At 38.4% G+C, this 72,089-nt stretch overlaps 2 protein-coding genes and 1 long non-coding RNA gene across 3 annotated transcripts; 2 read left to right on the forward strand and 1 right to left on the reverse strand.

Annotated features, from left to right (window-relative positions):
- Nucleotides 1–12,036: 12,036 nt before the first annotated feature.
- Nucleotides 12,037–14,441, reverse strand: LOC147998655 (uncharacterized). Its single transcript, XR_015645222.1, has 3 exons — nucleotides 14,222–14,441; nucleotides 12,997–13,086; nucleotides 12,037–12,675 (listed from the first exon to the last, which is right to left on the reverse strand). It is a non-coding gene; the product is annotated as an uncharacterized LOC147998655 (long non-coding RNA).
- Nucleotides 14,442–14,739: 298 nt separating this feature from the next.
- Nucleotides 14,740–15,593, forward strand: LOC147998656 (endogenous retrovirus group K member 7 Pro protein-like). The gene has a single exon (XM_087598464.1). It carries the CDS (start codon nucleotides 14,840–14,842, stop codon nucleotides 15,590–15,592), a length of 753 nt encoding a protein of 250 aa, XP_087454590.1. The 5' UTR covers nucleotides 14,740–14,839; the 3' UTR covers nucleotide 15,593.
- Nucleotides 15,594–15,609: 16 nt separating this feature from the next.
- LOC147998657 (endogenous retrovirus group K member 18 Pol protein-like) lies at nucleotides 15,610–20,431 on the forward strand. The gene is given in 2 exon segments (XM_087598463.1): nucleotides 15,610–16,846; nucleotides 16,849–20,431. Coding segments are annotated over 2 exon segments (4,185 nt in total). The 3' UTR covers nucleotides 19,797–20,431.
- Nucleotides 20,432–72,089: the final 51,658 nt, after the last annotated feature.

The raw sequence follows: 72,089 nt of genomic DNA on the forward strand, positions 1-72,089 counted from the left end.
ATATGGTATTTTTAATAATTTAAGAAAATTTAGTGTGGACTACAATTGTAACCTTCTAAGCTGTTCTATAACATCTAATGTGTATATGGCATTTTCCAAATTTGTTTCATTTTATATGCTTTTTAGATTTTATGACAATATGTTATTGAATTAGTACCCAATTAAAATGAGAATTTGAAATGTTTGCCCACCAAATCTCAATTCTTATGTATTTGACAAAATTTTATTTTCTTTATGACCATTGATATGGTTATAAATAAATATAGAAATAAAATGAACTTTGTATGTACCAATTTAATGAAAATACTGTGTCCTGCTATGTTTTAGGCCTGTATTAGATTTAGTCATCATTGCCCTTTCTCTGCGACCCAATATTTGTGGTACAAATTCTAGGTTATTTTTTATTATATTTGTAATAGTATAAAAATTATACTATTAATGCATGTCAATACACATCAAAACAGCTTATATTTTTACATATTTAGGCTAACTTTTAAAAATAAACTTTGTAAATGATAGCTCCAAAATCAAACAACTTTTATTTCTTTCAGCCATTTAAGACAGCCTAGATACATTTTTGTGGCAACCTGTTGGCTTGATTCAGTCATGGAACGTTTTTTTAAAATAAATCCACAGAACTGTGTGTAAATAGTAATAAATTATCTTTTTATGACTTTCCCTTCATTTTATACAGTCATTAGAGAAGCCTGAATTTTTTTTAAAGGAGGCATCTTTTTTTTTTTGGTTATTTTTTATTTACATTTCAAATGTTATTCCCTTTCCTGGTTTCCTGTCCATAAGCCCCCTATTCCATCCCACCCTTCTTCTTATATGAGGGTGTTCCCCCCTCTCCCCAACCATACCCCTTCCAGCCCTGACATTCACCTACACTAGGGAGTCCATCCTTGGCAGGACCAAGGTCTTCTCCCAACAAGGACATCCTCAGCTACATATGCAACTGTAGCCATGGGTAGTGGTTTAGTCCTTAGAAGCTCTGGTTGGTTGGTATTGTTGTTATGGGGTGGCAAGCCCTTTCAGCTCATCAAATCTTTCTCTAAGTTCTCCAATAGGAACTCCAATCTCTGTTCAATGGTTTGCTGCTAGCATTTGCCTCTGTATTTGTCATGATCTGGCTGAGCCTTTCAGGAGAAAGCAATATCAGGGTCCTGCCTTCATGCACTTCTTGGCATCAGCAGTATTGTCTAGGTTTGATGGCTGTATACATATGGGCTGGGTCCCCATTTGGGGCAGTCTCTGAATGGTCATTCCTTCATTCTCTGCTTCAAACTTGGTCCTCATAACCCTTCCTATGAATATTTTCCCCCTTTTAAGTAGAACTGAAGCATCTGCACATTGGTCTTCCTTCTTCTTGAGCATGAATGTGGTCTGTGGACTGTATCTTGGGTAATTCGAGCTTTTGGGCAAATGTCCACTTAACAGTGAGTGCATACTATGTGTGCTTACTGTGACTATAACTCAGGATGACATTTTCTAGTTCCATCCATTTGCCTATGAGTTTCAAGAAGTTATTGTTTTTGATAGCTGAGTAGTACTCCACTGTGTAGATGTACCACATTTTCTGTATCCTTTCCTCTGTTGAAGGACATCTGGGTTCTTTCCAGCTTCTGGCTATTATAAATAAGGCTGCGATGAACATAGTGGAGCATTTATCCTTGTTATATGTTGGAGCATCATTTGGATATATGCTCAGGAGTGGGATAGCTGGGTCCTCAGATAGTACTATCTCTAATTTTCTAAGGAAACTCCACACTGATTTCCAGAGTGGTTGGTTGTACCAGTTTGCAATCCCACTGACAATGAAGGAGTGTTCTTTTTCCACACATCTTTGCCAGCATCTGTTGTCATCTGAGGGTTTTTTTGTTTGTTTTGTTTTATTTTTTCTTTTATTGGATATTTTTATTTACATTTCAAATGTCATTCCCTTTCCCAGTTTCCCTGACATAAGTCCCCTATCCCATAGCCCTCCCCTTCTTCTATAAGAGTTTTCCCCTCCCCATCTGCCCCCCTTCCTAGAACCCAGACATTCCCTTCACTGGGGGTTCCAGCCAAGACAGGGCCAAGGGCTTCTTCTTCCACTGGTACCCAACAAGATCTTGTTCTGCTACGTATGTAGTTGGAGCCTTGGGTCAGTCCATGTAAAATCTTTGGGTAGTGCTTTAGTCACTGGGATCTCTAGTTGGTTGGCATTGTTGTTCTTATGAGATCACAAACTCCTTCAACTCTTTCAATGCTTCCTCTAATTCCCACCCAAGGGGATCCTGTTCTCAGTTCAGTGGTTTGCTGCTAACACTGACCTCTGTATTGGACAAGTTCTGGATGTGTCTCTCAGGAGAGTTCTATATCCGGTACCTTTCAGCATGCACGTTTTAGCTTCATACATCTTACCTAGTTTGGTGGCTGTATATATATGGACCACATGTGGGGCAGACTCTGCATGGCCGTTCCTTCAGTCGCTGCTCTAAACTTTGCTTCCATATCTCCTCCTATGGATATTTTTCCGCCTTTTAAGAAGAAGTGGGAGCATCCTCACAGTAGTCAGAATGGCTAAGATAAAAAAACTCAGGTGATAGCAGATGCTGGCGAGGATGTGGAGAAGGAGGAACACTCCTCTATTGTTGGTGGGATTGCAAACTGGTACAACCATTCTGGAAATCAGGCTGGAGGTTCCTCAGAAAATTGGACATAGTACTACCTTCAGCTCTTTCAATCCTATGTCTAATTCCTTTAACGGGGATCCCATTCTCAGTTCAATGGTTTGTTGCTCTGTATTTCACATGCTCTGGCTATGCCTCTCAAGAGCTAGCTATATCCAGTTCCTGTCAGCATGCACTTCTTAGATTCATCAATTTTATTTAGTTTTGGTGGCTGTACATATATATATACTGTATACCCATGAGGGACAGGCTCGGATTTGCCCTTTCTTTAGTCTCTGCTCTAAACTTTGCCTCCATATTTCCACCTATGAGTATTTTTTTTTTTTTTGGTTCTTTTTTTCGGAGCTGGGGACCGAACCCAGGGCCTTGCGCTTCCTAGGTAAGCGCTCTACCACTGAGCTAAATCCCCAGCCCCAGAGTATTTTTGCTCTTCCTTTTAAGAAAGAGTGAAGCATCTGCACTTTGGTTCTCCTTTTTCTTGAGCTTTATGTGTTCTGTGAATTGTATCTTGGATAATTCCAGCTTTGGGGCTAATATCCATCTATCAGTGAGTGCATACCATGTATGCTTTTCTGTGATTGGGTTACCTCACTCAGGATGATATTTTCTAGTTCCATCCATTTGTCTATGAATTTCAGGAAGTCATTATTTTTGATAGAAGAGTAGTATTCTATCGTGTAGATGTACCACTTTTCTGTATCCATTCCTCTGTTGAAAGGCATCTGGGCTCTTTCCAGCTTCTGGCTATTATAAATAAGGCTGCTATGAACATAGTTGAACATGTGTCCCTGTTCTTTGTTGCAGCATCTTTTGGGTATATGTCCAAGAGAGGTATAGCTAGGTACTCAGGTAGTGCAGTGTCCAATTCTGAGGAACCTCCAGACTCTTTTCCAGAGTGGTTGTACCAGTTTTCAACCCCAGCAGTAAAGGAGGAGTGTTCCCCATTCTCCAAATCCTTGCCAGCATATTTTATCACCTGAGTTTTGATCTTATCCATTCTTTCTGGTATGAGGTAGAATTTCAGGGTAGTTTTGATTTGCATATCCCAAATGAATAAGGATGTTGAGCATTTCTTTAGTTACTTCTCAGCCATTTGTTACTCCTCAGCATAGAATTCTTTGCTTAGCTCTGTATACCATTTTTTCATAGGCTTATTTAGCTCTCTTGAGTCTAACTTCCTGAGTTCTTTGTATATTTTCTATATTAGCCCTCTATCAGATGTAGGATTGGTAAAAAGCGATCTTTTCCCAATCTGTTGGTTGCTGTTTTGTCCTAAAGACAGTGTCCTTTGCCTTTCAGAAGCTTTGCAGTTTTGTGAGGTCCCATTTGTCAATTCTTGATCTTACAGCATAAGACATTTTTTTCGGGGGATTTTCCCCGTTTCCATGTGATGAAGACTCTTCCCCATTTTTTCTTCTATTAGCTTCAGTGTATATGGTTTGATGTGTAGGTCCTTGATCCACTTATACTTCAACTTTGTACTGAATGATAACAATGGATCGATTTAGATTCTTGCACATGCTGACTGGAACCTGCACCATTTGTTGAAAATGCTATTTCTTTTCCATTGGATGGTTTTAGTTCCTTTGTCAAACATCAAGTGACTATAGGTTTGTGGCTTCATTTCTGGGTCTTCAATTCTATTTCACTGATCTACCTGCCTATCTCTATACCAATACCATACAGGTTTTATCCCTATTGCTCTGTAATACTGGTTGAGGTCAAGGATGGTGTTTCCACCAAAATCTCTTTTATTGTTGATGACAGTTTTCGTTATCCTGTTTTTGTTTTTTGTTGTTGTTGTTGTTTGAAATTATTTTGCCAACTGCTCTTTCTAACTCTGTGAAGAATTGAGTTGGAATTTTGATGGAGATTGCACTGAATCTGTAGATTGCTTTTGGTGAAATGTCCATTTTTACCATGTTGATCCTACCAATCCATAAGCATGGTAGATCTTTCCATTTTCTGAGATCTTCTTCAACTTCTTTCTTCAGAGACTGAAAGTTCTTTTCATACAGATATTTCACTTGCTTGGTTAGAGTCACACACAAGTTTTTATGTTATTTGTGACTATTGTGAAGGGTGTCATTTCCCTAATTTCCTTCTCATTCTGTTTATCCTTTTGAGTAGAGGAAGGCTACTCATTTGAGTTAATTTTACACCCAGCCACTTTGCTGAAGTTGTTTATCAAGCTTAGTAGTTCTCTGGTGGAACTTTTGGGGCCACTTAAATATACTGTCATATCATCTGCAAATAGTGATATTTTGACTTTTTCCTTTCCAATTTGTATCTCCTTTGACCTCCTTTTGTTGTCTGGTTGCTCTGGCTAGGACTTCAAGTGCTATATTGAATACGTAGGGTGAGAGTGGGCAGCACTGATTTTAGTGGCATTTCTTCAAGTTTCTCTCCATTTGGTTTAATATTATCTGCTGGTTTTCTGTATATTGCTTTTACTATGTTTAGATGTGGGCCTTGAATACCTGATCTTTCCAGGATTTTTACTTTATGAAGGGGTGTTGAACTTTTTGCAAATGCTTCCTCAGCATCTAATGAAAAGATCATGTATTTTGTTCTATGAGTTTGCTTATATAGTGGATTATATTGATGGATTTATGTATATTGAACCATCCCTGCATCCCTGGGATAAAGTCTATTTGATCATGATGGATGATCATTTTGATGTGTTCTTGGATTCAGTTTGTGAGAATTTTATTGAGTGTGTTTGTGTTGATACTCATGAGGGAAATTGGTCTGATGTTCTCTTTCTTTGTTGGGTCTTTGTGTGGTTTAGTTACACGTGTAATTATGGCTTCATGGAAGGAATTTGGTAATGTTCCTTCTTATTCTCTTTTTTGGACTAGTGTGGCCAAAATTGGTATAAGGACTTCTATGAAGGTGTGATAGAATTCTGCACTAGACACATTGTGTCCCGGGTTTGTTTGTTTGTTTGTTCATTTGTTTTCATTGAGAGAATTTTGATAATTGGAGAAACCTGATTCTTAAATCTATTAGTTAAAAGAGATTTTTTTCCTTTATTTTTTTAATCATGAAAATAATTCAGGATGTGTTGGTCACTCAGACCAGTTTGATAACAATTTTGTGAATACAAATCCCTTTTTCTCTGGAATATATTATCTGCTATCTTAGCTATCTGAGCAAAAGAAAGTCCACATTACAAAAATACCCATAAATTGTTAATAAGTTGTGAGTTTCCATTCAACGTGTTTCCAAAGCCTCACAAATGAGCACATATGTCATTTACCTCAGTATTGTTTCAACAGAGGAAGAACCAAAATCTTTAGAAAGAAGCTGTAATTTGAAAGTTTTATTCATCTCCCTAAGACACGCTGTAGGCATTTGCAAGTATAATTTCCCCTTTTCTTGTATTGAAAACCATATTTAACCAAAGAAACACTGTTTTCCAAAGATTTTAAATAGATGCTCTTAAGTATGATTCATACTTAGATATGTATTTTTAAAAATACATTCAATCACCAAAATGCTTTTATTAGGTAATGTAGACTACACTTCCTTTGCAGGGTGACAATGACCTTTATTATTCATTTTACAAGTAGGAGTTGATATATCAGTATGTAGGCTAACTTACCTGACAAAAATCTGACTAAGAAATAAGAGATCTAGAACATGCATATGCATATTACACAGGGACACAAAACAATATGTGATAAGAATATCCTTCATTTCTTCCTTAGTGACAAGTGCTTCTCACTGTTTTGCATCTTGCAGTGTGTTTTACATGCTTACTATTTTTGGTTACTTGTAAATGAGTTTGCATTTTCCTTTGGCTAGATACTATAAATATTGTTGCTTGTAAGATATATAATATATGTTTGTATACTTGAGCTTTCTCCTGGCACCATGTTAAGGCCTCAGAAAGCTAGTTTTTACTTTATGCAGATTGCTTTTAAGACATTTTAAAACAGTTTTTACTCTAATCCCCACTCTACATCCAAAACTACATCTCTTCCCTTCTCTTCCCCTCCCCTCCCTTCTTTCTCTTCTCTTCTTTTTTCCTCCTTTCCCCTCCCCTCCACTTCTTTCCTGTCCTTTCCTGTCTTGCCAAAAGTAAATTTTCTCACATGCATTCACAAAACAATAATCTTCAAGTATTCCAAGTATCTGGGACAGTATTCACAAAGATCTTCAGAACTCAGTTTAATAGTATTTTGTTCTCTCCAGCTCTGCAAACTTCAGCACCTTTCTCTGGCTAGTCAGTCCTGCTTCCTTCAGACAGCTGTCTGTCTTTTCCTGGTGTGTGTGTGTGTGTTTTTTTTTTTTTTTTTTTTTTAATGAACTCTGAGATGGAGATGTGATCAGGGCCTCCATTCAAGGCCTTCATAAGTTAATCATGCTTGCTTCCTATTTTATAATAATTACTGTTTTGTCATCTGACATTCACAGTCTTACATATCATCATTTTTTCTGCTGTCTTTGTTTTGGCCTTTGACTTCTTTCACGAAGGTACATATATTCTGTTTATTTATCGTTTATTGGTTTCAGATGTTCTTTATATGTTTATCTGGGTGCTTTTGAAAATTATCTCTTTTGCTTTGCTTTTCTCAAATTTAAAAAAAATAATTAGGTGTTGATCTTTTTTCCTATTATTCCAAAATTATATCTTTCTTGTCTTTTCTTTTTTTAATTGGGTATTTTATTTATTTGCATGTCAAATGTTATCACCTTTCCTGGTTTCCCCTCTGGAAAGACCCTATCCCATCTCCCCCTCCCCCTGCTTCTGTGAGAGTGCTCCCCCACCTACCCAGGCACTCCCACCTCAGCCTCCTGCTGTGGCATCCCCTTACACTGGGGCATAGAGCCTACTGTCCCAGGACCAAGGGCATCTCTTCCCACTGATGTGCAAAAACGCCATTCTCTGCTACATATGTATCTGGAGCCATAGGTCCCTCCATGTTTACTCTTTGGTTGCTGGTCTAGTCTTTCCTGTGAAAAATTTCTCTCTTATATTTTGTAAATAAGGCAGAATCATTTTGTAGAAATAAGAAGAATGCTTTAGAGTATCTGTGACATGGTAGGTTGTACTCATAATCATGAACACAGAATTGTATGTTAAAATTAGTTGTATCCTACAATAACGCATCATCCTGGTGCTAAAACGTAGGTAAAGAACCAAGGATTTTACCAAATATTTGATTATTTTTGACATGCTATTTACTTATTGGGTTTCCTAGAAAGCATAGATTGTCTCATATGCTTCTGTTAGTCAAGTGTTGTGGATTTGGTTTGTTGCTCGTATTATAGTAATTGGATTCCCCAAATTACATGGAAATTCAGATCTCTGATCCTGGGAGTCCCTACCCACTGTTGACTTTGATTGGTAAATAAAGTTGCTGTTGGCCAATGGATTGGCAGGGAGACAGAGGCAATATTTTAGATTACGTGGGCACAGGAACCAAAGGAAGAAGAAGGATTAAGTACGGCCATGCTGGGGAAGCAAGAAGATCAAGCTTGAGAGATGCTGCGGAAGAGAAAGCATACAATTACGTAAGAGCCAGGGGCAGAGCAGCCCCGGCCCCTCACTCCCCCATATGGGTCTATGGTAGCAAAGTTGGAATATAGATTTAAGTAAATAAAAATTTAGGAGTGTTGGAAGGGAGGTGTTAGCTATGTGGAAGTTTGGGAGAGGCCAAACCACCAAACAATTGTGCTGTTTAAGGCATATTAAAATATGTGTGTGTGTGTGTGTGTGTGTGTGTGTGCGCGCGCACGCACGCGCGTGCGTGTGTGTGCATGTGCGTCTTTCATTAGAGAATCCAGAGTATTGTGGCAGTAGTGAGGAATTGGGGCCACCAGGGAGATTAGAGTGGATTACACAACTATGGCTGCAATCAAGAATCTTTTATACATAAAGTACTCCAAAGTCACTAGACATAAAGAACATATCACTACTGTAAATTTACTTAACTAATTTTATGTACATTAAAAACCACCTAATAAAGTAGGTCAAGATTGAAGATTATTTACATGTCCATTGAATTTATGTATTTCAAATATACGTGTTTGTAGCCCTAGGCACATGTGTAGCAGAGGACTGCGTGGTACGGCCTCAGTAAGAGAGAGGATGTGCTTAATCCTGTAGAAACTTGATGCTCAAGGGATGAGGGATGCTGTTAGGGGTGAGGTGAGGGATGGGTGGGCAGGTGGGAGAGTACCCTGTCAGAGGATGGGTGGTGTTGGGGATGGGGTGAAGAACTCGGGAAAGGGAGACAATTTCTGGAATATAAATAAATAAAATAATTTAATGCAAAAGATAAAAACTAATATATATACATATATTCATATTTATATGACAACAATTAAAGAATAAAAAAACATATAAAAGAAAGTTTCATACTCAGATTTCATAAAACATTTATCAGGGGTCTGGGTATTGAGGATTGTTATCATCTTTTGAGTCTGAGCCACACATGGTTAAGTCTGTCGGTTTTCATCTCTCTGTGTTCTGAGCTCAGCTCCTTATTCAATAGGCCTGGCTACTGGTAACTTTCAGCCTGTATAGCCTTCATATGGCATGGAGGATGTGCATGCCAACAGGTCGCAATTCTTGACTTTATATTTACAACAATATTGTGAGGATGGCTATGATGTCTTCCCTGAGGTCTTTTGAGATCACCACATACTAACTTCTCTTTCTGTAATTGCCGTAGTGGCTATTCTTTCTAAAACCAGTTATCAGGAATGATGGATGGAAACAGGTAAAACCTGAGTGAACAGATTATCCATATCCCCTTTCCTTCCTTTCCCAAAGGTTATCAATGTGTAGAAGGAAAACATTTAAGATATACATGCTTAGAATATTTATCACTCTTCTTCAACATTATAATATTCTACATGGTAAATTTAACATAATTATACAGAGAATTATTGCTTTTATGTTTCTCTGTGGCCCAAAAAGAAACCACTTATTTTATTCTCATGGTCAATAAAGCATAGTAATTGCTTTTAGGGGAAGGTATGAAAACCTATTTCTCCAATGGCCCAGAACATGATTTAGCATCACTAATAATAATGTAACTAATTCTACATGAAAAGCATTAGAAAGCTGTGGAAGCAAAACAAACTAAGTTATTTTAAGGCATACTTACTGCATCTGCTGTGATGCTATAAGAATTAATAGAGTCACTGGCATTTTTAGCCAAGAAAGGCACATTTGATAATAGGATAAGAGACATGGACATGTTAACAGATATAAATCTCTCAAAAACCCATATATTAAGGGAATGAGGGACTGTACAGTGAAGAGAGAGAAAGGTGACATAACAGGTATTAATATTTTCATAGCAGGTAGATGAATAGTGTATGAAACATCCTACCTATATGCACTTTTCATGTTAAACATGTCTATAAAATACAGAGAATGTTGAAATGCAAATAGAAAACAAGTAAAATAAAATATAAATGTTATATCTGAGTTATGTTAATACTAAGGATTGAAAGATGTCTCAGTATTTAAAAGTCCATTTGGCTAATGTATCTTTGCATTAGAGCTAATTAGAAGAATAAATTATACCATCAAATAAACTGATGAAGAAAGGCTAGATTCATGAACACTACAAGAAGTGAAAGGTTAAGAGGGACCATATTGTGGAGAAAGAAAAATAACTTCCTTTGGAGACATTAGCATTGGGATGCATGATGAATTATTTTGAAAAGACAAAAGTATTAAGCTTTTAAATGAAAAATGTGTGCTTTCAAGTATAACATAAATTAAGGTCAACTTTAGTAATTAGCAATTTGCCTTTCCCTAAGCAATTATTCTTCTCATCTGAATTTTCAAACTTTTATTTCATTAGAGGTCAGCAAAATATTGAATACTTATAAAAGTCTTCTATTTTAATGAGTCCTTGCATCTTCTCTTTTCTTTCTATATGTCTCTGTTGAGTTTGATCTAATTTGTTAGTGGCTTGACCATTTATGTTTTTAGAGGCTCAGGTTTCTAAAAATATAATAACTAAATTTGTTTACTAGATAATAATAATGTTTCATATTTATTATTACTTTATTATTATATTCAACATTGCTTTATCGTTCCTTGTCTTTTTATAATAATTATTGACTAGAGAGGGTTCAGTTATTTTCATTCTTCATTTTTGTTGATGAAAGTGTTTATTACAATAGATCAATTTCTTGTCTCCTCTTTTCTTGTATCACATAAATTTCTTGTCACTCAGTTTGTATTAAAATCATCTTCATGCATCAGTTCCTGTTTCCTTTATAGTCAGAAGATGTTTAATGGGTCTATAAGCTTCTAGGTAGAAGGATATTTCTACTCCTTCTTGAATATGAGTAAATTCTAGCTTTATTTTATTTTTATACAAATGTCTTGGAAATGAAATGGTGAAGTGTGTGCGTGTGTGTGTGTGTGCGTGTGTGCGTGTGTGTGTGTGTGTGTGTGTGTGAGAGAGAGAGAGAGAGAGAGTGAGAGAGAATGTATGTGTGTGTGTGTGTGTCTGAGTGTGTGTGTATCAATAATTGAAGAAATAGAGACCACCAAATCAAATGGGGAGGTGATAGATGGGAAGAATTTGATAAAGGAAAAGGAAAGGGGAAATTATGTAATTATATTATGATTTCATAAAATTAGAGAAAGTGTGTGCTACAAAGCTAATAAAGAACACGAGGGTATTAGGAAAACATTTCAACCATATTCAGCCATAAACAATAGTGATATTCTTCTATTTATAGAATATATATGAAAATTTAGGACTTTTTGCTAACTAAAACGAACCAGGCAGAGAAGGAAAAATAATGCCAGTTTCATTGTGTATGGAACTTGCAAACATAAAAAATTCAGGTCATAGAATAGTGACAAATGTCCTCTCAGAGGCAGAGATGAAGGAATACCCTGATATTTCAGAGAAACTGTTTAGCATGTTAGTGAGTTAGAAGAAATGGGGTTCTGTTTTACAATGTACTCTCTATAGTTAGCAATAAGGTAGTGTGTACTTGAAAATTGCCAAGACAGTGTTTTCCATGTTCCTGCCGAAAATATGGTATGTGAGTTGATGGGTTAACTTATTAGCTTGTCTTATAACTATACTCTCCTAGACCATAAATATGTAATATTGTCTTATAATTCACAAAATTAGAAGCTGGAAAGATGGCTTAGGAGGTAAAATCAGTAATTGGCAAGACTGACTACTTGAGTCAGACTGACAGAACCCACACAAGGTGGAAGGAGAGAACTGATTCACCAAAGATATCCTGTATCCTCCACATGTGCACTGTAGCATGCATTCATACCGTACCCATGCATACTAATAATATGCAAATACACTAAATTTAAAGATGCTTTAACTTTTAAAAATGAGCTAGGCAATGGTAGTGGTGCATGTTTTTAATTCCATCCCTCAAAGGCAGAGGCAGGGAGAATTCTATAGGTTTGAGGCCAACCTGATCTACAAAGCAAGCTCCAGGAGAGCCAATGTTACAATGAGAAATACTGTCCCCACAAAATTAAAAAAAAATGGTTGTTTAAAACTATTTGGGAGTGATCTGAGAAATGATCATAGTTTTGTATTTAATTATGATATGTAGACTTAAACCTGCATGTGGAGGGCCGTCCTCACATTCTCCATTGTAAGATGGCGCCGATATCCGGCAGGATGCACCTAATAAAAGGGCAATACGCAAGTGCCTGGTAAATTCCTCACTCAGGGGGACACGTATGCTGTGGTACGTCATCTGGCACATCTGGCAGCGACCAGCCAGAGAGTGACACGTCCGAGGTGAGGATAGTTTCCTATATAAGGGATGGTCTTTCCCTCACTCGGGGTCTCCGTATTGTAAGCTTGTGCTCTCGCTCTCAAGATGCATTAAAGCTATTTCTGCAGAAGGATCCTTTGTGTCCTGCGACATTCTTGCTGGCGAGACGTAGCGTGGGACATTTGGTGCCAGAAACGCGGGAAAAAGACCTCATCAGCACCTCCGGAGACCCCTTGGTGACAAGGAGGATTCAGAACTGCAGGTAAAAAAAAACTACGTTCAGAGAGGCATGCCTTTCTTGGATTTTGGTCTGGGGTTGTCTCCGCCTTGGGAAGGATTTGTTGAGGCTATGGTATTTGTTCTCGGAGCCACTCTACTCTTTCTTATTATTATGTACTGTTTTCACCGTTCCGCTGCTAAAAGGACAGCAGCTGGAGGCGCGTCTCAGTCTCTCGTAAATAAGTGAGCTTCGCGCAACTCCCCTTTACTGTTGGGGAGCAGGGAAGTGATAGCACCGCCCGGGAAGTGCGCGTAAGACTCCCGTATATAAGAGAGCGGCGTGTCTGTTTCTACTCACGCCTTGTCAGACGGACGTAGATAAGCCGCTGGGCATTCTTGGTCCCTCATGGGATCCTCACAGTCTGTGATCACGGCTCTGGAAACGGTGCTAAAGCAGAGGGACATTAAAATTGGAGGAAGAACACTTAAAAACTTTGTGAAAGACGTGGACAGGGTGGCTCCGTGGTTTGCCTGCTCAAGCTCGTTTACAATTGCCTCATGGGACAAACTTGGAAGGGACCTAGACAGAAAATTGGCGGAGAAAGATCTGCGTCTAGGAACTAAAGCCTTATGGAAACTAGTCAAAAATTGCTTAGCAGATGAAGTGTGCAAGGCAGCAGTTGTAGGAGGGCAGACCACACTTGAAATATTTCGAGAAAGTATGTCAGAAACTGAACATAGTGAGAGATTAGACGCGCGTAAGAAAAAGGACGTCCTGAGAAAGAAAAAGAGCCCTCCCATTAAGTCCGCGGATAAGGGAGTGTTAAAGCTTTCAGATTCCGGCACTTCCCTCTCTACACAGCAACCGGGAGGGGGAGCCAGCATATACCCTGTGAAAGAGGTAGAAGCCCTGAACCTCGACAGTTCTGATAGCTCTGAGAATGGAATCTTAGATTCAGAGGAGGAGGCCGAGTTAGATGAGGAAGCAGCTAGATATGAGGAAGAGAAATATCACCCCGAGGAACAAAAGAAAGGTAATAAAAAGCTTCTGCCGCGGCAGTCGCCAACCGCACCCCCTCCGTATGAGGCGCGCTCTTGCGCATTCTCTTTAGTCCCCATAGGGTGAGAAGGAAGCTGCAGTTGACGTTCCCGGTCTTTGAAACGCAGGAGGGTGAGCGGGTTCATGCCCCAGTCGAATATAACCAAATAAAAGAGCTGGCGGAGTCTGTCAGAAAGTACGGAGTTACAGCCAATTTCACCCTAACCATTCTTGAAAGGCTGGCCCTAAATTATTTGACACCCGCCGATTGGCAGATGATTGCAAAAGCGACCCTTGTGAACATGGGCCAATATATGGAATGGAAAGCGCTTTGGTATGAGGCGGCTCAAACACAGGCCAGAGCTAATGCCACGGCGTTAACGCCTGAGCAGCGAGAATGGACGTTTGAACTCTTGACAAGACAGGGTCGCTTCGCAGCAGACCAAGCTAATTACCATTGGGGTGCTTATATTCAAGTCTCCAGCTCGGCCATTAAGGCCTGGAAGGCACTCACTAGGAAAGGCGGGGCCGATAATCAACTTACTCGTATCATCCAGGGACCTCAGGAACCGTTCTCAGACTTCGTAGCCAGAATGACAGAAACTGCTGGACGAATATTTGGTGATGCGGAGCAAGCAGCACCGCTCATAGAACAGCTCGTTTACGAGCAAGCCACCCAGGAATGCCGGGCGGCTATAGCACCGAGAAAAAACAAAGGATTACAGGACTGGCTCAGAGTCTGCAGAGAACTCGGCGGGCCTCTTACTAACGCAGGCTTGGCTGCCGCCATTCTCCAGTCCCGGCAACGCCCCCTTAAAGGGACAGATACAAGATCATGTTTTCGATGTGGAAAAATGGGCCATTTAAAAAGAGACTGTAGGATAACCAAGGGAGACAGGAGGCCTGCAACTATCTGTGCCCGATGTGGCAAGGGCTACCATAGGCCTGATCAGTGCCGCTCAGTGAGGGATATTAAGGGAAAATTACTCCCTCCCTTGGAAGCTAAGCCTAATGAGATGTCAAAAAACGGATCGTTGGGCCCCCGGTCCCAGGGCCCTCAAAGATATGGGAACCGCTTTCAGAAAGCCATGACCCTGACAGAGGAGACTCCCCAAGAGGTGACACAAAATTGGACCTGTGTGCCGCCTCCGACTTCTTTCTAATGCCCCAGATGGGCATTCAGCCAATTCCTGCTCAGACTGTGGGGCCTTTGCCCCCAGGAACCATAGGCCTTGTCGTTGGGAGAGGATCTCTCGCCCTACAAGGACTGATAGTCCATCCAGGCCTTGTTGAAGCTCACCACTCTCTTGATATTCAGATTCTTTGTTCAAGTCCCGATGGGGTTTTTTCCATAAGTGAAGGAGATAGAATAGCACAGTTATTACTCCTTCCGTGCTCCCAAACCACAATACAGGATACCAAGGGGCCCATGGGGTCCACTGGTAATGATTTGGCATATTTGGTGGTTCATCTTAACAACCGCCCAAAATTGAGCTTAGAAATTAATGGAAAGAAATTTGAAGGCATTCTGGATACTGGGGCTGATAAAAGTATAATTTCCTCAAAATGGTGGCCTCAATCATGGCCTACCATAAGATCTTCTCACTCACTACAAGGCTTAGGCTACCAGTCGTGCCCTAAAATCAGCTCTGCCACTCTAACTTGGACGACTGTCGATGGCCGACAGGGACAATTTGTTCCCTATGTACTTCCCCTACCTGTTAATCTTTGGGAGAGAGATGTTATGCAGACCATGGGACTAACCTTATCTAACGAATACCCCCCACAAGTGGCCCACATGATGTCAAGGATGGGCTATAAGGAAGGGAAAGGCCTAGGGCGATTAGAACAGGGCTGTCTCACGCCCATTGAACCAGTCGCAAACCCCCATAAACAAGGCCTGGGTTTTTCCTAGGTGCCATTGAGGGTTCTATGCCCATACCCTGGCTTACAGAGGAAGCTATATGGGTTCCTCAATGGCATCTATCCTCTGAAAAATTAGAAGCTGCCACTAAATTGGTTAATGAACAATTGCAGCTTGGTCATTTAGAACCGTCCATTTCACCATGGAATACTCCTATTTTTGTGATAAAGAAAAAATCAGGAAAATGGAGACTTCTCCATGATTTGAGAGCCATTAATGCACAGATGCGTTTATTTGGCTCGATCCAACGAGGCCTACCCTTACTCTCTGCCTTACCTAAGCAATGGAAGATAATAATTATAGACATTAAGGATTGTTTCTTTTCCATCCCCTTGTGTCCACAGGACAGACAGAGGTTTGCATTTACTATACCAGCTACTAATCATCTTGAACCTGATAAGAGATTTCAGTGGAAGGTCCTACCTCAAGGCATGGCCAATAGCCCCACTATTTGTCAGCTATATGTGCAACGAGCCCTTGAACATATAAGGAAGCAATTTCCATCTTTGCTTCTGGCTCATTACATGGATGACATTTTAATATGTGATAAAGATTTAACAACCTTACAGACCTCATATCCCATCTTAATCAAAACATTGGGACGATGGGGACTACAAGTCGCTGTAGAAAAGGTTCAAATTGCAGAAATTGGCTCATTTCTGGGACCGGTCATTTATCCTGAAAAAATAGTTCCCCAGAAATTAGAGATTCGCAGAGATGATTTGCATTCCTTAAATGATTTCCAAAAGTTATTGGGAGATATAAATTGGCTGAGACCATTTTTAAAGATTTCCTCTGCTGAGTTGAAGCCCTTATTTGATATTTTGGAAGGGGACTCTCATATCTCCTCTCCGAGAGCATTGACCCCAGCCGCAAACCGGGCCTTACAAGTTGTAGAAAAGGCCTTACAGGATGCTCAATTGCAGCGCATTGATGAAACCAAACTTTTTGATTTGTGCGTTTTCAAAACTATGCAATTACCAACAGCTGTCTTGTGGCAGAATGGGCCTTTATTATGGATCCATCCCAATGCATCTCCTGCTAAGATTATTGACTGATATCCTGATGTGGTCGCTCAGCTTGCACTCCGCGGGTTGAAGGCAGCTATTACTCATTTTGGGAAAGAACCCAAAACTTTGATAGTACCATATACAGCCATTCAGGTTCAAACATTAGCTGCTACCTCAAATGCTTGGGCAGTGTTAGTTACTTCCTTTGCTGGACAGATAGATAATCATTATCCTAAACCCCCCTATTATGTTTTGCTAGATCACAACCTGTTGTTTTCCCTCGCGTCACATCCCACAGACCATTAAAAGAAGGGATAACAGTGTATACGGATGGGTCAAAAACAGGGGTGGGAGCATATGTGGTAAATTCCCAAGTGTTCTCACGACAATATTTTGAAACCTCACCCCAAGTGGTAGAATGCCTAGTGGTTATGGAGGTCCTTGAAAAATTCCAGATGCCTCTAAATATTGTTTCAGATTCCTCCTATGTGGTCAATGCTGTTAATATCCTTGAAACCGCCGGCGTAATTAAGACAACTAGCAAGGTAGCAGAGATTTTCCAAAAAATCCAAATTATTTTAATAAATAGGAGATACCCTGTATATATTACTCATATACGGGCCCATTCTGGACTCCCTGGTCCAATGAGTTCAGGGAATGATTTGGCTGACAAAGCCACAAAAATGATAGCTGTGGCCCTGGCCTCTCCTCTAGAGGCCGCTAAAACCTTTCATGGCAATTTCCATGTTACCTCGGAAACTTTACGCCGCCGCTTCTCTATAACTAGAAAAGAGGCACATGATATAGTCACCCAGTGCCAACAGTGCTGCCAGTTCCTCCCAGTTCCTCACATCGGGGTCAACCCGAGAGGAATACAGCCATTGCAAATCTGGCAAATGGATGTTACTCATAATTCTACTTTTGGAAAATAACAGTATGTGCATGTATCTATAGATACATGTTCTGGCATTCTACATGCTACCCCACTTACAGGAGAAAAAACAACACATGTCATTCAGCACTGCCTTGAAGCATGGAGTGCTTGGGGAAAGCCAAGATGTGTAAAAACTGACAATGGCCCTGCCTATACATCTCAAAAATTCCGTCAGTTTTGTGCTCAGATGCAAGTTACCCATCTGACGGGCCTGCCCTACAACCCTCAAGGACAGGGAATCATAGAGCGCGCTCATCGGACGCTCAAATCATATTTAATAAAACAAAGAGGGGGAATTATGATAGAACTCCCCCCAACACCCCGAGTGGCCACTGCTTTGGCCCTTTTTACCTTAAATTTTTTAAATCTTGATGAAGCTGGGCAAACAGCGGCTGAGCGACATTGCTCAGAGCCCAAAAGGACAAAAGAATTAGTTAAATGGAAGGATGTATTGACAAACGAATGGAAGGGCCCGGATCCTGTTTTGATAAGATCCAGGGGAGCTGTTTGTGTTTTTCCACAGGATAATGAAAATCCAGTTTGGGTTCCGGGACGACTTACTCGGAATATCAAGACAGAGGACCAAGAAGATGACAACTCTGGTGATCCTCATGCTGATCCAGGGAGTGCCAATAAAAGTGCAGAGCGATGGGGAATTATGTCAACCTTCCCCCTCCCGATGCCGGTGATGTATAATGCCCAAGTGTTTCCATGTTTCTTTACTACCAACAAAGAATTGGGACTAGCCTATTTACCACTAGATTCCCAAATAGAGCAAGTAAAAGAAAGTAGGATTATTCCCCTTAAGGGCAGCCTTTGTTTTGGCATATTCAACAAAATATCTTCTGATCTTCCTTGCATTATGTTGAGTAATCAATCTTCTGCTTGGTTAAGGGAGGCCACATGGGGAACTGGTGAGGAAGACATTGTGGCTAATGCCACAGTTCTCTATGGTTGGTGGCCTTACATTAACTCCTCCACCTGCCCTCTCCGTCAACCAAAGTTGGCACCCTTTTGTAGAGGGACCCAGGATGAAAAACTTACTTTGCCGTGGACTGGTTGCCAGTCCCAGGACTCTGCCTGGGCCGTCCAGAATTTTTTCTCCTTCTCCCCTGATTTGGGAGGCGGAGTGAACTTCACCACCATTGATCCTAGATGGTCCAATAATAATCCCTTTGATCAATGGATGCTTTGTGGCGTTAATGGTAGCTGCACTGATCTTACACCCATGGCGATGCTACTTGGAGGAAAGGGCGAAAAGGGACAGTTATCATTTTCCTGGACGGGGAATATCCACCCTTCAGCCTCTGTCTGGACAGCTACTCATATAAAATATAAACCTTACTGGAGCACGGGGTTTAACCCTGCTCCAGTTTGTGTCTGGCCGCCATTTGTGTGGATTATAAGTAATGCCACTAAAGTTTCTAAATTGAATTGTACAGACGGTTCATGTTTTTATGCCCTGTGTTGGGATGCTAGCCAATATCCCATAGCGGTAGTTACCCGTATGCCTTGCTTTATCCCGGTCCCTGTTGAGACTCCGGGGACCCTGACCTTATTTAGAGGAAAGAGAGATTTTGGCATTTCTGCGATCATTGTTGGCATTATTGCTACAACGGCAGTTGCTGCCTCAGTTACTGCTTCGGCATTGGCCTTGTCAAACACAGTACAGACAACCCAAACTATCAATGATTTATCGGCTACTGTCTCAGTGGCTCTGGACAGACAGGCCTCGGCTAATACTCAGATACAAGGAGGCCTCATGCTTGTTAACCAACATATAGATCTGGTCCAAGAGCAACTAGACATCCTATGGCAACTGGCCCAGCTTGGCTGTGAACTAAAGCTCCCTGGCCTTTGTGTCACGTCTATACAGTATGAACAATTTACCAAAGCTGCCAATTTGTCTAAAACCCTTTCACAGCATTTGTTACAGAATTGGACCTCGGATTTTGAACAGACGCTCAGGGAATTGAGAGCGGCCATCATTCAAGTAAACTCTACCCGACTGGATATGTCTTTGACAGAAGGATTGTCATCCTGGATCACCTCAGCAGTCTCTTATTTTAAGGAATGGGTGGGGGTGGGACTTTTTGGAGCAGTCCTCTGCTGCGGATTAGTGTTACTCCTCTGGTTGCTTTGCAAATTAAGATTTCAAACAAAGAGGGACAAAATTGTGATCGCCCAGGTGCTTATAGCCCTTGAACAAGGAGCGTCAGCCGATATTTGGTTAACCATGCTTAAGCAATAGGTCGCCGGCTGGACAGCTCTTGCACTCCTAGAACCTGGGTTCATTGCACAGGATTAGAGTGTCCGGCTTGAGCAGCCCATGAGGGATGACGAGCTTAGCATCGCACAGGGAAGCTCTACCAAACACGCGCCCTGGAAGGCATGTCATATTACATGAGGGTATCTGCCCCAGTTTTCCCTCCCTCGAAAAAATGGCAGTGCGACGGGTCGGGAGTGCCCTGGGTCTCAACAACAGCTTAAGGGTATCTCTCTTGTACAGGTTCGCCAACTTTGTGCGAGGATATGACCTCTGCCTTCACCCTCCTATTTATGGGTGTCCTATTTGCTTAAAAACAGATAAGGGGGAGATGTGGAGGGCCGTCCTCACATTCTCCATTGTAAGATGGCGCCGATATCCGGCAGGATGCACCTAATAAAAGGGCAATACGCAAACGCCTGGTAAATTCCTCACTCAGGGGGACACGTATGCTGTGGTGCGTCATCTGGCACATCTGGCAGCGACCAGCCAGAGAGTGACACGTCCGAGGCGAGGATAGTTTCCTATATAAGGGATGGTCTTTCCCTCACTCGGGGTCTCCGTATTGTAAGCTTGTGCTCTCGCTCTCAAGATGCATTAAAGCTATTTCTGCAGAAGGATCCTTTGTGTCCTGCGACATTCTTGCTGGCGAGACATAGCGTGGGACACCTGCATGCTTATGTTTCAAAATCTAGCATTTGGATAAGGAAGAGTTGTCAGTACAGCTAGATCAACACTGGGAATAATATCCAAGCCAAGCAATTCTTATGCTTCAGGAAAGGCTGGATGGATTACTCCGTGAATGCTTGGAACAGTATTGAAAATGATAACTATTTCCAGGTCTTATATTGGAAAGTTGTTTGTGCTTCAGTTTTAAATAGAGAAAGTCTTCCACATTTGGAACAGTTATATGAGAGACCCAGCTAATTCTTTGGAAGTATAAATACGTATCCATGAGCTGGATGTACTGGTATTACTGAGGCCTGAGCTTTATTGCTCTGACATGGCAATGTCCACAGAGGTTATGTTAGGTTCTTCCAAGTATGCAGAAAGTCAATTTAGAGCCTTGGTCCAGATGTAACCATTGACACTACCAGATAGGTGGAAGATTCATTTTTTCTGTTTCAGAGTAAGTAATTAGATAAATGATCACATCTATAATTCTCTCAAGGTTTAAGAAGAAAAAGGATCCTAGGGAAGGTGAGGATAATCCTCTCTTTTGCTATGTGTCATGCATTTCTATGCTTGAGTGGGTCAGAGCACATTACAGGAACATGAAGTATCTCTTAAGTAGGGACATTCTGTTTCAGCTCTAGGCCAGTGCATTAGGGTTTACCATGGCCTGCAGAAGCATTAATTAATTAAGGGGTACTGTCTTAATGGAATCAAAAGCCTTTTTATAATTTCTCATTTACAAAACCGCAATAAAAATGGTATTTTTATGACATTAAGACCTAAATTGCCATTCCCTTGATTACACTATTTTCTTGTAGGTTGATCAGAATAACTGAGACCAACTGAATAGAATGCTTTCTGAATACTTTGGTTAAATCTAACCTCTCTGACTGCGTCTAAAATTAAAATCTCATCCTTACTATTCCTTCCAGTGTATGACTTCGTTGAAGTTTGGCCAATATTGTATAAGCTTCTCCCAGGTTCCAAAAATATTTTAAATTTAATATTTTTATTTAATATTAAATTTTATATTTTTTAATATTTCTTTTTTATTCTTTTTGTAATAGTCTAACAATTTCAGGATCTGTAGAATTTTTGTTTTGTACCTGCCTTTGTGATTCACAGGAATCTGTTCTCTGGTCTTGGTAAAGCTCCTGGATGTGGACAGTTCAGATCAGCCCCAACGAAGTTGTTGTAAAGAGATCTGTTCTACATATTATTACTCCAACTGAATGGTGCACTTATTTTGTTATAGAAACCACTTCTCCAGTGTCCAAAGGTGCTGCATGGTGACTGCTCAGGTTGGTCACCTGATTTCTATGTCTATGTTGTCTATAAAGATACCTACCAAGACACATGTGACCTTTCTCTGAGCCATCTTTCTGAGTTGTGTCTCTGCTACTTTTAGCTAACAAGCAGTAGGATGAATACATGATTAGGTGGGCATGAACACTGGCTCAGTCATTGGGAGTGCAAGTGTGTGTCCATCTAGTGAAATGTGACAAGAGTGTGCATGACTCCTAAGCCCACAAATATAACAGGACAAGGTAGCATGAAATATATGAAAATATACAAGCTTAATACATAATGGAAGGAGATATTAGGAACATGAGACAAAAGGCTCTGTGTGTTAAAAGATGACTATCAAAAGCAGAGTTATTTATCATACTTATTCTGCCCAATAAATTGGCAATCACTACCACAGCTACCACAGGGGCCTGCTTATTTATAGTTTTTCTTTTTTACGAAAACACAAAGAACAAAAATAAAAAATTAATAGGTGAATGAAAAACAAGACCGCAAATCATGAAGAAAGAGAAAGTAACCTTAAAGAATTGAATAAAGTAGAAAAATCAACAGTGGAGGAAAGATATACATGGATCAGGCTGAAATACTGTTATTTGAAATTTTTCCTTCTTTGTGTGATTTTACTGTAACTTGGTACACAGTTCTCAAGCATTAACTCTGTAGATCACAATGGTCCAGAGAAGAAAAAATGTCAGATGTCGGGTTGGTGTGGAACTCATGTCAAACAAGCAAACAAACAAAAAACTAGATCAGCATCAAAATGCAAAACTGATATAGCATTTTTTAAGTTTGCCTAGACTGGGTGGATTTGTTAGCCCTTTCCATTTTATTTTATTTTATTTGATATATTTATTTATTTACATTTCAAATGTTATTTCCTTTCCCAGTTTCCTGACTATAAGCTCCCATCACATCCCATTTCTATTTCCCCTTCCCCAAAAGGGTATTCTGCCCAACCACTCCCTTCATGACCTCCCACCCCGACATTACCCTGCACTAGGCTGCAACCTTGGCAAGACCAAGGGCTTCTCCTTCCACTGGTGGCCAACAAGGCCATACTCTACTACATATGCAGTTGGAGCCATGGGTCAGTCCATGTGTAGTCATTGGGTAGTGGTTTAGTCCCTGGAAGCTCTAGTTGGTTGGCACTGTTGTTGTATGGGGTGGCAAGCCCCTTCAGCTCTTTCACTCCTTTCTCTAATTCCTATAACTGGGTTTCCATTTTCCGTTCAGTGGTTTCCTGCTAGCGTTCACTTCTGTATTTTATGTTCTCTGGTTCTGTCTATCAGGAGAGATCTATATCCGGTTCCTGTCAGCATGTACTTCTTAGCTTCATCATCTTATATATAGTTTTGGTGGCTGTATATATGAGCCACATGTGGGGCAGGCTCTGAACGGCCATTCCTTCAGGCTCTGCTCTAAAATTTGCCTCCATATCCCCTCCTGTGGATATTTATGTTCCCGTTTTTAAGAAGGATTGAAGCATATGAATTTTGGTTATCCTTCTTCTGGAGCTAAATATGGTCTGTGTATTGCATCTTGAGTAATTCGAGCTTTGGGGTTAATATCCATTATCAGTGTGTGCACACAATGTGTGTTTTTCTGTGATTGGGTTACCTCACTCAGGATATTTTCTAGTTCGATCCATTTGCCTATGAATTTCATAAAGTCATTGTTTTTGATAGCTGAGTAGTACTCCATTGTGTAGATGTACCACATTTTCTGTAGCTATTCCTCTGTTGAAGGGCATCTGGGTTCTTTCCAGCTTCTGGCTATTATAAATAAGGCTGCTATGAACAGAGTGGAGCATGTGTCTCTGTTGCATGTTGGAGCATCTTTTGAGTATATGCCCATGAGAGGTATAGCTGGGTCCTCTGGTAGTGGAATGTCCAATTTTCTGAGGAAACTCCACACTGATTTCCAGAATGGTTATAACTGTTTGCAATCCCACCAACAATGGAGGAGTTTCTCTTTATCCACATCCTTGCCAGCATCTGTTGTCACCTAAGTTTTAATCTTAGCCATTCTGACTGGTATGAGCTGGAATCTAAGGGTTGTTTTGATTTGCATTTCCCTGATGACTAAGGATGGTGAACATTTCTTTAGTTGATTCTAAGCGAATCGATAATCCTCAGCTGAGAAAGTTTGTTTAGCTCTGTACCCCATATTTAACAAGGTTATTTGGCTTTCTGAAGTCTATCTTTCTCAGTTCTTTGTATATTTTGGATATTAGTGCTCTATCAGATGTAGGATTGGTAAAGAGCAATCCTTTCCCAATCTGTTGTTTGCCATTTTGTCCTAATGACAGTTTCCTTTGAATTATAGAAGCTTTGTAGTTTTATGAGGTCCCATTTGTTGATTTTTGATCTTAGAGCATAAGCCATTGGTGTTTTGATCAGGAAAATTTCCCCAGTGCCCATGTGTTTGAGAATCTTCCCCACTTTTTCTTCTATTAGTTTGAGTTTATCTGGTTTTATGTGGAGGTCCTTGATCTACTTGTACTTAAGCTTCATACAGGGTGAAAATAATGGTTCGATTTACATTGTTCTACATGCTGAACTCCAGTTGAACCAGCACCATTTGTTGAAAATATGATCTTTTTCCAATGAATGGTTTTCATCAAAGATCAAATGATCATAGCTTTGTGGGTTCATTTCTGGGTCTTCAATTCTATTCCACTGATCTATCTGCCTGTCTCTGTACCAATACCGTACAGTTTTTATCACTATTACTCTATAATACTGGATGAGGTCAGGGATGGTGATTCTCAAAGAAGTTCTTTTATTGTTGAGTATAGATTTTGCTATCCTGTGTTTCTTGTTATTTGCAAATTGCTCTATCTCTATGAAAAATTGAGTTGAAATTTTGATGGTGATTGCATTGAATCTGTAGATTGCTTTTGGCAAAATGGCCATTTCTACTACATTAATCATGCCAATCCATGAGCGTGGGAGGTCTTTCCATCTTATGAGATCGTCTTCAATTTCTTCAGAGAATTGAAGTTCTTGTCATACAGATCTTTCACTTCCTTGGTTTAAGTCATACAGAACTATTTTATATTATTTGTGACTATTTTGAAAGGTGACATTTCCCTAATTTCTCTCTAAACCTGTTTGTCCTTTGAGCAGAAGAAGACTTCTGATTTGTTTGAGTTAATTTTATACCCAACCTCTTTGCTGACATTGTTAATTAGGTTTAGTAGAGCTCTGGTGGAACTTTTCTTGTCACATGCATAGACTATCATATGATCTGCAAATAGGGTTGTTTTGACTTCTTCCTTTCAAATTTGTATCCCTTTAACCTCCTTTCATTGTCCAATTGCTCTAGGTAGGATGTTGAGTACAATATTGAATAAGTAGGGAGAGAGTGGGCAGCCTTGTCTAGTCCCTGATTTTAGTGGGATTGCTTCAAGTTTCTCTCCATTCACTTTGATGTTAGTTTCTGGTTTGCTGTATATAGCATTTACTATGTTTAGGTATGGGCCTTCAATTCCTCATTTTTTCAGGACTTTTATCATGAAGGGGTGTTGAATTTTGTCAAATGCTTTCTCAGCATCTAATGAAATGATCACGTGGTTTTTATCTTTGAGTTTGTTTAAATAGAAGATTATGTTGATGGATTTTTGTATATTGAAGCATCCCTGCATCCCTGAGATGAAGTATTTTTGATGATGATGGATGATCATTTTAATGTGTTCTTGGATTTGATTTGCAAGAATTTTATTGAGTATTTTGGGTCATTATTCATAAGTGAAATTGGTTTGAAGTTCTTTTTCTTTGTTGGGTCTTTGTGTGTTTTAGATATAAGATTAATTGTAGCATAATAGAGGGGATTTGGTAGTGTTCCTTCTGTTTCTCTTTTGTGGAATAGTTTGGACAGTATTGGTGTGAGGTATTCTATGAAAATCTGATAGAATTCTGCTCTAAATCTATCTGGTCCTCGGCTTGTTTTGGTTGGGAGACTTTTAATAAATGCTTCTATTTTTATAGTAGTTATGTGGTGGTTTAGATGCTTTATCTGTTACTGGTTTAACTTTGGTATGTGGTATTTGTCTAGAAAATTGTTCGTTTCCTCCAAATTTTCAAGTTTTTTGAATATAAGCATTTGTAATAGGATCTGATGATTTTTTTAATTTCCTCAGATTCTGCTGTTATGTCTCCCATTATTTTCTGATCTTGTTAATTTGGATACACTCTCTGTGCCCTCTGGCTCGTCTCGCTAAGAATTTATCTATCTTGTTCATATTCTCAAAGAACCAGCTTTTGGTTCCGTTGATTCTTTGTATAGTCCTTTTGTTTCTACTTGGTTGATTTCACACCTGAGTTTAATAATTTCCTTCCTTCTACTCTTCCTGGGTATATTTGTTTCTTTTTCTTCTAGAGCTTTTAGGTGTGCTGTCCAGCTGTTAATGTATGCTCTCTCCTGTTTCTTTGTGCAGGCACTCAGAGCTATGAGTATTCTTTTTAGCACTGCTTTCATTGTGTCCCATAAGTGTGGGTATGATGTATTTTCATTTTCATTAAATTCTAGGAATTATTTAATTTCTTTCTTTATTTCTTCCTTGACCAAGTTGTCATTGATTAGAGTGTTGTTCAGCTTCCAATATATATATATTGGGCATTCTGTCATTACTGTTGTTATTAAAGACAGCCTTTGTCTGTGGTGATCTGATAGGGTGCATGGGATTATTTCTATCTTCTTGTATCTGTTGAGGCCTGTTTTGCGACCGATTATATGGTTAATTTTGAAGAAGGTACCATGAAGTGCTGAGAAGAAGTTAAATCCTTTTGTTTTAGGATGGAATGTTCTATAAATATCTGTTAAATCCATTTGGTTCATAACTTCAGTTAGTTTCTCTATGTTTCTATTACTGTTTGAGATGGAATGTGTGATTTGAGCTTTAGTAAGGTTTCTTTTATGAATATATGTGTCCTGTATTTGGAGCATTGATACTTAGGAGTGATAGATCATCTCCGTGAATTTTTTCCTTTGATGAATTGAAGTGTTCTTCTTTATCTTTTCTGATGAAAATGGTTGAAAGTCAATTTTATTCTCTATTAGAATGGCTACTCTAGCTTGTTTCTCTGACCTTTGCTTGGATTGTTTTCCAGCTCTTTACTCTGAGGTAGTGTCTGTCTTTGTCTCTGAGGTGTGTTTCTTGTATGCAGCAAAATGTTGGGTCCTCTTTATGTATCCAGTCTGTTAGTCTATGTCTTTTTATTGGGGAATTGAGTCCATTGATGTTGAGAGACATTAATGAAGAGTGATTGTTCCTTCCTGTTATTTTCATATTTAGAGGAGGAATTGTGTTTGTGTGTCTCTCCTCTTTTGGTTTTATTACAAGGAGATTACTTTCTTGCTTTTTCTACGGGGTAGTTTCCTTACTTGTGTTCGTGTTTTTCATCTATTATACCTTGTAGGGCTGGATTTGTAGAGAGATATTGTCTAAATTTGGTTTTGTCATGGAATATCTTGGCTTCTCCTCCTATGTTAATTGAGAGTTTTGCTGGATATAGTAGCCTGGGCTAATATTTGTGTTCTCTTAGGGTCTGTATGACATCTGTCCAGGATTTTCTGGCTTTCATAGTTTCTGGTGAGAAATCTGGTGCAATTCTTACAAGTCTGCCTTTATATGTCACTTGACTTTTTCCATTACTGCTTTTAATATTCTTTCTTTGTTTTGTGCATTTGGTGTTTTGATTATTATGTGACAGGAGGAATTTCTTTTCTGGTCCAATCTATTTGGAGTTCTGTAGGCTTCTTGTATGTTTATGGGCATCATTTTCATTAGGTTAGGGAAGTTTTCTTCTACAATTTTGTTGAAGATATTTACTGGCCCTTTAAGTTGGGAATCTTCACTCTCTTCAATACCTATTATCCTTATATTTGATCTTCTCATTGTGTCCTGGATTTCCTGGATGTTTTGGGCTAGAGGCTTTATGCATTTTACATTATCTTAGATGGTTGTTTAGATGTTTTCTATGGTATCTTCTTCCCCTGAGATTCTCTCTTCTCTCTCTTGTATTCTGTTTTTGATGCTTGCATCTATGATTCCTGATCTCTTCCCTAAGTTTTTTTCTCCAGAGTTGTCTCCCTTTTTTGCTTTCTTTATTGTTTTTATTTCCATTTTTAAATCCTTTATGGTTTCATTCAATTCCTTCACCTGTTTGTTTGTGTTTTCCTATAATTCTTTAAGGGGTTTTTTTATTTCCCTTTTAAGGCCTTCTACTAGTTTGCTTGTGTTATCCTGCATTTCTTTATGTATGTCTTTCTTAAAGTCCTCCATCATCATCATCATAATAAAATGTGTTTATAAATCTAAATCTTGCTTTTCCGTCATGTTTGGGTATCTAGTATTTTCTTTGTTGGCAGAACTGGGCTCTGATTATGCCAAGTTGTCTTGGTTTCTGCTGCTTAGACTCCTCTCCTTGCCTCTTACCATCAGGTTGCCTCTGGTGTTAGCTTGTTTTGCTGTTTCTGACAGTGGCTTGACCCTCATATAGGCCTCTATGTCAGCACTCCTATAGACCTGTTTTCCTGTTTTCCTTCAGCTATTTCTGGGAACAGAGTGCTCTGTTCTCAGGTATGTAGGTGCTCCTGGCGTCTTTCAACTCTAGGTGCAGGCAGGAATCAGAAGAGTGCTGCCCCTAACTACTCCTAGATCCCTGAGCCCAGGGGACACAGATGGCACTAGGAAATTCCCTCTTGGGCCAGGAATGTGGGCAGAGAGTAGTCTCCTCTGATTTCTCAGGAGTATCTGCACTTCTGAGTGGCCAACTCCCTCCCCCATGAGATTTATGTCCATGGAGCTGTTTGATCAGTTCAGTTCAGTTCTGGGCACAGATAAGTACCACAGGTACCTGCTGCTGACCGCTCCTATATTCCTGTGTCCAAAGGCACTATGCAGTTTACTCTTGGGACAGGGATGTGGGCAAAGTTGGACAGAAGTGACAGTCTGTTCTGCGGTATCAGTATGGTCCACACTTTTGGGTGATCAGCTCTCTCCCCCATGGGATTTGGGAACAAGGATCTGTGGAATAGAATCAGTTCAGTTCTGGGCACAGCCACAAACAGGAAGTGCCTTGTACCAGAGAACTTCTGCCTGACACATGTCCTGGGTCCACCAGTCAGGTAACTTGGAGCCTAAAAATTTGAGTTATCTTTGTTCTCAGGTGTGTATGTGCTCCTAGTGACTGTCTTTCACCTCTTTGCGCAGGCAGGAATCAGAAGGGTCCTGACCCTGATGGCTCCTAGGTCCCTGTGTCCAGGGGGCACAGCTGGCACTAGGTGATTCCCTCTTGATTTGGGAATGTGGACAGAGAGTAGTCTCCTCTGATTTCTCAAGAGTATCTGTACTTCTGGGAGTCCAGCTCTCTCCCCACCAGATTTGGGTGTAGGGAGCTGTTTGACCAGTACAGTTCAGTCCTTTGTAAACTTTAATTACATGAGAGAATAGGCATGAAAACTCTTTTTTTTTTCAAGTTCAACCTGATTATTTTGGCTGAATGTGAGTATGGTCCAAAATATTCTCTCTGTTCTTTGTATAGGCTTTCCTTCATTGGCATACAAAAAGTGTCATACTATGTTAAATATGTGCACTGCCAGGTTAATAAAAATGTTAAACATTAAATTTCCTGTCGATATTAATAACAGTGACACTTCTATGTAATGCTTTTTTTAAACTAGTCTAAGGAATAGAATTAAGGAGATGTTCTTTTTTAAAAGGCTCAATGGAGAGTGTAAAATAAAATCTTTGACAAAATAGACTTCCATTTTTTTGTGATTGTTATTATTCAGTTGTTATTTTGGGTAGCATATCAATGATATTTTCTCCTAAACTGAAGACAATCAAATGATAATTTTCCTCCAGGACATTGGAACCACACATAGCTCACATTTTTAGGTTTGCAAAGAACATAGTACAATCATTCATATTTAATGATTCATATACAGTGCTTGTAAAAATAGTGTCTTTAGGAAGTAATTAGATAATATTCTTAATAATTCTGAATGTCTCACTGAAATACTTTTTCATTTCTAGTTCATGAAATGAAACAACCAATTAGTCCTATTAAAAATAAAATTTGTGCCATATCTGTCATGTTCTAATCAAACTGAGCTTTTAAGTTTTATGAGCTACCCAAAACTTTTTCTTAATTAGAAAAATGATTGTTAGTTACCTGGACATTATCTTACACTCTTTTTTATCAATGTGTTAAAATCTAAAAATAATAATAAGCAAGTCATTGACTAACTTATCAACAAATATTTAATTTCATGTTCAGCAAGCCATATATATATATATATATATATATATATATATATATATATATATATATATATAATTGCAGTCTGTTCTGCCATTATAATGTTAATTGTATATATATGATTTCAGGGCTGATTATTTGCTATTAGATAACCAATTAGTGGGAGATGCTTTCCTCCCTAATGAAGGAGGAAAGCATCCTCTCAAAATGTCTTAGTTGCCTGTAATTAGTTGTGTAGGGTTGAGACCCATGAGAGTTTTTCCTCCTTCATTACCATGTCTATAACTATCTTTCTTGGTCGTTTTCTTGGTGATACTTCCTGAGTCTAGCTTCTGACAGTTCTAGACAACAAAAGTCACAACAAATTAGCCCTTGCAATAGTCTCAAAATTCTCCCCCCTCTTCTCAATGATCCTTAAGATTTAAGTGTAAGAGTCATGTTGAAGATGTTTCAGTTGAGTACCGTACAATGACTTGCTGTATAAATTTTAATTGGTTGTGATTTTTCAGTAGTGTCTCCGTCTATTCCAAGAAGACATTTCTTTGATGAAGATTGAATCTTCAACCTATCTGTTGGTATGGTATAAATATTAATATGCAGTTATGAGTTATGTTCATTTAGTAAAGTAGAGATTGTCAATTCTCCAAGGTCCATGACTTTACTATCCCTGGATAATTGGTTAAGTTTATAGTATTAGGCATTAAGTCTAATTCGAGATCTATTCATTACCTTCAGGATATGTGTGCCATGATTGTAGCCTTCAGGATATCAAGAGAACACACGTTTAATGCCATGCAAACCATTCCACATGGTAATGGGGAAAAACTCTATATCTTTTCTTTATGAGTAATTACAAACACCTCTTTATGATAGGTTTTGAAAATACAAAGGTGAACTCTAATGTTTTCTCTAGTATTTTAAAAAAAATAAACAGAATGTTAGTAGTTAACTACAGAAAGGCCAATAAATGCTAACAAACTTTGTAAGATCATAACGAATAACAAAATAGGTTCTGAGAACAAAGAGAGGCTTTTTAAATTGCACAATTTCAATTACTTCCTAAAAGTACTATATTTTCAACTATCAGCCACATTAGGGGAAAATTTTCCTAAGTATATAATTGCACATGAAGATAATATGCATATACATTGTATAGAAATGGAGATCGGGTTATAGGTCTGGGTCTAGAGAGTTAGGTATGAAGGCCTAGTTTGGAGTTGAAATATCTGAGACTTTTTATGCTGTTATTGTTGGTTTGATATAGGAAACCACTGAAAATATGTAAGTGGAGAATTATAGATTAGCAAAGCAGGTAAGGTAGCTCTAATTCAACAAATCTTTGTGGTTCAACGAAACTATTCAGAGGTCAGTTTCAGTCCTAATGAAGAGATAATGAAGTCCTCAATCAGGGCAAGTAACAGTAGCTAGGAAACAGAATGTGAGCTTGAAATGGAAATACTTTATATAATCACTTAAAATGAGTGCTTTCTTGTTCAAAATTAGAATCCAAGTTTAAATTTTAATAAGTAAAACCTGGTATTTCTGTATCTGGTTACTTCCTACTGATTTTATGCTATTAACTACATAAATTTCAATTACCATAGCTGTTCCTCACTTCAAGCTGTCCTAAATACTTCTGAGATATAAAAAGAGGTGGAGAAATTAAATGAGTCAAGAAGAGAATGAATTAATTCAGCCATTGTTTTAGTCTCTCAGTTGCATGTGGCTGTAGTTGGAATCTGAAATGTCCAATTCAAGGTCATATTCAAGACTCGTGGTCTTCAGGCTAATGCAATATAAGAAGGCATGTTAGGAGGTGCGTTTTAGTGGACCAACTCTAGGGTACTCAAAGGGGGACAGTGAAGGAACCAATAGTTCCTATATCCTTAGCTTTCCTCTGCAGGCAAATGCCCATTCTTTGATACTCACTCTGCCCATGATTTACCATCGTTCCACAAGCTGAAATCTGAAACCCAAACGTTTCTTTCTTTATCAATCCATTGCCATTACTGTCTGTCATAAATTGACCAAAGCAATCAATCTGAATATTAGCAGCTTTCAAATGGTAAAATACTGGAACAAAATGGATCCTGTTTGTCTAAACGGGAAAAAAAATCCTCTTCATTATTTAGTTCAAGACATTCTTGAGTATAACCAATAAGTTACATTAGATAATATTTACTGTGAATATGGTCTTAAGACTAGTGATTTTCTGAGTTCCTGACTGGTCCTTGTAAGAATGGAAACTTTGAAAGCTGCCTATCACACATTGTTATAGTCCTAGTCCTAGTTGCAGAAGCAATGTGTATGCCCAGTTCACTAACAGTGAGTGATTCTAAGCTAATAAGTAACCAGGAGCTCTTTACAAATGTCACAACCCTAAAATTCTAATCTAATAAAAATCTAATTCTGGAAATTACAGATGTCCCTAAACAATGGATACAGAAAGTGTCATATATTTACACAATGGATAATACTATTCACCTATTAATAATATTGACTTCATGAAATTTGGAGGCAAATGAATGGAACTACAAATATCTCCCGAGTGTGGTAACTGAGTCGTAAAAGAACACACATGGTATATTAGTAGAAAACTATTGGTAAGTAGAAAACAGCTTGGAACATCCACACTGCATCTCACATATCATATGAAGCTCAAGTCCTACAGAGAGGGGATAACAAAATGATTATAGGAGGTAGAGGGACAAAGGTATCTGGGAGTAAGATAGGAGGGGAAGGAAAATGAGGGCTGGATCAAGTGTGGGAGGAGATGGAGGTGAAGTACAGACGGTTAGGAAACTGAATGGTGTACAGCAGTGGGAGATGGCAATTGGGGTAGCTACTAGAAAGTCCTAGATGCCAGGAAAGCAAGAGGCTCCCTGGACCCAACAGGGATGACATTAGCTAAAATACCCAACAAAGAAGAGAGAGAACCTGTAGAGACCATATTGAGAGATTAGGTACAGCCTCAGTTGAAGGATGGGGCCAGCTACCCATTTAAAACATAATACCCCAGAATTGTTCCTGTCTAAAGGAAATACAGAGACCAAGAGTGGAGCAGAGACTGCAGGAAAGGCAATCCAGAGACTGCACCACCTAGGGATCCATCCCATCTGCAGCACCAAACCCAGATACTACTGTGCATACCAAGAAGTGCATGCTGACAGGAGCCTGTTATGGCTGTCCCTTAAAAGGCTCTGCCAGAGTCTGACCAATATAGATGCTGAAACTTGAAGCCAACCATGAGACTGAGCACGGGGACCCCCAAAAGAAGAATTAGGCGACGGACTGAAGGATCTGAAGGGATGTGCAACCCCATAGGAAGAACAATAATATCAACCTACCAGACCTCTGCACTGCCACCTACAGCTCCCTGAGATAAACCAACAACCAAGGAGTCCACATGGAGGGACCCATGGTTCCAGATGCATATGTAGCAGAAGATTGCCTTATCTGGCATCAATGAGAGCAAAGACCCTTGGTCCTGTGGAAGGTAGTTGTCCCAGCCTAGGGGAAAACTAGGGTGGTAAGGTAGGAGTGTGTGGGTAAGTACCTTCATAGAAGTAGAGGTAAGGGGGATGGGATAGAGGATTTGTGGAGGGAAAACCACGAAGGGGAATAACATTTGAAGTATACATGAATAAAGTAACCAATAAAAAATAACGAAAAGAAAGTTAGTGAAGGTCTAAAATTGTAGTGAGTGACCCTGTCATTAAGAGTGGGGCAAACAGGGGCTGGGGATTTAGCTCAGTGGTAGAGCGCTTACCTAGGAAGCGCAAGGCCCTGGGTTCGGTCCCCAGCTCCGAAAAAAAAAAAAGAACCAAAAAAAAAAAAAAAAAAAGAGTGGGGCAAACAGAAAACAAGCAGATTTAAAATGAGTAGAAATTAAGGGACCATTCTCACAAGGACAGGGCCAACATCACATGCAAGATTGTATATGGAATCAGTGTTACAATTAGACTCTTATGATGAGGAAGCTGGTAGTTGTATGACCATCAGGGTAAGGGGTAAACTGGAGAAGAAATACTACCACAAGTCTGAAAGCATTCTGCAGATAGAATTCCTTATTGATCAGGTGTTCCATTTTTCCTTTAAAGGACTTTCAATTGAAGACAAGGCTTTCAAACAGGGAAAACAATCTTCCCCATGCAGAGTCGTTTCATTAACATATCAACCACATTGTAGCATACCTTTACAATAGCACATGGACAGGTGACCAAAGATCAGGATAGCATGGCCTAGCCAAGTTTCAATAGCAGACTCAATATCACCAGCTTCCTTCCCTGTGACAAGGGATTCTCTTTTACTTTCTTCCTCTGCTTAAGAGGTCTAATGCAGTGCTTTTTACAATATGAATATGGGTTTGAATAGCAAAACACAGCAATGTTGATACCTAAAAACTGTCCACGTGTGTGTGTGAGTGTGTGTGTGTGTGTAGGTGTGTGTGTGTGTGTGTGTGTGTGTGAGAGAGAGAGAGAGAGAGAGAGAGAGAGAGAGAGAGAGAGAGAGAGAGAAACCCTGTAATTAAATTTGATGAAGGTCTCTGTTTCCTGATTGGCAGTCTTTGAATTTCATTTTATTATAATTCAATCTTCTCTTGGCTTCACCTTTCTTAGTATTCTTGCCTGTTTTATCTCATAATGAGAGCTGGTTTGCTCCACCTGTTGAACTGCAGGGCAGCTTTTACATGTGACTCTTTTTTCAGTATGGTTTTCTGTAGTGATTAGCATAAAATTAAATGACAAGTTAGCTGACTGGGAAAATGTTGAAGAGCATCATTTACACTTCAAATGTAATAACTTAAAGGTGTAACCTTTCAAGTAAAAGTTCATCTCCAAGGTTGAAAATAATCTGAGACTATTATGGTCATTTTCACTAAGGGAATTAGCTCTTTGCTGATTCGGAAGTTCCTCTTTTAACTAGCCACGAGCTTCCTTATATTTCCCTATATATATAAAAATGAAACATAGAAAGACAGAAGTGTTGCATTAATAGCTAGCTGCTATAATGTTCCCCTTCCTCCTTCCCTTGGACTAGTTTTAAGTCCTGAGAGCTATTTTTTTAAATAAAAAACATGTTTAATGTTATAGCAGGATCATATTGTTAAAGTAACTAACTGGACTCTGGCATAATTAAATAAGTCACCCTGCAAGAAGAAAGACACTTTTTTTTGGAAAGAGACTCAGTTTACTCTGGCATAGTTAAATAAAATAAGTCACCCTGCAAAAAGAAAGACTCCTTCCTTTCTGGGAAGAAACTCAGTTTTATTCTCAAACTTTTCATGTATAGAGTTCAAGCACATTGTGTTTTCTAAGGTTTACTCAGGTTAATTCTAAAATATTAAGCCAATGAATTTTATATACCATTCTACAAAGGACTGTAGGCTCTGTCCCGAGTGAGTTTGTTTGATGTGAAAGGGGAAATTGATCATGAATAAGTCTTACTTCTTATTCACAAACTCTTCGTTAAATATGATTACCTGTGTCTAGAGACACAAAAATATTTGAAAGGACCTGATATTGAACTTCTTTGTATTTTGATGAAACAGAGATAGAGTAAGAAATCTGTCACTAAGGATTTATAAATACAATATAAGGCTACCTGTGAGACGTACTTATAGTTATATGTGGTTTATAGAGACCACATTTAAAATTCATTTAGTGTCTGTCAAGAATAATATTGTTAGCGATTTAAGTAGATCAAAGGTTCACATGAGGCTGGATTTTTTTCTCTCTAAGTCAATGATGAGATTCTTATTAAAAGTTTTATGTGCAAAAAAAAATCAACCAACCAGTCAAACAAACAAACAAACAAACAAACAAACCAAAAACACTGAGAAGTAAAATTCTTTTTTGTTTTTGTATATGGAACCCTCAGAAAATTATGTGATCAAAACAGAAGTAAAAGTAGAATAATAACATGAAATTTTTTAAAATTTGTGTATAGATATCTTTTACTCTTATTCTTAAACTATTTTCTTTTTAGTTAAATTATATTATTAAGAATTGAAGCTTAAATAATTTGTGATACAATTTTATCAATAAATACCTGAAGATATTTACCTGGACATTATGCTTTCATTGTGAGATTTACAAATTATTACTTAGACTATACCAAGAATTTATCCAGTGTCAAAGGATGAGCCTGGAAAATTATATGAACAGAATAGTTTATAATTAGGTGTGTGTGTGTGTGTGTGTGTGTGTGTGTGTGTGTACATGTACATATACAGTAATAATTAGTGAAGAAGAGGTCATAAATATTAAAGAGAGTAGGAGGATTTTATAGGAGGGTTTGGAGGAAGGAAAAGGAAGGGGAAAGTGATTATATTCTCAAAAAGAGTTATTTTTATGTATCTAAAATAAAATAGTGTTGGTTTAACAGCACTGTAGTGTCTGTTTCAATTCTTCTTAATTTTTTAGTGTGTTGGTTTGGTCACTGTTGTTTTGCTATGGAGACATACCATGATCAAGGCAACACATAAAAAAAGGCATTCAACTGGGGACTTGCTTGCAGTGTCACAGGTTTTGTTCATTTTCTCATGGTAGACAATGTGATGGAGAAGTAGTTGAGAGCTACATCCTGATCCATAAGTAGAGAAAGAGAATTGGGCATGAGAATTGGGGAAAGGGAGACACGTGGATAGGACTTTTGAAACCCTCAAGCCCATCTCCAGTGACATACTTCCTTTGATCAGGCCACAGAAAGTCCAACAAGGACTCCCATACTACTCATTTTCAAGTGCTGCCACTCCCACATGATTAAACATTCAGATAGGTCATCCTTATTTAAACCACTATGTGTATATTTACCTTTGTATATATGAATTCTGAGTGATCTTCTTGTCTCTGAGCCTGTATTATTACAAGTGTCTTAAGGACTAGGCCATTCAACATCTTTTCTTTTTCCGGATCATAAATGTTGGTTCCTTTCCTGTTACTGAAAACACTGAAGGGCTGTAACTCCTCTTTTACTCTTAAATTTCCTTAATAATTCTTCCCAGTACCTAATGACCTTTATAGAGAGGAGAAATTTTTAATCTCTTTTTGGCTGAATCCTTACATTGGGACCTAAACTTAGTTTATTGTTCAAGTTTGTATAAACAACCTTTGTATTCATGAGACTATTTCTTTCTTTTGGATTATTGATACAGGCTTATAGGTAAGTAAAGCCTGACCTGGAAGTCACATGTACTCAATAATGACCTTGAGCCCTTGATTATCTGCCTTTTCCTCTTAAGTTGAGTGTTAATTAATATAGTCAATATTTTGTTGTCCAACTTGGAGGTAACTATAATTTTGTTAACTGTTTTTCATATATATATATATATATATATGTGTGTGTGTGTGTGTTTATGTCTATGTGTCGATGTGTGTATGTGCTTGTGTGTGTTTGTGCTTGTGTGTCTGTATATGTGCTTGTGTGTGTCTGTGTATGTGTGAGTTTGTCTTTGTGTCTGTGTGAGTATAACTCTGTGTGTGTGTGTATGTGTGTGCGTGCGTGTGTGTGTGTGTGTGTGTGTGTGTGTATGGGTGTACACATGCATACATGCTATTTTATTCAGAACTCAGAGCTATGGCAATGTTGGTCTTCTTAGGTGAGCATCCAGTTCCCTTTTCTTTACTATGATCAAAGTAACACAATCCTTTCATTTTCAATATGTAATTCCTGCTGTGAAGTAATGTTAAAATCTCTGAAAATACCCAAGCTCATTAGATAGTGAAAAATAACATCTATTGAACAACATGCACTTCCAAAGTTCCTTTAAGGTGTTGGCCAAAATCAAAAGCCATTTTTTCCTCCAAATTTTCCATGTTTTACTATGAATAAGAAAGAATATCTCATTTATAAGATGTATTCTGAAAAATACAAACTTTGACAGATATGTTGGTTTATCTTTGAAGTCAAAGGAATAGGAAAAATAATGAGTAATAAAACAAAGATGAGATTCTTTAAAGAACACGTGGTAAATACAACATAATTCTACAGAGACTGAGGAGATCAGAAACAGAGGACAAAAGAAATTCTGTCACAGATACCTGATAGTAGTATGACTTCAGGAAAGCTATAGAAATTGAGTTTCCAAAGGAAGAGTCATGAAAGTAGAAGGCTGGTAGCTGAAATCACCTCAAACTCTTGAAATTGTCAAAATGTAGTCAAGACTATTAATATGAACAAAGCTCTCACTTCAAAGGAAATAAATAGTTCATTCTCAACCACATACCACTAACCATTCCTTAGAAACATGTTTTATGCTACACCAAGTTACATGGCCCAATATAGAAGTGCATTCACAATATGTTTATAGCTATAGAATCAAAAGCTATTCATAAATCAAAGCATTTATTGAATATTGGTAGAGACCATGAAGAATGGGTTCAACAAAACAAAACAAACAAACAAAAAAAAAATCTTTCCTAGTTGTCTCAGATGCCACCTAATAATCTGAGCTTTAGAGTTGGTGGAAGCTAGTGGAATTCTAAGAGTACATTCTGAAGAGTTTTCCTTGTAGCCAAAAAGATAATTGATCAGAATCCTATGTGTGCAATAAATGGGTCTTAATGTGACAAGTGTATTAAATTACAACCCAAAGAGGAGCAGTTGAGGTACCTATTTAACATGTCAAAGCAGACATAGCCTCCGTGTTCTCCAAGCATCCCTTGCCCCTGCCTGTTATAGAGTGTGGCTGGCATACTAAGCCCTCTACCCTGAACTCTCTAGTCCAAAAACTGGAGTACCTTTCCCCAGAGGTTCTTCCCTATATAATCTAGACATTTTGGCTACCTACCCCTCCTTTTGTACCTTTGGCCTCCTGCCTTAAGAATAATGTTCCCCTCTTTCCCTTCCTCTCCATGTGGTTCAGGATCATGACCTCTCTGTATTATCCCAGATGTGTCTGTCTCTCTGGTCATGTTCTCCCACAAATGTATAACACACTTTCTCCTCCACCATGCCTAGGAGAACTCATGCCCTTTACTTTCATCTTTATTTCTTTTAATTCTCTTTTTCTTTCTAATTCAAAAGAGACAGCTCAGTTTGACTTAGTTCTGGACCTTCTCATTCTCCAGAATCTGGAAACTGTAGTGAGTTAATAAACTTCATGGATTCTTTAACACAGTGTCTTTGTTTGTTTGTTTGTTTGTCTCCCTGGGAACCTAGATTTACAGTAGAGTTCTACCTACTGAACAAACATCATGTTTCTAGTGGGGCAGTCAAATATTGTTTTATATTTCATGGAAGCTTCATTTCTAGAATCTGATTAAGATGAAGTTGAAAAAGTAAATTGTCTTTAGAACAGAGATTTTTATCTTTCCTTACCGTTGAATATATTTTATTGTGCAAATTACTTGTCTTTTTTCCACAAAGCAGATCACTATCCTGAAACATAGAAGTTTTCTTTTCTAGATAAATTAATTGAGCTAATCAAGCTGTTACTACAAGTCTGAGAAAGCTCAACCTCAGTTTAAATCATTGAGGATAAGAGTGTGGAATGGGTAATCTCAGGAAAATATGAGCCGAGGAACGAGCAGAGATCTTAGCATAGTTCAGTGTGTATATGAATTATGTTAAACTGGAGATATAGAATCTGAGGAGAAGCCAACTGAGAACTATGGATGTCAGGCTTTCCAGATGGGAGAGGTGAAATGGAGAGAGAGAGAGAACTGTAACGAGGGGAAGCTCCTTTGCTGAACATTGCACAAGGCAAATGGATTATGTTAAAAATATTTATAGATGAACACAGGATGAAGTTCCAAGGAGTACACTCTGCATAAGATTTCTAAAGAGTCACACACATTGTTTTAGTCCAGGGAAACAGATCACTATGGTGAAGCTATCCCGAAACATTTGAGAGAAATATGCTGAATTAGCCGGTGAGCAGTCATATCATCTTCACCAGGCCTGGTGACAAAGCTGCGGCATTACCCTTCCTTATTCTTTGATGATAAATTCAAGCCCTTCAGTGATTATGGTTCTCTGTGGGAAAGAAGGCCTCCCACTTTCTTGTTAATACCTACTTTATTAAATCTAGGAAAAGGCAAGGAAACTTCAATGTGTAGAAAAATGTGTTTGGTTTGGGAAAACAGAAATGGAGTTTTGTGCAACTGGAGTCCAGCCTCTTGAAGCAGCTTATGGGGACAGCAGGAATCCCACCATGAGGAATAACTAAATTTTCCCAAAGCCACCAGTCATGCCAGACCTCACCTATAATTTGCCTAGTGAACTTCAGTTCATTTAGAGTTCTTTGACACTAAACCTTAGTGTTGAAGAGCCCTTCACTTTGGACCATACTGATTTAGTTTACCTTGTCTTTGTTTTATTCATTTATTTTAAATACATCTTAAATTCTTCATCATAGTGGTGACAGAGTGGGGTTTTTTTTAATCTCTTACTTGAAAGACAGAAAATATCATCCTGAGTGAGGCAACCCAGTTACAAAAGAACACACATGGTGTGTACTCACTAGAAGTGGCTATTAAGAAAAAAACTCAGAATACTCGTGATCCAATTCACAGACCATGTGAAGCTCAAGAAGAAGGAAGAGCAAAGTGTGGATGTTTCAGTGCTACTTAGAAGGGGAAACAAAATAAATATAGGAGGTAGAGGGAGGGTGAGGGCTAGGAGCGAGAAAGGAGGGGGAAGGTATGAGGGAGGACAGTATCAGGTGTGGGGGAAGCTAAGGAGAAGTAGAAAGGATCAGGAAATTGCATGGCAGTGTGTTGCAGTGAAGAGTAGAGAACTGGCGGTAGACACTAGAAAGTCCCAGATGCCAGGAAATCAAGAGGCTCCCAGAATCCAACAGGGATGACATTAGCAGAAATACCCAACAAAGAGGAACGAGAAGATGTAAAGACCATGTCCAGAGGCTAGACATGGTCCCTGGTTGAGGGATGGGGCCACCCACCCATCTCAAAAATACTAACACAGAATTGTTCACCTCTAAAAGAAATGCAGGGACAAAGAGTGGAACAGAGATGGAAGGAAAGGCAATCCAGACACTGTTCCACCTAGGGATCCTTCCCGTCTGCAGACACCGAGCCCAGACACTACTGCTGATGCCAAGAAGTGCTTGCTAACAGGAACCTGGTATGGCTATCCCCTGAGAGGCTCTGTGAGAGCCTGACCAATACAGATGCTGAAGCTTGAAGCTAACCATCAGACTGAGCACAGGGACCCCAACAGAGAAGTTAGGGGAAGGACTGAAGGAGCTAAAGGGGTTTGCAGCCCCACAGGAAGAACAAAAATATCAACCAACCAGACCTCCCCACAGTTCCCAGGAACTAAACCAAGAACCAAGGAATCCACATGAAGGGACCCATGGCTCCAGGTGCTTATGTAGAAAAGGAATACCTTATCTGGTATCAGTGGCAATGGAAGCCCTTGGTCTTGTGGTGACTTGATGCCCCAGAATAGGAGAATGCTAGAGTGGTGAGGCAGGTGTGGGTAGGTGGGTGGTGGAGCTCTCTCACAGGAGCAGAAGGAAGGGAGATGGGATAGGGCAGTTTTGATGGGAAACTGGGTATGGAGATAACATTTAAAATGTAAATAAAGAAAATAACCAATTAAAAAAAGAAGACAGTGGCAGCTATAAGGTCACTGTCTTCTCACAGATCTGGTCTTACATGCTCTCCTCACTTGTAGTAACAATGTCTACTTCAGGGACTCAAGTAAAATGTCAGATTTATTACCTGTTCCCCAGAGGAGTCCATTTCAAAGTGAAAGTGAACTTACAAGCTCAAGATGTCCATGCCGTCCACAATCTCTGTCTTCCACAGACAACAGCATCAGAACAGTGTCTCCTTTCAACAAAGCATTAGAAAATTGTGGCATTTGCATTAGAATATCAGATTCCCTGAAATATCTCTTCATCAGACAGACTTGTTTTCTCTCTCATTTGCCCATCTCTGTAATTGCTGTGTCTGGGTTTTCCTCCCCTGTTAGAAGATCCATGGCATGAAAAGAAGAGTTAAGCTGACATTTACTCCCACAATACTTCTTCAGAGACTAATGACTAACAGAACGGAAGGAATCTTGTACTTCGCTCTGAATGTCTCAAGGATAAATTCCAGTGTAATTTTTCATTAGTTTTAGCAGAGCAATTATGATGATTACAACTACAGCCCAGATCAAGGGTTCCTTCTAGCACTGCTCCTCCTGACAAAATTGGCCTAAAGTGCACTCCAGAGGTATCATTGCATGTGTATAGAGGAAGAAACATAAGCAATGACCTTTCATTCTGTCAGATAGTGTCCTGGTTCTCAACCTGTTTCTGTGCCGTTTTTTGACATTGCATCTCAAAGCAAAATATCATTAAGGGCTTTTCCCGCTCACCACCAAATCTTTTAGAAGTACAAATAGCCTAAAAGCAGGAAAAGTCTCTTAGCTCATTGTTCTGTGTTCTGCTTTATTGAACCAGCACCTTTTTTCCCCCCACATTTCACTGGGAATGTTCCATCCTCTCTTTTGAAAGCAAATTAAATTAACTCACGATCTCTGTGGATATAGATACAATATGATGATCAGGTGGCTGATTCTTTTGTTATTGGAGAGAAAACACATTCTCTCTCTCCCTCTCCCTCTCCCTCTCCTTCTCCCTCTCCTCCCACCTTTCTCTCTCTCTCTCTCTCTCTCTCTCTCTCTCTCTCTCTCTGTATACACTTGCAAGTGTATATGATTTTAACATTAAAATGAGAGTTATCAGAACATCTATAGGCAAAGTAGTTAGACTATTATGACCTGGAAGATAAAGGCTGCAGTGGGCTTCCCAGCAGGTCGTCTAAGTAAAATGAACTTACTAGTTCACCAGATGCTGGGAGTCTTACAGGACCTGAAACAAATGTCATTCCCATGTGACACATGTCTCTCACTTCCTTGTGACTCAAAAACTTTCAGGGTTTTTGTTAAAAATGAATGGGAAAGAAGCACGGGCAACAAGAGGATCTGCTTTTGTGTTAAAGCATACTATTACCACCCAAGTCCTAGAAACACTGACAGGTTCAGAAATCAGCATCAAAGGCCATAAAGAGAAGGACACCCCAGACAGTGACCTTCGTAAATCCAATTGCTAAGGCTTGCATGACTCTAACACATCCCAAATGCGATCTGTTTAGTCTCCTGCAATTTAGGGAAAATTAAACAGGACAATTCACTGCTGTGAGTGACAAAACATAAAGCCTACATCCAAAGGAATAATGTTTGGTTGCTGGTATTAGCTTTGTGGTGTGGAAGAGCAAATACAGGGCTTTCCTTACTCTTGGAACGTTAGACTGGCAGGCTTCTCTTTAGAACTAGATCACCAGTAACTATCAAAACCTTTGCCCCGAGTTTCAGAATGTTTGTTCCCTAGAGCTGCCTTGGTAAGTGAGAAAATCAAATGTGTTTGAACAACAAAACCCACTTTCTAGCAATTTGAAAGGTAGAAGGTTGAAACCACCACTACTACATCCTTTCTGAGGACTCATGAGATGGATGATCCCTAACCTCTTTATCTTAGCTGGTAGCTATCAGCAAACCTTGGCATTTCCTGATGTGCAGATGAACAATATTGCTCCTGCTTCCATAGTCACACATATTCTCCTGTTTTTGCAAGCTCTCTCTCTCTCTCTCTCTCTCTCTCTCTCTCTCTCTCTCTCTCTCTCTCTCTCTGTGTGTGTGTGTGTGTGTGTGTGTATCTGTGTGTATGTGTCTGTCTCTTTCTGTCTCTCCGTCTCTTTCTGTCTCTCTATTTCTCTATTTCTCTCTCTCTGTGTCTCTGTGTGTGTATCTGTGTGTGTGTGTGTCTGTCTCTTTGTCTCTGTCTCTCTGTCTCTTTCTGTCTCTCTATTTCTCTCTCTCTGTCTCTCTCTTTGTGTGTATGTGTGTGTGTGTGTGTGTGTGCTCACAGTATGTATATGTGTGCCTGCCTGTCTTTGTGTGTATCTGCATATTCCTGTGTCTTGTCTGTCCTCAGTTCTCCCTTGTTTAATAAACGCTGCCCTTTCTGGATTCCTGCCTACCCTGAACCAGTATGATTCCCTTTTAACTGATTAGATATATACAGAAACCCTGCTTCTAAATTCCTTCTCATGTACAGATTCTAGTGGGCATACGTTTGGCAGGGTATTCTTCAGCCGTGTGTACAGGTAGGATTAAAGGAAGCAGAAAAGCTACAATTATTTCTGGCTCAAATGAATAATCGGTAAAAATGTCCTCTCTTTAAGGAATCAAGGGCATACGATGATCACAATGAGGCATCAGTGAGACATGAGGGGTTTTATGATCTGTAAAAGGCCTGCATTGCTTGGAGCAATGCAATATTATCTAGTGCTTTCTAAAGTGGAAACAAAAACAGATTCGAGGACGGGTATTTACAGTTAGCAAGACAGCTGGGAGCAGACTATATTCTGCTGGATAGGGGTTTCCGTAAGAGAAGATGTCAGAAATACTTGTGAGAAAGTAAATACCCAATATCTGGCCAGAACTATTTAAGAACAAGATACCCATGGTTGACTTAGGCTGTAAAGCAAGCAGAGCAACCTGATTCTTTGACAATAAAGAAAATGACAGAGATCACTGCAGACATAAATTTTTCACAGGCGGAAGCTAGATAAATTGGAAGAATTATGTCTCTATGAAGTGGGAATCAAGGTTGAATTCTTAATAAGTGCTAAGTCTGATATGTAACTAGGCTGATGTGAATATACAAAGCAGACATAGCTCCTGTCACTTAAGTTTACAACGTAGCAGGAGCTTTAGTTATAATACAGGTAATACAGAAGGTGGTATATTGCAAAAATACATAAGAAAGATAAAATACAGCTTTACATAGTCAATGCAGTAGATTTAAACTCAGACCTAGAGAAAGAACAGGAATAACTGTCACCCCAAGGCACAGAGAAGAGTATTATAAACCTTGTAGGTCACATGCTTAAATGCAGGAAAAAAAAGAAAAAGAAAAGAAAAAGAACTACACATTGATTTCATGATGCTTAGGGAAAAAAAAGAATCAGTGTGACTGGATAGCTCACTCTAAAGGATATGCTGAGAAGTGAGGATAAAATGAATTGGAATGGATGGGCCCGACTGCCTCACCGAGTATTCTAAGTTTAGCCTTTGTTCAGAGAAGAGATAATGATGAATCACTAAGATGTGAGTGGGAGACGATCACAGTGGGATTAGTGTATCTGAAGGAGGATCATTCTGCTGGAGGAAAAAAGTATTCGAGTTAATTCCAAATGAAGGGAGAGGGAAAAAATATCTGTAGTACAACATAATAATCCAGGTGGAAAATAGTGATTGATGCAGCTAGAATTTTAGAAGTAAAGATAAGAATTAATAAGTGCATCTTTAGGGAGGTGCTTGGGATTTAATGAAGAATGGGTCAATAATGGAGTAAAGACCTTGATTTGAATAGTCAGATTTGTGCTGTAGGTATGCTTTCTGATTTGAGATAGACTGGTAACACTTATAAATTCCAGGTATGAAGTGGGGAATTTGGATCTATGAAGAATATTCAATTGGTTTTCTTTTTCTGTTTCATTTCTTTTTATTTATTTCTTGATGCTTTAGAAGAATACTGCTGTAGTTTGGATCTTAAATAGTCCTCAAACTCTCAGATATTAAAGGTCTTTTTCCTTCTCATAATGGTGTCCTGAATGAGTATGAATAAAAAATGGGATCAAATAACTATGACCCTGTAATTGCTGAGCACTATGAAACAAGCGAATCGTCTCAGGTAGGTTTTCTCTGAGAAGCTGACTTTCTGTTACAGTATAAGCCAAACAGCTAGCAAATAATATGCTGGCATTAGTGTTTTGGGAGTTCAGGTATATAAAATGGGAATCACAGCCTACAGAAGGGTAAGGATGCATTTGTATTGTGTATAATCAATGGAATTAAGTTCAGTGCTTGATGTAGATGAAGAAGACAGTGTGAATAGAGATGAAATAAAGTGGTAGGAATAAATATTGAAAGATGTGATATATGGTAAGAAATCAAAGAGAGTTAGTTCTTCAAGCTAACACTCTTTGAAGAGAGAAGGGAAGGGAGGAAGGAAGAAAGCAAGGAAGAAAGAAAGGTAGAAAGACAGGAGATGTCTGAGACGTTTGGTAAACTATCCTATGAGGAATCTACATTTCAAATTAGAAAATTTAAGTAACAATTAGATGTTATGGTATGGTAAAGTAAAAGACTGTTAAAGAGGAAGACACACGTGTAGGCACTTTTAAAGAGCTGACAACATCCCTACTCTGTGTTTTTATATAATTTCATATGCTTGTTTAAATTTCTTTGTTGCTTATATTGGTTGGGCATGAATGATAAGTGCCTATTCTTGTATTTGATATAGTTTAGTATATTTGATATGCTTTACTAACTTGATTTTTTCTGCTGTAGTTTCTTTCTCTTTTTCCAGATAAGTGGTATGCCATCTGATGATAATAACTATGGTTTAAATAAATTTGATATTATTGCTGCATTTGCTAAAGTATTGTACATATTATTATCTTAAAGCCATATAAAATAATACTAAAAGACTGGTTTCCAAGATTGTTAATAGTAGTTTAAGGAAGGGAGGGTGTTTCCAGATTAGATTCATAAGTCTTCAGGTCTTAGACATATGCAGTTAATTGTACTTGTATACTGTCTTGTAATCTGAAAACACATTTGCAAGTCGAACAGTTTTTCCTTCCAGATGACTTTAGTAATTTAGTATGGTTTTGTGAGAGCTTTCATTCTTTCCTTAGTGAAAATTTTCATAAAATGACTTATTATAAGTCACCTGCTAAATTACTGCTTTTTAATAAAATATGCTGAAGAATCAATACTAAATAAATTGTCCTTTGTTCTATATACACATACGATATAGACCATCATGTCTTAACTGTTTTTCTATTCTTGGAATAAAATGCAGCGACCAAGCTGTTTAATTTGGCTTATTGTTTTATAACATTCCTTTAATTCACATGTCCTTTATTTACTGCAATAATTGACCATTTTTAAAGTTCTTTAAAATTAGTTAAAAGAACGTATTATATGGCAGGGATATGAAATCTTCATAACAATGTCAAAACAAAACGTTAAAAAATATTGGTGCTTAATATTTTACTAATGCACATAGTTAAAAATGTTTTCTAAAGAAAATAACTTCTAATCTACCAAGTTTTGCCGTTTCTATGAGCTCTTTTACTTCTGTACAAAGTATATTTTGTACATTTATACTTTCATTAGTTATTACCATAAATCTAAGATACAATGTATGTATAATATTCAAAAGAAGCCATAAAAAGCCACACTAAAAAGGCACATGAAAATGTGTTGTTTCTCGAGGACAGATTCATTTGGGAAAGTACATATGTTAGATATGGAACTTTATGAAGAATTTGTTTTCAATGTAGTGAATTTGAAGTCCACTTGTTACAGATTCTGTTGTGTCTCTATAATAACATGTAAATTGAACAATTAACACAGGGGATCTGAGTACTAGCTAGAAAACAATCTTTAGATATTAAGTAATATTCTTAAAAAAAAAAGCAATGATGCAAAATAGAGAGGAGAGAGAAGTGGGAGGCAAAGAGGAAGGGAGGGAGGGAGGGAGGGAGGGAGCAAATGGCACCAGTCTTTGAATCTTCAAAACTCACCTCCCAGTTACCAAGCTAGGCCATACCTTCTAATTCTTCCCAAATGGTTTTATTAATAGGGGATCAAGTATCCCCTAGCCATTGGGGATCATTCTCATTAAGACTATCTCATATTATCCCCATAGCCATTGGGGATCATTCTCATTAAGACTATCTCATAGCCCATTTATGGCATTTTATTTTTACATTTTACTATACTTACCAAAGCGACACTAACATATTCAATTTTTCCTTTCTTTAGTTCTAGACAATTTTCTTGCTATTTTCTCTGCTAAAATGAAAGGATGTCCATTAGTCTAACTATCCTCAATCCCATTATCCTACTGTTTCTTGTGAAAGTCACTTTTGTAATTTCAAGGTTTACGTTCTTATGTTATTGTTTTCTTGCCTGTGGGTTTAAACCAACAACAGAAAATTAACTCACATTTAAAATCAGTGTTTGCTGCAATTTGCTTTGAACACGTGCTTCCTTCTTTCTGACTCTCACGTTCAACACCAAGTTTCTGTGGTGGATTGAACTTTCCTGTGAATTCTCTCAGTTTAAAACTCCACCCTTCCCCTTGGGTTAAACATCCATCGTTCAGTTCATGTGTTGATGAGGGATCAGAGCTTACAACCCTATTGTTTACTTTGTTTTTGTTCTAATTATTGTCTGCCCTCCACTGTCTCCTGGTTTTGTTCAATCTTTGCTAGCTGGTTTTTTAAAATGTATAATTAATTTATTCATTTAAGTATTCATTTTTAATGTAGGCATCTAGCACAGTAAATTTCCCTGGAGTACTTCCCTCACTGTCTCCTATGAAGTGTGGTGTTGTGGTTTATTTTTCATTCATCTTTTTTTTTTAAGTTTCCCTAGTGATTTCTGCTGTGAATTATTTATCATTTATGAGTATGTTAACTTCTATGTCTCTGAGAATTTTCAAGATTTTCTCTTTACGTTAATCTGTAGCATCATTCTATTGAGCCAAGAAAATATTTGTTATATAAACTTCTGTCTTTTAAATTTTATTTAGATCTGCATTGTATCCCTGTCTATTCTTGAAGAGATTCCATGCAGCACTTGAGAACAAAAAACATTTAGCTCCATAGGGTTGAATAATCTATATGATTAACTTGAATAAAAATTTAGCTCAAGTTTCTATTTCTTTACTCTTCTGTTTTTGGAAGTTCTTACCAGTACAAAAAGTATGGTAGACCCAGCTCCAATATTATTGTCCAGTGAAACTTTTCTTCCTTTATTTCAGGAGTTTTCTTTGTCTTATTGGTAGAGAAATGTAGCTCTCTAATTTAGACAAACTGACATTTAAGAATTCCAGTTTTGATTTCTAACACAAGCAACTAAAATGCATCACAAGCATGGCTGAAAATTACTCAGACCTCTCATTCACAATGAATTGCCAATAACACCTCTATTATTAATTTGTTTATGAACCTGTCATGAATAATGAGTGCATGCCTGTTGGTCACCCTGTCTGGCATACCATGAACTTGTATCTGAAAGCAGACATGCTATTATGTTCCTGAACTGGAGAGATGTATGAGTTTTTCTGAAACTCTGTTGAGTGTTGTGTCTACTTTCCCTGCTGAATCAGACAGAATTCAAGCATCCATATTTGAAAGAGAATGTGATGGCACTAGTTGAGTCAGGAAAACTCTCTGACTTTGATTAGCAATTTTGTGTTTCCTACAAATTTGGAACTCAAGTTTGAATACGTCTAGAATAAACCTTTATGTGGAAATGAGAGGAAAAGAGCTAATCCAGGCATTGTAATGCCTTACTTGCAATAGAAACCTACTTAGGAGACAGGGATGCTGAAAATTGGAGTGCCAAGATTGTCTTTTCCACATGGTTTCTTTTTCTTTCCTGAGTTTCACTCAATTCAGAAGGAAAATTATCATTTTAATTTTAAATTGAAAATCTCATCTCATTTTCATTAAGTGTGATGAGAATAAAATGCCATCATTGTTTGAACATCAGGAAACTGTACTGAAAGCCTTGACTATTCTAAATATTTATAATATGCTTCTTAATGCACTTAGTATGCATTATATAGTTCAGTGGTACCATATATTTTCTTGCTCCCTTTCCTAATTGGATTAGTATTGATGCTGCAGGGAAGTAGTGAATAAAGGAGAGCAGTGGTACACATTTCTTGATCTTCCCATCAATTGATAAACCTGTCTCATCATGATGGAAGACACTTCTATGAATTCTCTTCCCCAGCGTGTGAACAGTGAGTGAGGTTCTCCATTCTTTTGAGCTATCTAAAGATAAGGGGACACTGAAAACAAGACCAGGGTAGTTTGGATGCTAATAGCTTTATTGTAAATTTTCCCTTGGGGAGATATTTTGCGTTCTACTTTGGAAGAATGAAAACTACCTGAAAAAATTAACCATGAAGAGAAGGGTTGAGCACTAAAAGTCTGTAACTATTCCTGCCCTTCTCAACAGGGAGTAATAATTCAGTCTTTGGACAGATATGTGTTTCCTGAATAAGTTAGTGCTTGACCTTACACCATGACAGAAAATCTTGTCCAATAAAGCAGGATATAGAAATAATACGTTTGTCCCCTCACTGACTCTTTGATGTTTGGGGTATGCATTTCTAGAAAGGAACCCATAAAACTTTGATTGTTAATATGTCTAAATGTCCTCTTACTTCAGTTATGATGCTTCATACCCTCCTCAGCCTGCCTGAAATTGTGAGGACATTTATTTCATAACTTACCAATCTAGAGTGAGGGTACTTGGGGAATTATTTGACTCAGTATCTCTCATGGTCAACAAGAATCCAGGAGGTCTTTTTTGTTGTTTATCATTTTGTTTATTTAATTTTCTCTTTATCCTCCATGAAGCATTAATTTTTTTCTTTAGAGTTCTACTATTGTTGAACTATGCCAAAGAACTAGAAAAGAAAAAAAAAACAACTTATGTGTCTATGGGTGTGGGAGGGGATTGATGGGAAAGGAGACTCAGTGATTAGAAGTTCTTGCTGCTTTGCCAATGTTCTTTCAACCCATATTATGTGGTTTTCAGTTGCTTACAACTTCTGCTTAAGCAAATCCTCTTCTAGCCTCCCAGCATACTCACATATAAGTAGACTGTGTGTGTGTGTGTGTGTGTGTGTGTGTGTGTGTGTGTGTGTGATATGTGTAAAAATATGTTAATTGGGGGAAAAACTAACCTTTCATTTTGCTAAGATTCCCAAATAGCAGAATCACCGTGGGTTAAAAGAATACTCTTGCCATTACCTTTTGAAAACTTATGTGCCAAGGCAGTAAGACCTGTTGTACTAACCTATAAAGAAATTGTCATGACCCTAATTTGGTGGTTTATTAAACTACCAATACAGGCTAAGAGTGTCCACACTTGCACACTTAGACCTCTTGTTCTTGGGTTCTCTCCATTCAGGCAACATGAGATCATCCCTGTAGCTGTTCTCAAAGGCTGGAGAGTGCAGATGATCAAGGATCAAACCTGAACCAAGGCCAGGCTAGGCTAGCAAATGTTGACAATAAGGCATTGCTCTCTCTTTCTTGGGCTATCAAAATCCCTGTGCGTTTTCTAAACTTTTGAGATGCTATAGCCCTAAGCAGGTGTGCCTTGGCAAAGCTTGGTAGACCATTCTGACATATCAGGCAGCTCCAGCCATGAGTTAATGTTTTGGCTAGATTTACTGACAACCTCATTTTACAACCCTAGAGATAAATGAACATTGGTTATCTTATATGACAATTATTTTTTTTAAAAGTAAATCTCTTTTATTCCAAAGAGAAGACTTCTAAGCAGCTTATGAGCATGCAATGTCAACTAACTCTGTAACTGCAATTAGAATTTTAATGCACTTTAACACTTTACACTTTATCATTTATGTGAGAGGATTGGGTTGTCCTTTTAATTTCATGTTTGAAGTAAGTATCATTAAAAACTCTATTTTTAATGATTTGATAATCTGTTGTTTTGTATTAAAGATATAAACCTCCTTAAAAGTGGATTTTTGAAAAGGAAAATATATCTTGACGACTTCTAATCAAAACACAAAATAATTTTTAAAAATTTAATAGTAGTTTTATTTTAGCTTTCAGATTTTGGTGCATAAAGTAGAATCAAAAGACCCCCATTGCTAACCATGCAACTTCTAAAATTCCCCTAAGTACAGTCCAAAATGTTTTACTCCATAATGTCTATGTAGTACCTCTTACAGGATTTTTCTTCAAAATAGACAGTAGTCTCTGTGTACACTGAAAAACTAGTCATAGTTTTTATATATTCTTGAACAAACACATAAGCTAAATATGCGAAACTAAAAAGTACTAAATGCTCTATCCCTTTCTGTGTACCTTCTGGGGTGACATACCATTCCAGGGTAACCCAATTTCTTATCGCCTATATGCTCCTGGGATTTAAATTGTACATCAGTTGCAAGTAAGTGTTTCTGAGCATCCTTTAATCTGAGTAATGGATGTGATTATTAGAATTTTTGGTGTGTCATATCTTGAGTTTAATCACACACGAGGCAACTCTAAAAATAACAACCCCACCCCTGGTACGCCTTTTGTTTTTGGTCAATAGTGAGTATTTGAATAGAATTTTTGCTTTTTTTTTCCATTCTGTCTTTCATCCAGCCCTTTTTAGTATAAGCAGGATCTATTTCTGATCACATCATAAACTGTTTTTTTTTTAATATTTTAGGGTTTTTTAGCATGTTAGTAAGGTCTTCTTTTTGTTTCCTTTTTCAGGAGATTTAACCTGACAAATTTTGCACTCTGAATTACCAGTGTAGAAAGCATGACATCCTCAGGCCCATCTTAATAACTTTACTGATTTGTACAGGGTATTTCTTTGTGCTCCAGCTTCTACCTGGTTTGAGCTCTTGATCGCAAGCTCTGTTATCCTAACACAGAGATAGAAAGTCTATGCTTTCTTCTTTTATTAGCAATTTACAGAAGAAGTAATGGGCTCTTTATTAGTCTATACGTTTCTCTTTCATTCGCCGAATTCTTGGAAGTTCAAGGAAGCTGAGCTGTAAGTTGCTGAAAGGACGGAAGGAGCATAGGCAGAAGTGCTGTTATCTGTGATGGAGGGCTTGACCTTCGCGAAGTACTCTGAAGACTCTGACATCACTTTTAATGCCTTTACTGAGGAGTTTCTTTGAATCTCATGCATTTTCAGGAGGAACTTATTGAATTTATTGTAACTACTGTGTCCTTAATGTCTCAGGTGGGCTAGAAAAGTGCTTTCCAATTCAAAGTACAATAGCATGCCCATCCATCAGCCCAGAGTCAGACAGTTTCTTTAAGGAAAGGAGACATGATCTTAGATTTTACTAGAGCATTCCTTCTCACAGGTCTCATTAGTCAGACCTTGATTCTGTATTTATGTCTGAACTAAGAAATAACAAATGGATATGGGTCATATTAAGTAGACAAGGCACACACCTTGGATTAATGCATGCCAAATCATGTTCTTGACATTCCTAAATACTCAGTGACTGAGATAATGGAGTATTTCCAGAGCTCTACACATTGTATCATTGTTACTCCTAAATGTACTAATAGCTTTTCTTCCACCTATTTCAGGTAAACCACCTCTCTAAATCTCTGCCATGAGAAAGGTTTCAAGAGAATTGCATAGAAAATGTGTTTTATGCTGTCATAAAAATGCAATGGCATGTATGAAAAGAATAATTCCTAGTTGATTTGTATGACCTGCCTTCTTTGATCCAAATTTTCTGACAGTTGATAATAAAGAGTTTTATATGTACTATATGAGAATAGTTTCTTGAATAATTCTATGAAGCCAACCCAAAATCGCACACTGAAAATTATTAAATGAAATATATAAAACTTTTCTAATTCCTAAAAGCTGATTTATGTTATAAACACATCACAAAGTTTCAGAGCTGTAAGTCTGAAATGAAAATCTTCCTTTTCTAGTACGATTTGCTCATAAAGATGCCACCTACTCTCTGAAGTGCTGGCGAACGCCAACATTCCTGCCTCCTTCACATGGCAACCTCCTCCTTTCTGTATTTCATTATCAGCAATTATCATTAGTTTATCCTGTAATCATTTCACTTTTTAATAGTCTTGAATATTCCAAAGTTTTTGATTTATTTTTGTAGTTTTGTTTGGTTTCTTTTCCTTTTTTCCTTTTTGGTTTTGTCCCATGTATCTTACCCTCTCTGTTTATTCTTTTCAGTACCAAAGCACGCCTCACTTTCACACAATTAGCTTTCACACCATCCTTGTGTCGCTCTTGACTACCACTGTGTTGCATACTCCTGGTTTGGGTCTCCCTGAAAGCCCATCCATGCAAAACTGTTATCATTTGGATTAAGTGCAATCTTCTGTCAGGAAATGTCAAGGAGCTTCTCTGCTCATCTTGTATAGCCTGAACCATATTTGACTTTTCAAAATCCCACTTTATAAGCAACTCAGCATGAAGCTTCCTTGCCAAGCAACTACTCCTGAGCCCTCTCCCTATCCACTCCGGTCCCCTCCTTCACAATCATGCCTCATTAGAGTTTATTCCTACTCACATGCACATGGTAAAGTGACAGTGCTGATTTGCTCTGTTCAGACGTTGGCAGTTCTGACAAAAATTCAAACTTTGAGCAGCGAGAGGAGAGAATAAGCGGCAATTTGCAGTTCAATATGGAAGTAGATTGGAGATTGCTGGAAAAAAGATTCTTGTATTAAGTCATGTTCCTGTAACTCAGCAAGATTACTCCATTTAAAAACATCAGGTTCTGATTTTCTTTTTTGATGTATATTTAGTCTTAACACATGATAGTCTAATTAATGGGGTGTTTTTTTTTCTTCACATTTGTTCCTTTTGTTTTGCTTTAGCCTGTTCTCATCTTTATTCAACAGAACAGGAGCTGAAAATGATGAATCTCAGCTTTATTTATGAAGGCACCGTGGGACTCGGAAAGCATTTTATAATGCTTTCCTTTTCTCTCACACAGACCACAACATGTTCTACCCTGAATGTTCGTGAAACTCCCTAATTACCTTCTTAAATTCCTACTTCCCCAACCTACTATGGCTACCATGAAGACTACAATAATTGAACTGGTGCCAGGCCAGAGTCAGTATTTGATCATATAGGACTCATGTTCTTAGAAGATAGACACCATGCGAGAAAAATCGTCAGCAGGGCAGGCCGGCCAAGTCAGGGATGTAGACCCTGAACTTGCTGGCAGCCTGACCTTGAACTGATAGAACCATAAGTTCTGATCAAGTCAATTTCCGTTATTTGTTATCCAGTTTAGGGAACTCAATAAATGTCAGCATTAAAACAGTTAAACCTGTGTTTGTACTCCTATTGGTCAGTTTGGAAGAATATTTGTTAAGGATCTAGCCACCCAAATCTTACTTTTACATTCTACAAAACATTTTTAACCAAAGGTTCATAGTCTATATATTACAGCAAGGAAAGCTAAGGACTCCACATTTCAAACTTATTAGTCTCTGAACTACCTGCATATGATCATAAAATGGACTCATTAGCTGTTCAGCTTAGAACACAGAGAGATTCACGCCATTTGAAGCATATGAAAGCACAATGGAACGCTTTCGCTTATAAAGCAGACAGAGAGGTGAGGAAGGAAAAGTTAAAAGAAAATGAGCAAAGACAGTGAGCTGTGGGTGCTCTTGATGAGGGTCACACTTTGATCATTTAGGTGGTGAGTAGAGCTATACTCTGGCCTGCTCACTTAATTCTGCTCACTCCTGTGAGCGCTCTCATCTGTGAGAGGAGACACTAACTAACAGAGATGCATGCTTCTGGTTCATTCCCTGAAGTGTTCTGAAACTTTCCTTCAGATATGAGGGAATGAGCAAACAAAAAATGAATTGAGCATTTCTTCTCTTTGAACAAATATAGAACTATTCTCTGTGTTTTTAGTGACTCTTTCTTGATAACAACACTCCCTGTCTACCCAGCAGAAGGTGTATGTGACTTAGATTGTTATGCAAAAGTTTAAAGATACCTAATTCATTTAAAAACTCATTAATATTTGGAGAAATGATTCAAGAGATGACACAGAGGCTTAAAAGTCACATTAAATCTAATTTACTTTGCACTCTTCTCAAGTGCTTTTAACTGTATGCCTTGTTTAATTGCTCTGTCTTGTACCACATGCAAACACTAACAGTTTGTGATATTTAAGTTTGAAGATATCGCCCCACCTCTTCTTCCCTTTAAGGAAAGATGCTTTGGTTTTCATATGGGTTTATAATATACAAATAAAGAATTCAACATTATACCTTGCTAATAAATAATTTCAAGGCAATGGAAACTAAGTATTCAGTAAAATTAAAATATGAAAAACTCTGACTCTAGGAACGTTAACAATAATTCATCCATGTTGCTAGAATATAACAAAACAAGTAATAAAATAACTCAATTTTAGTTCTACCCTTTCAAGTTTATGATACTTTCTGGCAAATACCTTGATAAAAGTAAATTTTGCATAGGAATACAAAGAAAATGGAATAAAATTTGACAAGCATTTCAGCAGGGGATGAAAAGGGAGCGATAAAACAGTCTTAATTAAATTCAAAAAACGGTCGAAATTGATGCAAGTTTCTGAGTTGCTGCTAAAGAAATGATCATTTCTGTGCTGCAAGTGTAGTAGAGAACAAAGTAAAGAATATTAAAGTAGTTAATTATAGTTCATTGGGTTAACTGTTCATTATTCGGGGAAAACTTCTTCTGATCATTTATACTACAGTGTTTCATTTCATCTTTCTGGGTTGCAAATAACATTGCAGTGATACTGGGGACAGGGAACCTCTGTGAATTCTCTGCTTTTTATAATCACAGAAATTAGAATCCACTTTATGTGCCATTTCTTTAGTCAATGAGACATAAAATTAATTTAGAAACAAAATTATACAAAAGTTAGATTCATCACTATTTTGTTACATGAATACATAGGAAATAATAGTTTTTCCTATGAATTGCCTTTATCGTATCTATTGCTTTATCTTGAGTATATCAAATGATTTCAGAAGAGATTTCATCAGCTTTTGTGATATGGGTGACTCTGCATCAATATGACCTTTCATGATCGTCCTAAATTTATTAAATATTTCTGTCATATGTTTAGTAGAACAAAACATACAAGGGTATAGCGAGTTTTATACTGACTTTATGCAGTGTCTGCATAAATTTTCTTCTACTAATAAGATTTTATAAGAAAATCTAATTTAAAAGCAGACAAAGTAACTGGGATATGTATGAATAAACAGCTTTAATTGAACTTGTCATTTGAAACTGGTAGACAAATACATTTAGTTACTTAATCAGTAATGCATTATAATGTGTGTGCAATCATATTGACACGAGTTATTTTCTCTAAGTAGGAGAAAGATGAAGAGCAGTGAAGTGGAGAATAAGAACACTAATTAGTTATGGCAGGGTATATTATACTGCGTTGCAGCTACCTTACAAAGGGCATATTGCTATTCACATTGAGACTGGTACTCATAGTCAGATGGGAGGGAAATGTGTCAATAATACTCAAGTCAATTCAGGGAGAAATGTGGAAGCTCGTCGCATTTTCTCCCAGTAGTATTGTATCAGCTATGGTTCATTCAAAACAAGAGAGTAAAATGTCAAGGAACTGCGTGCTATCAAGACAGTGCTTAATGTCTTCCCGACTTTAAATAAATAAAAACTCCAATGCATTACTATAGGTTTATCCACTCAATTTTGTATTTTTGTGGTGTTAACCAATTTCTATTCCTTTTAAAAGAACAAAGACAGTGTGAACACCAGCATATAAATCAAGGACAGTTTCCTTCATTTGTGTCTTCTACAACACAACATACATCATCAAAACTGTGAGTGAAATGGACACAAAACATACTTTGTGTAAGACTTCAAATGTCAATGAATTAATAAAAAAGGAATTTTTTCATATTCTATCAAAAAATAATTTTTCCTCATGATCATAATCAAAATGAAGAACATTTATAGCCAACTAAAAATTTCACAACTCAGGGAAGCAATGTATCATAGGTTAAGGAGAAAGTATTTTGGCAAAAAAATTCAGTAGCCATAATCTGAAGATTGAAGGTCAGGCTCGACAGAAATGTGAGCTCTAAAGGCAGTATTGAGTCTTAAACCTAGGATCTATTTCACATTGAGTAGAAAATGTGACAACTCTATCATTGGCGAGCAGTGTTTGCAGTCACAATCACAGAAAACATGAAAGCTCTGTGGAAATCCTCTCATCTTCTGTAGAATCTTACATACACAGTAAGACAGAAACAGGTCAGCCTAAAACCCCCAAGTCTCTCACTTTTCTGCGAATCCATTTAAAAATGTTTAAATTTATTTATTGATTTATCAAAATTAAATTATAATTATATCATTCCACTCTCTTCTATCCTCTATCCCCTTCTCCCATATGCCCTATATCCAGTAACTCTAACGAAGCGTCATCTGACCACATCTCAAATTAATGTCCTCTTTCTGAATATTATTGTGCCAACATATTCCTGAAGGTATAATACTGACTCTCATATCTTGGCAGTAATGCACAGCTACCTAATTGAAGCTCACTCAGTCAGAGGGAAGTCATTGCCTGGTACTAGAAACCTAGCCCACTGCCCAGTACTACTGAGGCCATAGAACTTAGAAGAGAGCCTATTACTGTCATTTTATTAGGCTGTCTTAATAAATAAATTGAGCCTAAAACTTATCATATACACCCAGAAAATTGTTGTGTTCATGCTTCGACAAAGAACTATTTTATAGTAAATGAAGCCATTCTAGAAAACTACAACAGGTTATAATGCTGAAATCAACAAATAATGTAGAATTCAGTAGCAACAGATACATCTACAGCACAATTCCTATACCTGAGGCTCAGAGAACATCTCAGAACAGGAAGCAGAAAGAGCGTCAGAGCCAGCAGACCAAAATACCTGTTGTGAAAGAAAGTGTCTTATAAAGTTCAAGATACACCCAAGATACCTTAATAAGATGGCTCCCTAAAGAAGAATGAAACCATGAAGATGTCAATAGGCATGCGGATGTGGAAGGAAAACATTTCAGGACCCACCACTGCACAAAGAACCACAAGCAACTAGTGAGTGTTTGAGTTGAGAAAATAGCCTCATGGATGAGGTCCTACTAGATTTTGTGACATAAAGTAGGCAGCCCCGAAAACATACACACAAACCAACTAACCAGGCATTTTATAATCACATTTATCTTTGCTTTTGCCAGAATCAGCTGTGACTAAATCTTGCCACATATACATTTTATTTTTAGCTCATATCTTATGTAAAAAATAATCAATATTTTAAGCAGTTCATCATCCCCTCCTTAATTATTCCTCAGTTAGTTACCAAAACACTTCAGTCCACTTACTAAGTGAAAAATCATATTTCTTTGCTACTTCCTTCAATAATCTGCTACTCTTCTCTTAGTGTGTATACATTCTTCATAACATGCTATCTTAGAGATATCATCAAGGTTCACAGCATTAACTACTCTTAGTTTCTAAACTCTTAAATATTTTATTTATTACTTTCTTACACTCCAGATTTAATACCCCTCCCCGTTCAAGTTCTGAATGGTCCACATCCCATACCTCTTTCTTGCCTAATGTCTCCCTGAGGATGTTCCCACCCCACCTACCCCACCAGACTCTAAATTCCCTGAGGCCTTCAGACTCTTACGGGTTAGGTTCATCTTCTCTGACTGAAGCCAGATCTGGCAATCCTCTACTGTACATGTGTTGAGGGCCTCATATCAGCTGGTGTATTCATCCTGGTTGGTGATCCAATATCTGAGATATACCCTGGTTCCAGATTAATTGAGACTGCTGGTCCTCATATAGGGTTGCCTCCTCCTCAGCTTCTACCAGCTTACCCCTAATTCAACCAGAGGGGTCAGCAGTTTCTGTGCATTGGTTGGGTGCACATATCTGCATCTGACTCTTTCAGCTGCTTGTTGGGTCTTTTGGAGGGCAATCATGATAGGTCCCTTTTGTGAGCACTCCATAACCTCAGTAATGGTGTCAGACTTTGGGCCCTACCCTTGAGCTGGATCCCACTTTGGGCCTACCACTGGACTCTCTTTTCCTGAGGCTCTTCTCCATTTCTATCCCTGCAGTTCTTTCAGACAAGAAGAATTATGGGTCAGAGCTTTGAAAGTGGAATAACAACCCCATCCCTCACTTTCTTCTGGAAGTATGCTTACAAGTCCCCTCTCCCCACTGCAGGGCATATTTTCTAGGGTCCTTTCCTTTGAGTCCTGAGAGTCTTTCACATCCCAGGTCTCTGGTACATTCTGGAGGCTCTTCCGAACCTCCTACCTCCTGAGGTTGCCTGTTTCCATTCTTTCTGCTGGCCCTTAGTGCTTCACTCTCCCCCCCCATGTCAATCATATTCCCCTCTCCTGCTCCCCCATCCTCTTTCCCTATAAGGTCCCTCCCTACCTCCCCATTGCTGTGATTGCTTTCTTCTACCTCCGAAGTAGGACTGAGGTGTCTTCACATGGGCCTTCTGCTTGTTGACATTTTGAGTTCTGTAAACTGCATCTTGGATATTTTGTACTTTTTTTTGGCCAATATCCACTTATTAGTGAGTACGTACCATGGTTGTCTTTTTCAATCTGAGTTACCTCACTCAGGGTTATATTTTCTAGACTTTTAAATAAAAACCAATGAAGACAATTAAATCTACTATGCATAACTTTTTATTTAAACATATATAAGGTAGCACAGAGATATTTACATTCAAGAAATAAGATTAATATTCTCAAAAAACAGATTAATACTCTCTCAACCCTTTGATTCTGATCTCAATCTTTGCACAGCAAATGACTGTCATGCCCTTTTCTCAACAACATACGTTGCAACCTTTACCAAATATTTTCCTCATAATATTGATATAATATAGTGAGAATATCTTATGTCTGTATGGATGTAGTACCTATGAATAACAAATTTTTGACCTCTAGTTTAGGGAGAAAAGAGGAGGCGTGACATCCTGGAGTCAGAAAATGTTCTGAGAGAGTGCAAGACTGGACATTTAACTAGGAAGTTGTGACAAAAACAGAGCGCAGGTAACCAGCCACTTGGCAAAATATGGGTTATTTTAACTTATGATCTAATCAAAAAAGAGCTTAGATACAGGGCCAAGATATTGGTAGATATATTTAAAATCTGAGTATTATTTCTTGTAGCATGGGGCAGAAAGGTAGAACAAAACGTAATTTGTACTATTCATACTTTATATCTAGACCATTAATCATTATATTTAGGTTTTTTTATTGGCTATTTTATTTATTTACATTTCAAATGTTATCCCCTTTCCTGGTTTCCCTTTCCAGAAACTCCCTATACTCCCCACCCTCCCTACTTCTTCTTTTGTTTTTTTTATTAACTTGAGTATTTCTTATATACATTTCGAGTGTTATTCCCATTCCCGGTTTCCGGGCAAACATCCCCCTCCTCCCTCCCCTTCCTTATAGGTGTTCCCCTCCCAACCCTCCCCCCATTGTTGCCCTCCCCCCACCAGTCTAGTTCACTGGGGGTTCAGTCTTAGCAGGACCCAGGGCTTCCCCTTCCACTGGTGCTCTTACTAGGATATTCATTATTACCTATGAGGTCAGAGTCCAGGGTCAGTCCATGTATAGTCTTTAGGTAGTGGCTTAGTCCCTGGAAGCTCTGGTTGCTTGGCATTGTTGTACATATGGGGTCTCGAGCCCCTTCAAGCTCTTCCAGTTCTTTCTCTGATTCCTTCACCGGGGGTCCGATTCTCAGTTCAGTGGTTTGCTGCTGGCATTCGCCTCTGCATTTGCTGTATTCTGGCTGTGTCTCTCAGGAGCGATCTACATCCGGCTCCTGTCCGTCTGCACTTCTTTGCTTCATCCATCTTGTCTAATTGGGTGGCTGTATATGTATGGGCCACATGTGGGGCAGGCTCTGAATGGGTGTTCCTTCAGTCTCTGTTTTAATCTTTGCCTCTCTCTTCCCTGCCAAGGGTATTCTTGTTCCCCTTTTAAAGAAGGAGTGAAGCATTCACATTTTGATCATCCATCTTGAGTTTCATTTGTTCTAGGCATCTAGGGTAATTCAAGCATTTGGGCTAATAGCCACTTATCAATGAGTGCATACCATGTATGTCTTTCTGTGATTGGGTTAGCTCACTCAGGATGATATTTTCCAGTTCCAACCATTTGCCTACGAATTTCATAAACTCGTTGTTTTTGATAGCTGAGTAATATTCCATTGTGTAGATGTACCACATTTTCTGTATCCATTCCTCTGTTGAAGGGCATCTGGGTTCTTTCCAGTTTCTGGCTATTATAAATAAGGCTGCGATGAACATAGTGGAGCACGTGTCTCTTTTGTATGTTGAGGAATCTTTTGGGTATATGCCCAAGAGAGGTATAGCTGGATCCTCAGGCAGTTCAATGTCCAATTTTCTGAGGAACCTCCAGACTGATTTCCAGAATGGTTTTACCAGTCTGCAATCCCACCAACAATGGAGGAGTGTTCCTCTTCCTCCACATCCTCGCCAGCATCTGTTGTCCCCTGAGTTTTTGATCTTAGCCATTCTCACTGGTGTGAGGTGAAATCTCAGGGTTGTTTTGATTTGCATTTCCCTTATGACTAAAGATGTTGAACATTTCTTTAGGTGTTTGTCAGCCATTCGGCATTCCTCAGCTGTGAATTCTTTGTTTAGCTCTGAACCCCATTTTTTAATAGGGTTATTTGTTTCCCTGCGGTCTAACTTCTTGAGTTCTTTGTATATTTTGGATATAAGGCCTCTATCTGTTGTAGGATTGGTAAAGATCTTTTCCCAATCTGTTGGTTGCCGTTTTGTCCTAACCACAGTTTCCTTTGCCTTACAGAAGCTTTGCAGTTTTATGAGATCCCATTTGTCGATTCTTGATCTTAGAGCATAAGCCATTGGTGTTTTGCTTAGGAAATTTTTTCCAGTGCCCATGTGTTCCAGATGCTTCCCTAGTTTTTCTTCCATTAGTTTGAGTGTGTCTGGTTTGATGTGGAGGTCCTTGATCCACTTGGACTTAAGCTTTGTACAGGGTGATAAGCATGGATTGATCTGCATTCTTCTACATGTTGACCTCCAGTTGAACCAGCACCATTTGCTGAAAATGCTATCTTTTTTCCATTTGATGGTTTTGGCTCCTTTGTCAAAAATCAAGTGACCATAGGTGTGTGGGTTCATTTCTGGGTCTTCAATTCTATTCCATTGGTCTATCTGTCTGTCTCTGTACCAATACCATGCAGTTTTTATCACTATTGCTCTGTAATACTGCTTGAGTTCAGGGATAGTGATTCCCCCTGAAGTCCTTTTATTGTTGAGGAGAGCTTTAGCTATCCTGGGTTTTTTGTTATTCCAGATGAATTTGCAAATTGTTCTGTCTAACTCTTTGAAGAATTGGATTGGTATTTTGATGGGGATTGCATTGAATCTGTAGATTGCTTTTGGTAAAATGGCCATTTTTACTATATTAATCCTGCCAATCCATGAGCATGGGAGATCTTTCCATCTTCTGAGGTCTTCTTCAATTTCCTTCTTCAGTGTCTTGAAGTTCTTATTGTACAGATCTTTTACTTGCTTGGTTAAAGTGACACCGAGGTACTTTATATTATTTGGGTCTATTATGAAGGGTGTCGTTTCCCTAATTTCTTTCTCGGCTTGTTTCTCTTTTGTGTAGAGGAAGGCTACTGATTTATTTGAGTTAATTTTATACCCAGCCACTTTGCTGAAGTTGTTTATCAGCTTTAGTAGTTCTCTCGTGGAACTTTTGGGATCACTTAAAAATACTATCATATCATCTGCAAATAGTGATATTTTGACTTCTTCTTTTCTGATCTGTATCCCCTTGACCTCCTTTTGTTGTCTGATTGCTCTGGCTAGAACCTCAAGAACTATATTGAATAAGTAGGGAGAGAGTGGGCAGCCTTGTCTAGTCCCTGATTTTAGTGGGATTGCTTCAAGTTTCTCTCCATTTAGTTTAATGTTAGCAACTGGTTTGCTGTATATGGCTTTTACTATGTTCAGGTATGGGCCTTGAATTCCTATTCTTTCCAGGTCTTTTATCATGAAGGGGTGTTGAATTTTGTCAAATGCTTTCTCAGCGTCTAATGAAATGATCATGTGGTTTTGTTCTTTCAGTTTGTTTATATAATGGATCATGTTGATGGTTTTCTGTATATTAAACCATCCCTGCATGCCTGGGATGAAGCCTACTTGGTCATGGTGGATGATTGTTTTGACGTGCTCTTGGATTCGGTTTGCCAGAATTTTGTTGAGTATTTTTGCGTCGATATTCATAAGGGAAATTGGTCTGAAGTTCTCTTTCTTTGTTGTGTCTTTGTGTGGTTTAGGTATAAGAGTAATTGTGGCTTCATAGAAGGTATTCGGTAGTGATCCATCTGTTTCAATTTTGTGGAATAGTTTGGATAATATTGGTATGAGGTCTTCTATGAAGGTCTGATAGAATTCTGCACTAAACCTGTCTGGACCTGGGCTCTTTTTGGTTGGGAGACCTTTAATGACTGCTTCTATTTCCTTAGGAGTTATGGGGTTGTTTAACTGGTTTATCTGTTCCTGATTTAACTTCGGTACCTGGTATCTGTCTAGGAAATTGTCCATTTCCTGAAGATTTTCAAGTTTTGTTGAATATAGGTTTTTATAGTAAGATCTGATGATTTTTTGAATTTCCTCTGAATCTGTTGTTATGTCTCCCTTTTTATTTCTGATTTTGTTAATTTGGACGTACTCTCTGTGTCCTCTCATTAGTCTGGCTAAGGGTTTATCTATCTTGTTGATTTTCTCAAAGAACCAACTTTTGGTTCTGTTGATTCTTTCTATGGTCCTTTTTGTTTCTACTTGGTTGATTTCCGCTCTGAGTTTGATTATTTCCTGCCTTCTACTCCTCCTGGGTGTATTTGCTTCTTTTTGTTCTAGAGCTTTTAGGTATGCTGTCAAGCTGCTGACATATGCTCTTTCCTGTTTCTTTCTGCAGGCACTCAGCGCTATGAGTTTTCCTCTTAGCACAGCTTTCATTGTGTCCCATAAGTTTGGGTATATTGTACCTTCATTTTCATTAAATTCTAAAAAGTTTTTAATTTCTTTCTTTATTTCTTCCTTGACCAGGTTATCATTGAGTAGAGCATTGTTCAATTTCCAAGTATATGTGGGCATTCTTCCTTGAGTGTTATTGAAGACCAGTTTTAGGCCGTGGTGGTCCGATAGCACGCATGGGATTATTTCTATCTTTCTGTACCTGTTGAGGCCCGTTTTTTGACCAATTATATGGTCAATTTTGGATAAAGTACCATGAGGAGCTGAGAAGAAGGTATATCCTTTTGCTTTAGGATAGAATGTTCTATAAATATCCCTTAAGTCCATTTGGCTCATGACCTCTCTTAGTCTGTCTACATCTCTGTTTAATTTCTGTTTCCATGATCTGTCCATTGATGAGAGTGGTGTGTTGAAATCTCCCACTATTATTGTGTGAGGTGCAATGTGTGTTTTGAGCTTTAGTAAGGTTTCTTTTACGTATGTAGGTGCCCTTGTATTTGGGGCATAGATATTTAGGATTGAGAGTTCATCTTGGTGGATTTTTCCTTTGATTAATATGAAGTGTCCTTCCTTATCTTTTTTGATGACTTTTAATTGAAAATTGATTTTATTTGATATTAGAATGGCTACTCCAGCTTGCTTCTTCTGACCATTTGCTTGGAAAATTGTTTTCCAGCCTTTCACTTGAGGTAATGTCTGTCTTTGTCCCTGAGGTGTGTTTCCTGTAGGCAGCAGAATGCAGGGTCCTCGTTGCGTATCCAGTTTGTTAATCTATGTCTTTTTATTGGGGAGTTGAGGCGATTGATGTCGAGAGATATTAAGGAATAGTGATTATTGCTTCCTGTTATATTCATATTTGGATGTGAGGTTATGTTTGTGTGCTTTCATTCTCTTTGTTTTGTTGCCCAGACGATTAGTTTCTTGCTTCTTCTAGGGTATAGCTTGCCTCCTTATGTTGGGCTTTACCATTTATTATCCTTTGTAGTGCTGGATTTGTAGAAAGATATTGTGTAAATTTGGTTTTGTCATGGAATATCTTGGTTTCTCCATCTATGTTAATTGAGAGTTTTGCAGGATACAGTAACCTGGGCTGGCATTTGTGTTCTCTTAGGGTCTGTATTACATCAGTCCAGGATCTTCTGGCCTTCATAGTTTCTGGCGAGAAGTCTGGTGTGATTCTGATAGGTCTGCCTTTATATGTTACTTGACATTTTTCCCTTACTGCTTTTAATATTCTTTCTTTATTTTGTGCGTTTGGTGTTTTGACTATTATGTGACGGGAGGTGTTTCTTTTCTGGTCCAATCTATTTGGAGTTCTGTAGGCTTCTTGTATGCCTATGGGTATCTCTTTTTTTAGATTAGGGAAGTTTTCTTCTATGATTTTGTTGAAGATATTTACTGGTCCTTTGAGCTGGGAGTCTTCACTCTCTTCTATACCTATTATCCTTAGGTTTGATCTTCTCATTGAGTCCTGGATTTCCTCTATGTTTTGGACCAGTAGCTTTTTCCGCTTTACATTATCTTTGACAGTTGAGTCAATGATTTCTATGGAATCTTCTGCTCCTGAGATTCTCTCTTCCATCTCTTGTATTCTGTTGGTGAAGCTTGTATCTACAGCTCCTTGTCTCTTCTTTTGGTTTTCTATATCCAGGGTTGTTTCCATGTGTTCTTTCTTGTTTGCTTCTATTTCCATTTTTAATTCCTTCAACTGTTTGATTGTTTTTTCCTGGAATTCTTTCAGGGATTTTTGCGATTCCTCTCTGTAGGCTTCTACTTGTTTATTAATGTTTTCCTGTGTTTCCCTAAGGGAATTCTTCACGTCTTTCTTGAAGTCTTCCAGCATCATGATCAAATATGATTTTGAAACTAGATCTTGCTTTTCTGGTGTGTTTGGATATTCCATGTTTGTTTTGGTGGGAGAATTGGGCTCCGATGATGCCATGTAGTCTTGGTTTCTGTTGCTTGGGTTCCTGTGCTTGCCTCTCGCCATCAGATTATCTCTAGTGTTACTTTGTTCTGCTATTTCTGACAGTGGCTAGACTGTCCTATAAGCCTGTGTGTCAGGAGTGCTGTAGACCTGTTTTCTTCTCTTTCAGTCAGTTATGGGGACAGAGTGTTCTGCTTTTGGGCGTGTAGTTTTTCCTCTCTACAGGTCTTCAGCTGTTCCTGTGGGCCTGTGTCTTGCATTCACCAGCTTTCTTGCTTCAGAAAAGTTGGTCTTACCTGTGGTCCCGAGGCTCAAGTTTGCTCGTGGGGTGCTGCCCACGGGCTCTCTGCAGCGGCAGCAACCAGGAAGACCTGTGCCGCCCCTTCCGGGAGCTTCAGTGCACCAGGGTTCTAGATGGCCTTTGGTGTTTTCCTCTGGCATCCGAGATGTATGTACAGAGGGCAGTCTCTTCTGGTTTTCCAGGCTTGTCTGCCTCTCTGAAGGTTTAGCTCTCCCTCCCATGGGATTTGGGTGCAGAGAACTGTTTATCCGGTCTGTTTCCTTCAGGTTCCGGCGGTGTCTCAGGCAGGGGTCCTGCCGCTCCTGGACCCTCCCCCACGGGAGCCCAGAGGACTTATACAGTTTCCTCTTGGGCCAGGGATGTGGGCAGGTGTGGGCAGTGTTGGTGGTCTCTCCCGCTCTGCAGCCTCAGGTGTGCCCACCTGACCAGGCGGTAAGGTCTCTTTCCCACGGGGTCTGGGAGCAGAGAGCTGCTGCCTCTCCCTACTTCTATAAGGGTGCTTCCACACCCATCCACCCACCCACTCCCTTCCTCTTCCCTGCCCTGGCATTCCTCTACACTGGGGCATCAAGCATTCACAGGACCCAGGGCCTCTCCTCCCATTGATCTCCAATGAGGCAATCATGTGATACACATGCTGCTAGAGCCATGGGTTACTCAATGTGTAATCTTTTGTTGTTGGTTTAGGGCCTGGGAGCTCTGGTGGGTCTGGTTGGTTGATATTGTTCTTCTTATGGGGTTGCTAACCCTCTCAGCTACTTCAATCCTTTCTATAAATCCTCTATTGTGGACCCTGATCTCAGTCCGATGATTGGCTGTGAGCATCTGCCTCTGTATTTGTAAGGTTCTTTCAGAGCCTCTCAGATGACAGCTATATCAGGCTCCTGTCACTTCTTGGTATCCTCAATAGTGACTGGGTTTAGTACTGTATATTGGATGGATCTTCAGGTGGGGCAGTCTCTGGTTGGCTTTTTCTTCAGTGTCTGCCCCACACTTTGTCTCTGTATTCCTTTGAGTGTTTTGTTCTCCCTTCTAAGAAGGACTGAAGTATCCACACTTTGATCTTCCTTCTTCTTGAGGTTCATGTTTTCAGTAAATTGTATATTGGGTATTTTGAGCTTTGGGGCTAATATCCACTTTTCAGTGAGTGCATACCATGTGCATTACTAAGTGACTGGGTTACCGCACTCAGGATAATATTTTCTAGTTCTATCCAGTTGCATAGGAATTTCATGAAGTCAGTGTTTTTAATAGCTGAGTTGTTCTCCATTGTGTAGATGTACCACATTTTCTGTATCCATTCCTCTGTTGAAGAATATCTGGGTTCTTTTCAGGATCTGGCTATTATGAGTAAGGCTGCTATGAACATGGTAGAACATATGTTCTTGTTATAAGTTGGAGTATCTTTGGGGTATATATATGCCCAGGAGTGGTATAGCTCCTGGTATAGTGCCTCAGGAAGTGCAATGTCCAGTTTTCTGAGGAACCACCCGACTGATTTCTAGAGTGGTTGTACCAGCTTGTCATCCCACCTACAATGGAGGAGTGTTCCTCTTTCTCCACATCCATGCCAGTATCTTCTGTCACCTGAGTTTTTGATTTTAGCCATTCTGACTGATATGAGGTGGAATATCAGGGTTGTTTTGATTTGCATTTCTCTGATGACTAAGGATGTTGAATATTTCTTTAGGTGATTCCCAGCTATTCGATATTCCTCAGTTGATGATTCTTTGTTTAGCTCTGTCCCATTTTTAATGTTATTTGATTCTCTGGGTTTTAACTTCTTGATTCTTTTTACACATTAGATATTAGCTCTCTATAGGATGTAGCACTGGAAAAGATTTTTTGAAATAAATTTGTTGCTGTTTTGTGCAAATGATACTGTGTTTGGCCTTTCATAAGCTTTGCAATTTTATGAAATCTCATTTTCAATTTTTGATCTTAAAGCATAAGCCATTGGTGTTCTGTTCATGAAAATTTTCCCAGTCACCATGTGTTCAAGGCTCTTACCCACTTTTTCTTCTATTAGTTTTAGAGTTTCAGTTATATGTGGAGGTTTTTGGTCCACTTGGAACTGAGCTTTATACACAGCCATGAGATGGATCGAATTACATTCTTCTACATGCTGACTGCCAGTTGAACCAGCACCAATTGTCGAAAATGCTATCTTTTTTCCAGTGGATGGTTTAAGCTCCTTTGTCTAAGATTGAGTGACCATAGCTGTGTGGGTTCATTTCTGACTGTTCAGTTCTATTCCATTGATCTACATAATAGTTTTTATACCAATACCACATAGTTTTTATCACTATTGTTGTGTAAGGGATACAGACATTGAGGATCTGCAATGATGATTCCCCCAGAAGTTCTTTCATTGTTGAGGATAGTTTGCACTATCCTGGGTTTTTATTTTTGTTCCAAATGAATTTGTGAACTTATCCTTCTAACTCTATGAGAAATTGAGTTGGAATTTTGATGTGGATTGCATGGAATGTGTAGATTGCTTTTGGCAAGATGGCCATTTTTACAATACTAAATCCATGAGCATGGGAGATCTTTCAAATTTTTGAGATCTCTAACTTCTTTCTTCAGAGACTTGAAGTTCTGGTCATACAGATTTTTCACTCACTAGGTTAGAGTCTCAATGAGGTATTTTACATTATTTGTGAATATTGCAACAGGTGTCATTTTCCTAATTACTTTTTAGCCTGTATATACTTTGAGTAGAGGAAGTATACTCATTTGTTTGAGTTAATTTTATATCCAGCCATTTTGCTGAAGTTCTTTATCAGATTTAGTAGTTCTCTGGTGGACTTTTTGGGGCCAGTTAAGTATACAATCATATCATGTGCAAGTAATGATATTTTGATGTTTTCCTTTCGAATTTATATCCTTCTGGCCTCCTTTTGTTGTCTGATTGCTCTGCCGAGAATGTAAAGTACTATTTTGAGTAGGTAGGGAGAAGGTTTGCAGCCTTGTCTAGTCCCTGATTTTAGTGGAATTACTTTAAGTTTCTCTCCATTTAGTTTGATGGTGGTTACTGGTTTGTTGTGCACTGCTTTTACTATGCTTAGGTATGGACCTTGAATTCCTGATCTTTCCAAGACTTGTAACAGGAAGGGGTATTGAATTTTTTCAAAGGCCTTCTCAGAATATTATGGATTACATTGATAGATTTCCATATATTCAACCATCTCTTCACCCCTGGGATGAAGCATATTTGATCATGATGGATAATCATTTTGATGTGTTCTTGGATTTGATTTGCCAGAATTTTATTGTGTATTTTTGTGTTGATAATCAGAAGGGAAATTGGCCTGATGTTCTCTTTCTTTGTTGGGACTTTGTGTGACTTAGGAATAAGTGTAATGATGGCTGCATAGAGGGAAATAGGTAGTGTTCCTTCTGTTTATAATATTTGGAATAGTTTGGACCATACTGGTATTAGGTCTTCTATGAAATTCTGATAGAATTCTGCACTAAATCCATCTGGTCCTGGGCTCTTTTTGGTTGGGAGCCTTTTAATGATTGCTTCTTTTTCTTTAAAAGTTATGGTACTGTTTAGAAGGTTTGTCTGTTACTGATTTAACTTTGGTAACTGGTATCTGTCTAGAAAATTGTCTATTTCATCCATATTTCCCAGTTTTGTTGGAATACACTTGTGTAATAGGATCTGAAGATTTCTTGAATTTCCTCAGTTTCTGTTGCTATGTCTCTCTTTTCATTTCTGATTTTATTTGGATAATCGTTCTGTGCCCTCTGGTTAGTCTGGTTAAGGGTTTCTATCTTGTTGATTTTCTCAAAGAAATAGCTCCTCATTTTGTTGATTCTTTGTATAGTTCCTTTTGTTTCTAGTTGGTTGATTTCAGCCCTGAGTTTGATTATTTCCTGCTGTCTGCTCCTCTTGGGTGTACTTGCATTTTTTTGTTCTAGAGCTTTGAGGTGTGCTGTCAAGCTGCTAGTGTATGCTCTCTCCAGTTTTGTTTTGGAGGCACTCAGAGCTATGAGTTTTCCTCTTAACACTGTTTTCCTTGTGTCCCATGAGTTTTAGCATGTTGTTCCTTCATTTTATTAAATTCTAAAATGTCTTTAATTTCTTTCTTTATTTCATTGACTAAGTTATCATTGAGTAGAGCATTGTTCAGGTTACATGTGTATGTGGGCTTTTTGTTGTTATTGAAGACCATGTTTACTCCATGGTGATCTGATATGATGCATGATATTATTTAAATTTCCTTTTATCTATTGAGGGCTGTTTGATGACCTATTATATGGTCAATTTTGGAGAAAGTACCATGTGGTATTTGTGGTAGTGAGAAGAAATTTTTTAAGATGATATTTTATATAGGTATCTGTTAAATGCATTTGGTTCATACTTCTGTTACCTATCACTGTGTCTTGGTTTGGTTTCTGTTTCCATGATCTGTCCATTGATGAGAGTGGGATGTTGAAGTCTCCTCCTATTATTGTGTATGGTGCAGTGTATGCTTTCAGTTTTAATAAAGTTCCTTTTATGAACTTGGGGTGTCTTTGCATTTGTAGCATAAACATTCAGAATTGAGATTTCATGTTGGTAGATTTTCCTTTGGTGAATATGAAGTTCCTTCCTTATCTTTTTTGAAGTCTTTTTATTGAAAGTTAAGTTTTATTTGATTTAGAATGGCTACTCTAGCTTGTTTCTTGGGACCATTTGCTTGGACAGTTGTTTTCCAGCCTTTTACTCTGAGGTAGTTTCTGTCTTTTGTTACTGAGGTGTGTTTCCTGTATGCAGCAAAATGCTGGGTCCTCTCTATGTATCCAAACTGTTAGTCTATGTCTTTTTATTAGGGAATTGAGTCTATTAAGAAATATTAGGGACCAATGATTGTTGTTTCCTTTTATTTTTGTTGTTATATGTAGAATTATGTTTGTGTGACTATCTTCTTTTTGGTTAGTTGAAATTAGATTACTTTCTTTCTTTTTCTAGAGTGTAATTTTCCTCCTTGTTTTGGAGTTTTCCATCTATTATCCTTTGTAGGGTTGGATTTGTAGAAAGATATTGTGTAAATTTGGATTTGTCATGGAATATCTTGGTTTCTCCACGTATGTTAATTG

This window comes from Rattus norvegicus, chromosome 20 (assembly GCF_021556685.1).
Source record: "Rattus norvegicus strain SHRSP/BbbUtx chromosome 20, alternate assembly SHRSP_T2T, whole genome shotgun sequence".
Classification (NCBI taxonomy): domain Eukaryota; kingdom Metazoa; phylum Chordata; class Mammalia; order Rodentia; family Muridae; genus Rattus; species Rattus norvegicus.

Coding starts and splice junctions, on each gene's coding strand:
- LOC147998656 (XM_087598464.1), top strand. CDS start 14,840: ATGCCCCAGATGGGCATTCAGCCAATTCCTGCTCAGACTGTGGGGCCT.